The sequence below is a fragment of the Chelonia mydas genome, chromosome 9 (genome assembly GCF_015237465.2).
Source record: "Chelonia mydas isolate rCheMyd1 chromosome 9, rCheMyd1.pri.v2, whole genome shotgun sequence".
Taxonomy (NCBI): domain Eukaryota; kingdom Metazoa; phylum Chordata; order Testudines; family Cheloniidae; genus Chelonia; species Chelonia mydas.
Window position 1 is genome coordinate 50958392 of NC_057855.1, and position 72089 is coordinate 51030480.

Consider the following 72089-nt stretch of genomic DNA (forward strand, 5'->3'; position numbering starts at 1 on the left):
CTCTGATCACTATCACTACCATGTGGATCCCAGCCCAGCTGTAACTGCTTGGCCACACTGCCTGTGCCGTGGTCTCTTATATTATGTAAATGTACATGTGTTACCACTGATTGAACTAACATGCTAAAAATAGCAGTCTAGACACAGCCTGGCAGAGGCTAACTGCCTGCGGATGTACCGAGGGTCGTGCTTTCTCTGCCCCAATGCATATTTAATTATTCATACAAACTTGACCAAGCTTCATCAGGAGAGACTCTCACATCCGTATACCCCATAGTTAGGACTATGATTTTATCTTGGAAGTCATGGGATCCATGAGTCCCAGAGACCTCTGTGACTTGAGCCCATGGCACCTGGGAGTTCCAGGGTCCCCTTGCCGCCTGTAGAGGCTGGGAACTGCGAGGTCCTCGGGAGCTCCCTGGGTGCCCTGCAGCTTGTAGCTGCCGCGGGTGGCGGGGGAGCCCTGGGAGCTCCAAGCCAGGGCCCCCTGGGTAGTGTGTGTACCCTGAAGCTCCCCATTTTGTCATGCATATTTTTAGTAAAAGTCAGGGGTAGGTCATGGGCTTCTGTGAATTTTTCTTCATTGCCTGTGACCTGTCCATGACTTTTACTAAAAATATGAGTGCAAAAGCTTAGCTTTACCTATAATTCAGAGGTTTGGGCACACATCTAAGAGGTGGGAAGCCTAGGTTGCAATCCCTTCCCCTTACCAGGCATGGGGGGAATTGAACTGGTGTCCCCTTCACCTGGTGTGAGTTCCCTAACCACTGGGCTAAAGGTTATAAGAGAGGCCTCCTTCCCCTGCCCATTTTGTGCTGAGTCAGGAGTGCTCAGAGCACACCTACGAGACTGGGTCATGCAGGCAGCGTATGTGAGTAGAGGCAGAAACATAGGTGCCAAGGGAACTTAAATCATGAGTTCAGCACCTGCAGGGTTAGGCAGTAGCTGAATAGGGGTTTTGTGGATTGCGGTAGTGCCTACAACTGGGCTTTAGGTGCCTAGGTTCCTTTGTGGATCTTGACCTTCACCTCCATGTCTGAGTTCTCCAGCTGTACAATGGGGAGAATAGCACTTCCCATCCTCACAAGTTGTTGGGAGACGAAATTCAATAATTTAAGTAAGCTGCCCAAATGCCGTAAGAATGGCGCCATATAAGTACTTAGAGAGATATATTAAGAAACAATGAATAAACACAACCCCCTTTCCTCTTCATTCCATCCCAGAAGCTTGAAGGAGGCTTGAGAGGGGAATACAAATTCAGAGCCATTGGAGTGGGTTAGATATTTTATTTATATGTGCATTTAAAATGTCACTGTCCAGAAGGTAGGGTACATAGCTGAAGCAGAAGAGAGGAAAAATAAACAATGTTAATGAACACTTGGAGTGGAGGAAGTTTGGGCTATGATTGATTATTATATTTATTATTACTGAACATTGATATTACAGTAGCACCGAGAGGGCTGAGACAGCTTGGGGCCTCAATACACAAAGTGCTGTACAACCACACAGCAAATGACAGGAAAAAAATTCCCAAAGAATCTAAGGAGCCAGATTTTTAAAGGCATTTAGGCCCCTAAAGATGCAGATAGATGCCTAATGGGATTTTCAAAAGCACTTTTCTGCATCTGTAGGCACCAAATACCTTTGAAAATCTGACCCTTGGGTTTTTCAGTGGATCTTTGGCTCCCAAAGCCAACGAGATTTTTGAAAATGGGATTCCAGCTCCTAGATCACTTAGATACTTTGGAAAATTTTACCCTACAGGACAAAACATACTTGTAATTGGTGATGACATGATATTTACACCCCCACCTTCCTACACATTTCATTAGGTCCTGGGGAAACTTGGGAGAAGAGGTGGTTTCTGAGAGATTCTTTCCTACGAAGTGGGCTGCAGACAGAAAATGGCTGAGTCACTGACTAAGAGGAGGTACACATTGTGCAGTTTATTGTAGTCACAGGACTATCAGGGCTGGAAAGGACACCTCGTTCTGCTAGATCCAGTCATTCAGTCTTATTTCGTTGCATATGACCACTGCCTTCTGTGCCCTGAATAAGGGCCTTATAAGTGGTGGGGCAGTATGTTTTGTACAGATTTTCCACTAATGTGTTACTTCCTGCAACCACAGTCTTGTGTTCCTTGTTCATGAAGTTCCACAGGTGCAAAGCATAGGAGTTGTTGAAGTCAGGGCTTTTCTTCCAAACCTTGTAGTACTGCCTCCATGCTGGGTAAGGGATGGGGTAGAAACGCTGAGGGTGTAAGAAGGAAATGTTCTGACAGCTCTGATCCTCCACATTATGGAAATTGGTCAGGTTGCACAAGGCTTGCAGCCTCCTCGTCATTAAGATGGGTCCTTGGTTTCCCCAAATGCGTCCATTGTAGTTTTGAACAAAATCTTTCATGCAATCCCAAATGAACCAGTGATGGTGAGGAAAGCCAAAAATCCCATTGCTGGAGAACTGGGAAGCCTCGGCTGCCAGGAAGTTTGTCACTGGAATAGGCCTGATGGAGATGACATCTGTGTCCATGTAGGTCCCACCGTATTTCCAGATGAGTGCAAGTCTGCTGGCGTCAGAGCTGATATGAACCCAGTATTTTTCCTGGGTTGCATTTACCTGCAGAGTTGGAAAGGGATCATAGAGATGCAATTGACTCCACTTCGAAACACCTGATCCCATTAGCTATATAGTCTATAAAACTCTCAACAGTGTCTATCCTCACTTTAATCCCTTTAAAAATTAATGGCCACCCCCCTCCCGCCCCCGCCCCCAGCTATGAAACTTTGCTGGGAAAAGGCAAGAGCAGCTGTAGGTTTTGTTCAATGTGATTCTACAGGTGTTTCCAAGGTGCAGTAAACTCCAAGGAAACATGCAACATTTATGAAATAATGAGAATATGAATAATTAACTGTAATTTCCACAAAAACAACCTTGCCCCATTTCAATGTACACACTCACTGTCTGATCCAAAGCCCATGGGAATCAGTTGACAGATTCTCATTGGCTTCAGTGGGCTTTGGAACTCGTCTTTCCTGGCATTCTCTAAAGAGGATAAAAAGTGAGAGAGAAATTCAGGCCTTAGTTATGCTGGTGCACAGAGGGCTGGTGTAGCAGTTTAGCAGCCAACTGCCTGATTATTCTCCAGACTCTCTGCTTTCATTTAAAAATAAATAAAATAAAGAAGTCCTTAACTGTAATGGTTGCCAACAGATCCATGAAAACATGGAACAAGTGCAAACTAATGCAGTGATGCCTGCCTGAGTTTTCAGACAGGACTCAAAGGACTCAGAACAAGAACTCAAAGGGGTGTGAACTCCCTGAACAACAGTTCTGAGAGGCCTGGTTGGAGCTTGGAAGAGCATCACTGCCTTTTTCCCCCCAAAATTGACCTCTGAATGACCCTCTCACTTCTAGAGCTTGTCCCCAGACATTTTCATTGCTGTGTCTGACACCTTTAACAAGCACTGAAATCATTTTCACAAACCTTAAAAGCTCACTTAAAATTCACGCTGACTGAAATTTTTCAAATGCAACATTTTTTATCAATACATTGCCTTTTTTGAAAAAAATGGTGATTAACCATATTTTATCAAAATGGTTAATCAAAATCATTATTGAAATGTTCCATTTACCACACCTCCTGTCATCAGGAAATGGTAAATGTCCATAACAATTTCAATAAATATTTTGACTAATGCATGGCAAATCATCAAGAAACAGGGATCCATATTGAATGCAACAAAACAACAACAGCTTCAAATCTTCAAAACAATGTGCAAAAATGTTCTTTTAATTTTCTACCACCTCTACTTTAAATCTTGTTCAAAAACATTTCCTCTCACTTTATGATACCATGGCAGCAGAGGTGTCTCCTGGAACAAAGTTTCCATCTGGAGAGGAAAAATGAAGACATTCTTCATAGCAGATAAAAGTGAGAAGGCTGCGTAAGTGGAATTTAAATCCAGCCATGTGCTATTGTTCAGCCCTTTCATGAAGAAAACAACAGGTCTGTCATGGTAGATCCTTGTAGCAGATTCCACAGAACATGAAACCAACGGAGAAGGCTCAAGGTGATCTGTAGTCTCTACAAAGATGATGCTTCTGCTCTGGCTCATAACATCCTCTTGCGTCAGGAATTGCTTTGAAATAGGCATGCATGACAAGACGCAGCCAGACTGCAGGCTGATTTCATACAACATGGCAAAGACAAAGACAAAAAAGAAACAGAGCACTATTTGGATCTCCTTCAACATCCTTGCTTTTCCTTGGACACCTGAGTCTTAAATAACAAACAAAGTCAATGTTAGTGGTTCATTGTTTGTCCCAGGGAAAAATGTGACAGGAAAGGATTTCAAAAATTATTATGACCTTTGATTATTTTGTATGTGGTTGCCAGTGTATTATGTAACTGGTGAATCAAGAGTTAAACCAAATCACATACCTGAGTTGGCATCAACCTCTTTGACTCAGGCAGTTTATCATAGAATATTAGGGTTGGTAGGGACCTCAGAAGATCATCTACTCCAACCCCCTGTTCAAAGCAGGACCAATCCCCAATTTTTGCCCCAGATCCCTAAATGGCTCCCTCAAGGGTTGAACTCACAACCCTGGGTTTAGCAGGCCAATGCTCAAACCACTGAGCTATCCCTCACCCAAAAGAGCCTTATGAAAAAGGCTTGTCAACTATCTGTGAGTTGGAATCCTGAAGTTTGCAGTCCTCAAACCAGAAGAGTTCTCCCCTGAACTTAATGGAACTCAGTGGCAACGAAAAGGGCCCTACATCATAACAGGAAGGAGAAACTGACATGAATCTAATTGAGTGGCACAAGCAAAGTACCCTACTGAGCTAAGATATGGTGGGTGTTTGAAGAAGACCCAATTAAAGGTGCCAATAACAGAACAACCTCCTGCCTTGTCTTGGGAGCTCCATATAAGGGAGCAGCAGAGTCAACAGTCACTCACACCTTTCAGATCATATGAGATCCCAAAGGAAGTGGGTCGTGTATTTTTGTATGTATATTCTCACTGTGGGGCATTTGGTTTCTTCTAATATTACCAGTCTACTTGGCTGTGCAGTTCCTGTGGAACCTAGGGTTATTATCCATTCGCACTCCATTTTATTTTGGCTGCATGAAGTGAAAAATAAATGCACAGGCCAAATTCAGCATTGCTGCACAACGCCACAGAACCTGAGTAGATCAGAAGTTGCTTCATGAGGGAGGCAGAATTTGGCCCTATACCTGGACTACACTGTGTTTCAGGTGCATTCACTCTGGGTGTGCCACTTGATTGCATGTTACCAGTGCATATTCATTATAGATAAATCTGCCAATGCTCATTAGCCAGCCTGAGATTTTGAACTGCAGCCTCAGTGGGCCCAACACTCTCACAAATCTTGGGAGAAAGGCCAGTCCTTGCCTACAGACAGCCCCCCAACCTGAAGCGAATACTCACCAACAACCACATACCACACAACAGAACCACTAGCCCAGGAACCTATCCTTGCAACAAAGCCCGTTGCCAACTGTGCCCACATATCTATTCAGGGGACACCATCACAGGGCCTAACAACATCAGCCACACTATCAGAGGCTCGTTCACCTGCACATCCACCAATGTGATATATGCCATCATGTGCCAGCAATGCCCCTCTGCCATGTACATTGGTCAAACTGGACAGTCTCTACGTAAAAGAATAAATGGACACAAATCAGATGTCAAGAATTATAACATTCATAAACCAGTCGGAGAACACTTCAATCTCTCTGGTCATGCAATCACAGACATGAGGGTCGCTATCTTAAAGCAAAAAAACTTCAAATCCAGACTCCAGCGAGAAACTGCTGAATTGGAATTCATTTGCAAATTGGATACTATTAATTTGGGCTTGAATAGAGACTGGGAGTGGCTAAGTCATTATGCAAGGTAGCCTGTCTCCCCTTGTTTTTTTCCTGCAAACCCCCCCCCAAGACGTTCTGGTTAAACTTGGATTATTGCTGTGCACATTGTAAGATGAGCTGTTGCCAGCAGGAGAATGAGTTTGTGTGTGTGGTTTTTGGGAAAAAAAGGGGAGAGGTGTGGGGGGGGGTGAGAAAACCTGGATTAGTGCTGGAGGTGACCCACCTTGATTATCATGCGCATTATAAAGAGGGGTTTCAAAGGGGGATGGGCTGTTGCCAGCAGGAGAGTGAGTTTGTATGTGTGTGGGGGGGGGGGGGGGGGGAAGGGTGAGAAAACCTGGATTTGTGCTGGAAATGGCTCCACTTGATGATCACTTTAGATAAGCTGTTGCCAGCGGGGGAGTGGGGTGGGAGGAAGTTTTGTTTCATGGTCTCTGTGTGTATATAATGTCTTCTGCAGTTTCCACGATATGCTATGCATCCGATGAAGTGAGCTGTAGCTCACGAAAGCTCATGCTCAAATAAACTGGTTAGTCTCTAAGGTGCCACAAGTACTCCTTTTCTTTTTACGAATACAGACTAACACGGCTGTTACTCTGAAACCAGTGCTTAAGGAGTCTACTTGTTTTATGTTCAGGATAAGGCTGCAAGACAGAAAGTGATACACACCTGGGCTCCCATTACAGTGTACGGCATGAGGGTGATTGTTTGACAGTTGTGGATTTGAGGTGTCTGAAGGGGAAATCTGCAGTAACCATCTATAGTAGTCGTCAAGCCTGTGAGCAAAGTGGGTAAATTGTACTTCCAGTAAAGATAGGAGATACACCCATATTTCTTTATCTGGTAACTTTTCTTATTAACTAATCGGATCAGAATATAGACAAAGTACCATGTACTGCACACCAATTATCAGACACAGATGAACATGATATGTTGGGGAAGAGTCAACATGGCTTTTTGCCAAGGGAAATCATGCCTCACCAACCTATTAGAATTCTTTCAGGAGATAAACAAACATATGGTCATGGGGGATCCAGTTGATATTGCATACTTGGACTTTCAGAAAGCCTTTGACAAGATCCCTCACCAAACGCTCTGAAGCAAACTAGGCAGGCGTGGGATAGGAACAAAGGGTAGGAAGAAATGGCCAGTTTTCACAGTGGAGAGACATAAATAGCAGGGTCACCCTGAAGGATCAGCACTGAGACCGGTGCTGTTCAACATATTCATAAGTGATCTGGAAAAGGGGGTAAACAGTGAGGTGGGAAAGTTTGCAGATGATACAAAATTACTCAAGATAGTTAAGTCCAAAGCTGACTGTGAAGAGTTACAAAGGGATCTCACAGAACTGGGTGACTGGGCAACAAAATGGCAGATGAAATCCAGTGTTGATAAATGCAAAGTAATACACACTGGAAAACATAATCCCAACTGTATATATAAAATGATGAGGTCTAAATTAGCTGTTCCCACTCAAGAAAGAGAGCTAGGAGTCATTGTGGATAGTTCTCTGAAAACATCCAATCAATATGCAGCAGCAGTCATAAAGGCTAACACAATGTTAGGACCCAATAAGAAAGGGATAGATAATAAAACAGAAAATATCATAATGCTGCTGTATAAATCTATGATATGCCCACACCTGGAATACAGCATGCAATTCTGTTTGCCCCATCTAAACAATGATATTTTAGAATTGGGAAAAGTACAGAGAAGGGCAACAAAACTGATGGGGGGTATGGAAGAGCTGTCAAATGAGAGATTAAAAAAACAGGGATTGTTCATCTTAGAAATGAGATTACTAAGGGTGGATATGATAGAGGTCTATAAAATCATGAATGGTGTAGAGAAAGTGAATAAGGAAGTGTTATTTACCCCTCACATAATACAAGAATCCAGGGTCACCCAATTAAATTAATAGGCAGCAGGTTAAAAACAAACAGAAGGAAGCACTTTTTTTGCACAACACACAGTCAACCTGTGGAACTCATTGCCAGAGGACACTGTGAAGGCCAAAAGTATGACTGGGTTAAAAAAAGAATTATATAAATTCATGCAGGATAGGTCCCTCAATGACTATTAGCCAAGATTGTGAAGGATATAACCCCATGCTCTGGGTGTCCATAAACCTCTGACTGCCAGAAGTTGGGAGTGGACTCAATAATTGCCCTGTTAATCCCCTTTGAAGAATCTGACACCACATACTGTTGGAAGACAGGCTACTGGGCTACATCAACCATTCGTCTCTCCCAGGCCATTCTTACGTTCTTAAGCTACATCAAAACTCTACTGTGAGGTCCCTGGATGCTCTGGCATGTTGGTGGAAATTGAGCCTCCCCTGGATTGTTTATTTGGATGTTAAATTTACTTTGCTCTACGTTGTTCCCACCTATTCAGTTTTCAGTAAGCCACTGACTGCTGTAATGGCACCACAGAAATTGTTCAGGGGAAGCTAGAGGCTTTGGCAGTGATTACACTGTAGCAACGGATAGGAAGGATACAGTTCCCTATAGGTTCTGGAGAAAAAAAAGGCAGGACTTGGTTGCAGCCTCAATGTGAAGGCAGAAGGAGAAGGAGTCAAATATGTTTATATGTATGTGCATGCACACTGTGTTTATGTCGGTGCATGTGTGTGTGTACATGTGGTTTAGAATCTCAGAGTCACATACAAACTTTCCTTTTATTTTTTTCTTTCCTTTCCAAGTTTTCATTCCCATTTAGCTAATAATTCATCCCAAGGGGCTGATGCTGGAGGAGCTGGACCTTCCAGTTCCATTGTGAAAGATGGTGCCCAGCCTTCCAATGCCTGATGTGTTTGGGGGTTCAGGGAAGGTGAGGGGGAGAGTGTACAGCTGACTCAGGAATCAACCAGCTTCAACTTTTCAAACAGACCGTAGTGCACTGTAGACCACTGCACCTCCAGCAGCCTGTACTTGTCACGTAAATACAATTTGCCAGGGAGACCTGGAGAACAATGAACCAAAGTGTGGAAAGGACATGAGAAATAATAAATAGAGGTAGGTATTTTGACCCTCAAATACAACCTCTGTGTGTGTGTCTCTCTCTCACACATACCCCTTCTGTAATATTTCTAGTTCTTGTAAAATGCATGAACTTAGGGTGAAGTTCTGGCTCCACAGAAGTCAAAAAGAGTTTTTTCATCAACTTCAGTGGGGCCAGGATTTCACCTTTAGTCTTTTAGAATTTTAGCTCCCAACTAAACTGAATCCCTCACACATATGAAGATGGAGATTTTGTTCTTCCAATGAAGTTGAGGTGTTGGAGCACTGTCTCTGCAGCTATTAAAATTTTAAAGTCTTGGCTCCATTTTCTCGGTAATGTTAGCTTGAAGCAGAAGACCAAGCATTTGCATTGATTAAAAATAGGAATATCAAAATATTCTCATTTCTGAATCCATATTTCCCATCTGATGGCCTAAAAATCTGATGTCTCAATTCTTTCTGAGGACCCCAACAAAAGTGTGGTTGCAATACATTTCAGAATACTCCAGAAGGCATATTGTGGAAACAGAATAAGCCGACATGCCAACAGATGTCAGTTCTGTGTGTGACAACATGAAGAAAAAACATGAATCTTTGTTGTCTTATTTCGAGGAATTGTTTTCTGTGGTTGGTGTTCCAAAGCCACTAGGTGGTGAGTTACTTATTCAATTCACATTTGACCTGGAGACAATTGTTATCAAAATGTTCACTTCTCTTCTCAAGTTAAGAGGGCTGCAGAACCAAACATTAAAAATACATCCCAGCCATTAAATAGATTATCCTGTCAAGTGGTTGCTTTTTCTTGTGCATCAGACAAGATGCCGACTTGCTGGCCCTCCTTGACAAGATATTTCTTTTCTCTTGGTCATTTCAGTATTTCAAACATAATATGTAAAAGTGGATGAGGCTGTGAGAAAGAGTAGCAAGAATGCCAAGCTGTTACAGCACTGGTAACATTGTGTGATAATTCCCTCAACTCAGTCTGTGAAATACTTGTTAAAGAAAGGTACAATCTAATTGCCAGTAAATAATACAACTTTGTGTAGACAACTTCCACAAGTGCAGGGGCAAGTCAGTTGGCCCACTCATTATATCTAACATTTGCCATCTTACCAACACTTGTGACAATTATACTTCTGCAACGTCTTGGAGGTGTCATGGATCATGAGATGCTATGGGAAGCTCTGCCATTAACAGACTGACGATAACTTTTCTCATCAGACAAAGGCAGTGTTTGAGGAGACCCTGGAACCTGAGTGAAAACATTTCGCTCAGACTCTGGCCAGGTATGACAGAGGTGATGCTGGTAAGAAGAGGGAAGAAGTTTGAGGAACTGAGAGGAACTACAACCTCACTCTCTATTTGGAGCACCGACTCCTTATAGCCAAAGGTGCAACACCATGTTGGGGTTCTTTTGGTGACTTCACTGGTCCTGGGTAAGAATGTTGTTTTCTCTCTTTGTCCCGCCAGCAGATTACCCCATTTTTTCTTAGATGCAAGACTAGCCATGGTGATACACATCATCTTTACCACCAAGCTAGACTAGTACAGCAGGCCACCCTAGGAACAGTATACAGTGTCTATATTGTTTGCATTTTAGTGTTTGGGGCATTCTTAGGCCTGGTCTACACCAATTTTGTACTGGAATAACTCTGTCCATCATGGGTGTAATTTTATACCAAACTAGTTATCCAGGTACAAAGCCTAGTGTGGACACAGTTATCAAGGTGACTTGAAGACCTTCCTTTATGGATATTAACGCTACCAGTATAAGCCCCTTTATACCAATTTAGCTATATCCACACTGGGGTGGGAAGGAGGGGGCACCGCTTTAACTCAGCCGGTATAGTTAAAAAATACCAGTTGCTACATCTCTTGTGCTTTTATTTTATCTTCTTCATCTGGCTCCACTCCCCTTTTCCTGATTTTCCTTTCCGATCTCAGGCACCATCACTGAGTCTCCTTTCTTACATTGCCTTCAGGATGTGACTCCTCTTTTCCTTCTTCGTCCAGCCAGCCCTTTGGGTCCGTCTCTGTCACACCCTGAAGTGTCTCCTCTACCTCCTCCCCTGCATTTGCTGCTTCTCCTTTCTTCCTGTTTTCTCCTCAGATTCTGTCCCCAGCTGGGACAGGGCCCTCTCAGCAGCACCCTGGTCATGGACATTGCTGCAGCCTGAAGAAGCTGCAGGCCAAGCGGGAGGCAATTATGAACTTCTGTCGGGGGATTGTAAGCACCTGTGTGATGCTAATGGGGTAACTGGGAGGATACAAGTGGGAGGAAGAGGAAGCTCAGAGGGGGAGCTTGGGCAAAGGAGTGACGGTGGCATGGAAGCCTGCCTTTTCTGCAAGCCTGCATTACATTGTTACTTTGTAAGAAGGGAATTGCTAAACACTTTGGTGACAGATAACAACATGGGGGGCGGGGGGGGGGGAGGTGTTTGTGGCCGTGACGCCACACAAACTGGCCAGGCAGCTGAGTACATGGGGTAATGGCGAAGGCACCCTGTGACACCAGCTCAAGAGTATAGTTCTCTTTTCTAACGTATCCAGTCATTCTCTCTCTCTGTCCCACTCTCCGACTCACACACAGCCATGCACCACCTCCACTCCCACATCAGGCTTGGAGAGTTGACCAGATGCCTACTAGCCACAGGACTCAGCCTACTAACCAAAGAAGGCTGTGTAAGGGCCCCAACTGTCCTGAGCAATCTTCCTGGTGAATAGCTGCTGAGGAAATGGGGAGTGTGCTGTGTAGTACTGGGGTGCTATCTCTAGAGCCTGCTCTGAATCTCTGTTTTTCTTCATCGGGGCCAGGAAGCTCTGTGACTCTCTTCTCAGGGAATTGCCACTGAATTCTGCTTTGGGGAAGAGACCAGGGACCTGGCCCATATGTCCCGAAGGCTCCCCGAGTTCCATGCAGATCTCAGGGATCTCTCAGAGGCAAGGGGCCATTGTGTCCCTGCATCTTTTGGGGGGGCCATCTGTGACTCCACTCCAGGTCTTTGTCAGTGCTGCCAATGACTCCCCCAGTCAGCACCTATCTCTAGAACCCTCCTGTGAAGGGGTTCTTCAACGCAAAGGGCTCAGCATGAAAGTTAATACAGCTGGATGTGGGGGGACATGCATCTCACAGCTCCATCCTTTCTGCCCCATTGCTGCCTGATCCCCAATCACAGATCCCCAGAGCCCTGGAGAGCCCTCCATGAGTCCTGAGAAGAGGGGAATTGCTGTTGGGTGGGAGAGAACCATGCACATTGAGTCCCTGTGCACATGGTTCATCTGAGTATGATATGCCTCTAGTATATTTGTGTTTTCATAACTGTTTGATTGTATTTGCTTTAAAGATAATTCAGACTCTCCACAGAATATGAGACAGAGGTGGGAGGCTCGAATATATTCAGAATAATGCCCCAGAATTCCCCAAAGGTTCCCGACAAGCTTAATTATAACATATAAGTCTAGAATTGAATGGGTAGGTCAATGCATAATGCCTTGGCTATCATATATATGCTCGGGGGCGGGGGGTTCCCTCCCTTGTTTGACCATTTCAAAATATTGTGGGATATTTTTAAATCAGCTGAAACTTTTAATCTATACAATTTTTTTTAGTTCAGATTTGGTTTGAGGTTTGGACTAAGGAGCAGTTACTGTAAATTCCTTTTATCTGGACTGATTAGCACACATCGTAAATATAAATACATGTAATCTGCAAGCAAAGGTAAATAATATCCCTATCTAGCTATCTGTCATTGCCATACATACCATCACCATGCATTCTCATCTATCTATCCAGGGCTCATCACCATGGTATCTGAGCACCTCCCATTAAAATAATCGGCTCTCTGAATCTCCTCTCCTTCCCTGACAACAAGAAACGGGCTTAGGCTTTTGTTTTGTTTTTATGAATGAGTCTGTGAAAATGCAGGCTCTCTTGTGGGACTGTCTGGATAAAGGAGTGGGTTTTACATTTGGCTCTGCATGCAGTAAGGTTAGTGATTGTTCTTAATCTTCTGGCAGTGGATTCCCAGAGACACTGTTATTTGTAGTAGACATGGCACCATCTGAACTGCATAGGTCTTATCTCTTTTCTGAATCTGCTATAGTCAATTATCACTTAAATTACAAATTATATTAAAAGTAGAGTTAGAGCCCACACATGCACTTTAAAGCCAGCTGAATCTCAGATTTAAACCCAGGCTCACAGTAAATTTCTGTCTGACAGAAAACCTCTAGATTATATAATATTTAATATATAGCACAATTATATATCTATGAAACTAAAACAAATCATGTGAATTATGTCAAATCTTATGATACAATTTCCATTCATTTTCCGATTTTACTTTTGACATATTTGTGAATAAATCAAAACTCACCTTCTTTGATCAGAAAAAGCCAGACAGAGCTTGCAGTCTGCTGGAAACGAATGCTGAATTATTTTGAATTAGGATACTTTTGAAAGCAGGCACTAGAATTACCTTCCTGATAAGAATTGTGCCTAAGAATACAGACTGCCTATGCAGTACATTCATGCCAGGTGGAACTTTGAGAGCAGTATCTTACACCTTGCTTTCGGGCCGTGCTGGCGTTTGCACTCTGTTTGCACTGAGATAAGAGGAGGAAACATAAAGAGCTACATTTGCAAATGTGTAGGATTATGAGCACCAGGAAGGATGCCACACAAAAACATGTGCATTTGCAGTGCAACGATGAGTACTTTCCAATGAAAAAATGCAGGCACCGCTACTTTGAAGGTGCACAGTTGCACTGCTAACAAAATGGAGGAGCATATATGCACAGTGGAAAATTGCACCAGCGACTAGGACAGATGCTTTGCGCTGCTGATTGAAGTGGGCACAAAAGTATAGCTTAGGTTCACCTATGTGGAGCACAGTTTTACCTGTGGGCACATGGAAATTAGGTGTGGATGTAATTTCTTCAGCACATTTAACCTTTCCTCCTTGGACCTGAAATGGGACTCAAGAGATGCGTTGTCACTTGTGATTTATACAATGTCCTGGAAAGAGAGCTGCTACTTTCTCTGGGGAGGAGAGGTACATTTGTGTGGTATGGTGTGCAATGCTATGAATCGCTTTCAAGGAAGGATTTGAACCAGGAGTGGCAATGTCTCCTGCATATGCCTCTGGGCAGAGGCCCAGAAAATGATACTACCCCTACCTGGTATTCAGCCACTACACAAATGCCTGGTCTCAAAGGTCCCTTACGAAGCTAGACCTCTACAAAAGACGAGACACATGACTTGCTCCTGGGTCCTGGAGCACTACTGCTGTGTGGCGGTGTCTGGTGATGATAGAACAGAACTTCTTCATGTTGCCATAGTACACCTCACACCCCAGAGGAGGCTGCCATTGGAGGGGTGTGAACTACAGCACCCAGGATGTGGGGCTTGGATTAAGCCAGGACTCGCCTGTCAGAGGGTATTGCAACTCCTGACTCGCCTGTCAGAGGGTGTTGCAATGACTAACCCCCCTTACAAGGGCACTCAGACAGGCCATATCACCTTCCAATGGCTAACAAGTTCCTGCATGCTCTCTGACAAAAGCCTGTAGTCTGCCAGCCTAGCGTAGTGACCCATAACCCCTCAGGTATAGCTTGGCTCCTGTGAGTGAGACTCACCTTGTAACTCCCACCAGGGGTTCTGGGTACCCTGTGCCCATGTGCACCTTTGTAAGAATCACTTCTATAGCCTATTGAGGAAGCTAACCCAGGGTATTTAAATGCTGACTGCGAGCTGATCAGCTCCTGTCCTGTTCATGGAAACTGTGCCGTCTTCATTCCCTTTCTCCATCCTCTCTGAGGCTGAGTTTGGCCACAATGTGAGGTGGGAGTGTGCTGCTGTTTTGTCTCTGGCTGCTGAGTGTCAACTGGCTGCTGCAATGAGGCCATGCCGGGCAGCTGGTGTTGTCTGCTCTCTGGCTCAGGCACTACAGAAGCAATTTCTCGTGCAAATATTTGCGCCGGGTGAATCTCATAGGTAGCTCTACAGTGAAGCTGTGCACAGCATCCTTACCGGGGCTCACCCACTCTTTTCTTCATTCCTTTCTGACCACTGGAAGAGGTTACACATTGCACAGGGATTCAGATATACAGTAGCAACCAAGTAAAGCCAGAAAGTTACTACCATTGAAATACAAATACATTCCACTAGCCCCACTCTTCCATAGCTATGTTGCACCCCAGGTTGCAATGCCCCTGGAAACCTAATATTGTGGCCTAGCTTCTGTTGTGTTTGCTTTCTGAAATATGTGCTTCCTGTTTCAAATGGCTCATGGAGGATGTAGCATTGTTCATGCTACCAGAACAGAGCAGTGCAAACACTTGCCATGATATGTTATCTAGATATTCTGCTCTTAATGGATAAATAATGGCATGTGGATTATGCCAAGAGGGTTTAATTTATACTGACTACATTTACACCGCAAATGAGTATATACGTGCCCAGAAATACCTCAGTGCACCCCAGAGCACAGTAAAAATGGCAACATGGGAATCTGCTCAAAAAACTGGCTTGGTCCTAGCTTGGCCAGACCTGAGGATTGGACCCATAATTTCCAGTTCATTCTGCAAAAAAATGCGATGGTCTGAATGCAGCCCCTGAAATCAGTGGAGTTACACCAGAGAGGAACGTGGCTAATGTCTGTCTTTTCTCAATGAACATCAGTACTGTCTGCCGAGCTTACAGCATAAATTTGTAGAATAATATGGGGGCATGTATAGGAACAGATGATACCTCTTATTAAACATTCCATTATAGCTTTTATCGAGCACAGTGTTGGCCTAACATGACAGGTTCTTCCTACTCCAGCGATTCACTAAACATCTGAATGTATAGGTGAGCCCCAGGGCCCCAGGAGTTTGACATTTGAATTTCTTGTGCACTTCACTACTGCGGAATGGACAGTGTAAAATTAGAGCTCTGGGCGTTGCAGATCGCAAAGCATCTGAGGGAGCTAGTCGTTTCAAATGCCTGGAGGTTGTAGAGTGACAAGGCTTTGCTGTGAATACACTTGCACTGGTCAATAGCTTCTGCGAAGCCCGGGGATTACTTGGGTAACATGCCAGAACTGTGCAGCTTCATATAAGGCCAGAGGTAATAGTCCAGAAACTGCCACGGTGGTTGGTGATAGGCCTCTGTCACTGTGTGATCTGAGAAGCAGGTATAGAGGACAAAGAGAGTGACTAGGGTAGCAGCCAGAAGAATGGCCAGCAGCACACCAGTGAGCTGCCACAACAGAACCAGAATCCACTTGGGGCTCAGCCTGCAGGATAAAGAGACACAAACACAGGGCACGTTACACAAATACACTGACACACTGCACATTTCACAAACACACTGCATGTTACACAGACACACTACATATTATGCAAACTAAGGTGACCAGATGTCCCTATTTTATAGGGACAGTCCCGATATTTGGGGCATGTTCTTCTATAGGTGCCTATTACCTGCCCCACCCCCATCCCGATTTTTCACACTTGCTGTCTGGTCACCCTAATGCAAACACACTGACACACTGAATGTGACACAAATTTGTTGGCAGGAATGTTCATGAAAATTTTTAAAGACAATAGCAGGGTTATTTGCCTTAAGGATTTTACCCAGCTCCCACTGAATTCTGCGGGAGACTGTCACTAATGTCAGTGGGAGCTGGACTGGCTGCTAATTGAATTTTGAACTCAGTGTGGATATTTGCACCAGAAACCTGATTTTCAGGGTTACGCTCATCCAGTCATGCAGCATATACTTCTGAATCATGAATAGATTTAAGATCAGAGATGCTGCTTATGGGCAATTGGCAAACTGTTGCAAGAATTATTCACTATGAACAGTTTGTTCAGCCCTACCCTTCTGTTAAACTCTGCCTGCTCAGACTCAGTGAGGAGAAACCTGTATAAATGGACCTGGAAAAACTGCCCTCACAGCTCTTCCTACTGGAATGGTCCACATCGTCCCCCAGGCTCAGAATGGAAATAAGATAGCATCTACAATCACCGTGGGAAAAAATTACTCTCCCATTGATTTCACTGGGGCAGGATCAAACACTCTAGCAGAGGTAACAGCAGTCTGCTGTCTGAGTCTTTAGATTTCGCAAGACATTCCCGTGCCCTCAACACCATGTCTTATTGTAAGTCCACGTCTCTCAGGCTCATAGGTGGCGTGTGAACTGCAGGCTGGGGGAGGCTAGCCCCCCACCCCACTCCTTCCGCCCAAGGCCCCGCCCCTTCCACAAATCCCCCCCATGGAGCCCAAAGCCCCTCCCCACTGCAGCCCCCAGCCCCTGCCCCAAGCTAACCACCATCCCCCAAGCTCCAGAGTGCCGGGAGGGCAGGTACAGAGAGCGGGCAGGAAGCAGGAGGGGGACCTGGGGGTGGAGCATGGGCGAGGCCATGCCTGGCTGTTGCGGAGGCACAGCCTCCCCTAGCCTATGGTACCCGCTGCCCATGCTCAGGCTTACAACTCAGCAACTCCTCCCCATCTCACTGCCTCTTTCTCCTCCCTCACTGTTTTCCCTTGTGTGTCTCACACTCTTCTCTTTCATTTCTCTCTCATTCATCCTCTTTACCCCTGTTCATTTCACACCGATTGGTAAGGCTACCTTATGGTTAAAATGATACTTTTCCCTTTTAAAAAATGGTTTACATCCTAATTTTCCCTAAGATTATTATTTTATTTAGTGTCTAGATTATGAAGCACCTAGGGGCCCCAGTCATGCACCAGGATCCCATTGTGCTAGGCTCTGTACAACCCAGAATGAAAAGACAGTCCTTGCCCTCAAAGTGCTTACAGTGCAATGTCCCATAGTTTGAACTTAATGGAAGATTTAAAGCTGCAATTTTCAAAGCTGTGGAAGGGATCTGGATGCACACATTAAACTTAATAGGAATCCAATATCTAAATCCCTTTAGATAGCTTTGGAACTCTTAGGCCAAGATTTTCCCCTTTAATGGGCCCTATCCATTAAAATTTACTCATACTAAGCAAAGTCCTTTTGTATAGACTTGGGCCCAGATTTTCACAGGTATTTAGGTGCCTAAAGATACCAATGAGTGTTTGATGGGATTTTCAGAAACACCCAGGCACCCACTGGGCACCTACCTGCATCCTTAGATATCTAAATACCTTTCAAAAGCTGGCCCTTGCTCCATTCTGTTCTTTTTTTAAATGTGCATATTCTTGTATGGTCATAAAAATCTTTTAAAAAGGCAGCTGTTTCATAAATGTAAACAGGAGCTTCACTAACCTACCACCAAAAATGTGCTTCCTTTGGTTCTTTTCTTTTCCTCGCATTTTGTCTTCCTGCAGATAAAGAGAATTTTAAGAGACTTAAAACACTTTCAATTGCAAATAAGCAAGCAAGAGATTGTTTAAAGGGACACTCAAGCTAACAATGATAGAATCTTTGTAATATTTTTAAAACCAAAAGGATTCTACTTATGTTTTCACAAGTGATGCCCTTTGATTACTTTTGTATGTTGCTCAAAAAAGAATAGATTTGTATTTTTCATTTGTGTGTCTGGCCAATGGGCTCTGTGGTGCCCCACAGGTAAACACTGTAAGTCATTGTGCATAGTTCTCTGAAAAAATCCACTCAATGTGCAGCAGAAGTCAAAAATCTAACAGAATGTTAGGAAACATCAGGAAAAAGATAGATATTAAAACAGAAAATATCGTAATTCCACTATCTACATGAATGGTACTCTCACACCTTGAATACCATGTGCAGTTCCAGTCACCCTATCTAAAATAAGATATATTAGAATTGGAAATGGTACAGAAAAGAGCAACAAAAATTATTAAGGGTATAGAACAGCTTCCATATGAGGAGAGATTAACAAGACTCTGACTGTTCAGTTCAGAAAAGAGACAACTAAGGGGGGATATGATAGAGCTCTATAAAACCATGGCTGGTGTGGAGAAAGTGAACAGAGAAGTGCTATGTACCCCTTCATGTAACACAAGAACTAGGAGTCACTCAAATTAATAGGCAGCAGATTTAAAACAAACAAAAGAATGTACTTCTTCACTCAACACACAATCATTGCCATGGGATGTTGCATAAGAGATTTTAAAAAGAATTATGTAAATTCATGGAGGTTAGGTCCACCAATGACTACCAGACAAGATGGTCAAGGATCCCACTCCATGCTCTGGGTGTCCCTAAGCCTCTGACTGCCACATGGTGGGACTGGATGACAGAGACTGGATCACTCAAAATTGTCCTGTTCTGTTTATTCCCTCTGAAGCATCTGGCACTGGCCACTGGCAGACATAACATAATAGGCTAGATGGACCATTGGTTTGAGCCAGTATGGCCATTCTTAATGTTTTTATATTCTATCCCTGAGTCTTTTTCATCACTATTATTGCAGACCATAAAACCTAAGATCATGGCCACATTGTGCTAGGAGCTGTACACATATATAGTAAGACATAGTCTCTGCACCAAAGAGCTTATAGTCTAACAGATAGGGAATGATGTTATCATACCCATTTTACAGATGGGGAACTGAAGCCCAGAGAGACTCAGGGATGCAATGTCACACGTGTCTGTAGCAAACTGATGAGCCACATCTCCATCCTAATCAGGAGAAGACTAAGCACTTCTCTAGGCTCATCTGGTATTAAATAGGTGCACCTGCAGAGCCTGCTCCACTAGGAGGAAGCAAGCTTAAAATGGAGAAGTTGTAACAGGAAGGGGAAGCAACCAGGAGGAAAACTACTGCACCCCAGGATTAGCTGACTCTTGCAACTGAGTCACCAGGAGGAAGACAGCTTGTAAACCTCCGCCACCCATAAGGACTCACCAGACCAGTTACAAGCTGATCACTGCTGGTAGGGGTTGAAGATAGATATGGCTAAACTCTGACTCAGAGTTTAGCCATATCTAACTACCATATACAAGCCACATCTCTATTCATTCTTTTAAAGGAAAACCTAGAGACCGAATACCGCCTTTAATTGGAAGAACCCCCAGCTTGTGACTCCAGACAGACTGAAGTGATGTTCCCAAGTGGGAAAGGACTTTGGAAGGGGAAGAGAGACTCTGAAAACGCTCACATGGGACCTGGTAAAAACTCAACCTATCATAAAGAACAAGGACCTGATCCCAGAAGTTCCAAGTCCCAGTTCGGTGTCCTAAACACAAAGTCATCTTTCTGTGTGCCTGCACATTCAGCTATTTACTCAGATACAGGTATATAGCCTTATGATCCAGTCTCCTGAGAGGTGAGTGTGCTCTGAAAGTCACTCACAGCGGCAGGCATGGCTGAAAAGAACTGATTGTCTGTCCCCGTGAAGGCCTTTAGAGTTGAGACTCATAGCTAGAGTTGCTTGGGATTTCTTTTTTGACCAATAATACCATTTATGTCAAAACTGAAACATTCTGAAAAATGTGTCAATTTTGATGATCATTCCTATGGAAAAAATATCTTGCAAAATGAAGAATAAAAGTTCATTTCAGAACATTTTCATTTCAGGGAATTCCAAAATTTTGCTTCATATTTCATTATTTTTACATTATTTCACAACATGTCAGTAGAGATGGTAGTGTGTAATATAGTGTCAATTTGTGTCATACAACACAAAAGGGAATAAAAATAAAAAAGATGATAAAATATTTCAATCAGTACTAAGTAACAGCTGCCCTTAATGACTTATAAAATAAAAATAATATCTTTCAGCTACTAAATCATGTCATATTATGGCTTTCTGCAGTGGAAGTGAAATGTTATGAAAGAACATAGAAAAAATAAAATTAAAAATAACATTTTAGAATTCTGAAATTAAAATTTTCCAATAATGAATTTTTTAAAAATTTCTGATTCACGGGACATTTAGAAAATATATGTTTTCATTCCAATTTGGAATGAAAGCAAATTCTGAAATGTCAAAATTTCCTACAGACTTGAAATTAGGAATTTTGACCTGTTTTACTTACAGCTGGCCCTAAAACAGGCATGTCTAGCTCCAATATGAACATGGAAGGAGCATCCTGATATATAAACATCAATAAGCCATATAAACATGAATCTTGTCACCTCCATGGTATGTCCTCTAGGTTACAGTGGGAGTAAGTAGGGAGTAATGTAATGTAAACTGTTTAAAAAGTATTTTAAGTCAGGTCTCCGCATGCACCTACAGCAGTAGTTTTCAATATGTGGTCTGCAGAACTCTGGGGGCCTGCAGACTATGTCTAAGATTTCCAAAGGGGTCCACACCTTCATCTGAAATTTTTTAGGGGTCAGCAAATCAAAAAAGGTTCAAAACCACTGACGTACGGGATACATTAGTAATGCAGTAATACAATAATGCGTCCATTCCTAAAGTAAAATCAAGAAACTAAAGAAAATGTTGATTCATTTACATTTCCTCTTCTACAGATTAAGATAAAAGTACTTACCAACTCAGCTTTGACTATTTCAAACATCAGGCTCTTTGGGTTGATGGTCAGGATGTTACTGGGTGTCCTTGGGAGAGTTCTGTAAAAATAAAAGGAACTTGATTTGTTTGAGGATTTCAATAATTATCATAACATTCAGTTGTCCGATTTGTTCTCTGTGAACATATGGATCTAAAGACCATCATATTCCTTTCTAAGATGATGCATTTCAACCACTTTATGAGCACTGGAAAATGGAAGAAAGGACCATAAGAAGGGACCAGATGTTAAAAACCTTCTAGCAGCATGGGTACCAAGCTAGCCATGCAATGGAGTGCCATAGCAAAGGCTGCAGATGGAATCTCTTTCTATGCCCTTTTTCCCATCCCTTTCTTCATTCTTTCATACATTTTCCCATCCCTTTCTTACATTCTTACATTCCCTTTCTTACATACAACAGTGTGCCTTTGTTGCCAAGAAGGCTAACAACATTTTGGACTGTATAAGTAGGAGCATTGCCAGTGGATGGAGGGACGTGATCATTCCCCTCTATTCGGCATTGGTGAGGCTTCATCCGGCGTACTGTGTCCAGTTTTGGGCCCCGTACCACATGAAGGATGTGGAAAAATTGGAAAGAGTCCAGCGGAGGGCAACACAAATGATTAGGGGGCTGGAGCACCTGACTTATGAGGAGAGGCTGAGGGAACTGGGATTGTTTCGTCTGCAGAAGAGAAGAATGAGGGGGGATTTGATAGCTGCTTTCAACTACCTGAAAGGGGGTTCCAAAGAGGATGGATCTAGACTGTTCTCAGTGGTAGCAGATGACAGAACAAGGAGTTGCAGTGGGGGAGGTTTAGGTTGGATATTAGGAAAAACGTTTTCACTGGGAGGGTGGTGAAGAACTGGAATAGGTTACCTAGGAAGGTGGTGAAATCTCCTTCCTTAGAGGTTTTTAAGGTCAGGCTTGACAAAGCCCTAGCTGGGATGATTTAGTTGGGGATTGGTCCTGCTTTGAGCAGGGGGTTGGACAAGATGACCTCCTGAGGTCCCTTCCAACCCTGATAATCTATGATTCTAAGGAAACTCTTCCCTATCTGACTAGAAATTCAAATGTTTGGTCTCAAGCTGTAGGTGAAATTATTTGCAAAGTTTGCAGAATATCATGCCTAAAAAAGGTGTTATCCCTTTCATTTTGCTCACTCACACTCATGAGTTGCTTGTTTGTAGAATTTCAGTGTTGTTATGGACTCAATCAATCAGAAGGACTAGAGACCTCTATAGCCAAAGTCCACTACATCCATAGCCCACTGCAGACAATGGAAAGACTCTTGCTGATTTCAATGGATTTTGGATGAGACAGAGTCCACTGGTCCTGTGTCAAGTAAAGCCAAATCCTTTGTGGTCACAGCAGATTGAATTCTATCTAATACACTGCCATGATCACAGCTACGTCCATAGTTCGTCATACAAGTGAGTTCACAGATAAATTCTTCAGTGCCCCAAGAAGGAAGATTAATCTGTTATCACAGGCTAGAGATGTTTGCATTTTCTCCTAACTAAAGTCCTCTTTCTATTTTGAGCTCATATAATTTCAGGGACATTTTAATCATACAGGGCCAAGAGGAGTACCTGGTCCAGCACATTCTGGACTATTGCTGAGTCTGGGGAAGACTCTGATATCTGACTGGCTGGGAGGGATACAGCTCAGAGGAGCATTAGTGGAAACTTGTGGAACATGTCCAGGTCCCAAACCTCCTGTATGCCTTCCACTGGGCCTACCCTGAGAAACCCAGCCTGAGGTCTTCTGGGAGGTGACCCCGAAAGGGGTGCTGACAGGGACCAGACCAGCTAGGACCCGCTGCTGGCCTGCTCCCTGACTGATTTTGCTGCTAGGCAACCAACGAGCCCAGCTGCAAGGCCTTGGGACTGACGGAGTGGCCACAGCGCCTGATCGTCTTCTGGTTTAGCAGCCCTGCCTACAAGCCTGGCCACCACACAGATCAGTGGCTGTTCTATGCACAGCATGCCGGCAGCTGTGCTTGCCCTTGTTCCAGTCCCTGCTACCCTCCATCTTCAGACTTCTAGCTTCAGTCTGGTTCTGCCTCTGGCTTATGACTCTGGTTTACCTTCCAGCTCTGGCATTTGGCTTCTGGGTCCCTCCGGTATTAACCCTCAGCTCATTTCCTAGACTCTGCCCACCCTGGACCCAGCTCTAATTGGTAAGCCACACTCTCACTTCCATCACTAGACCTGACTGCCCATGACTTGGTCAGCTACAGCAACATGGCTCTGGCTTGTATGTGGAAACCTGAAGTTCCCCACTGCAGAATCTCACTGGCCAAAATACAAGCAGAGAAGACCCTGCATTCGCTGCCTCTAGAACTGCTCTGAACCCACAGATGCTGAGAGCTTCATTCAAGTCTGAATGACCTCAACCAAAAAAATAAAAATGAGCTCACAGAAGTGAGCGCTCATATCTGCTACACAATGGAGTGAGGCTTTGCCAGCTTGAGCAGGTCACAGCCTGGGAAGTCATGGATGTTACAGAAGAAGCAAAGAGCCTCTCCTTTATGTCTAGCACAGCCATAGAAGAAGATTTCAAACACTCTTCATGTTGTAACTGATCAGTTTCAGTTCAGGAATTTAACCACATAGTGTCCTGTGTACAGTAATCCTTTTCTGAGCCTCTGAAAGCTATCTGGATTCATCAGCCTCTGAGGATGGGCCAGTAAAATGGGTCTTGTATCCCAATGGGAGACATGTGCACAAACATCAAACTGAAAGAGGCAGCGGTCAGTCCATGACAAATATATGATCTTCCTCTTCTCACAGATGAGAGTATCCTCTCTGGATTATCAGACACTTCCAATATCACCCAAGAGTTCCTGCAGGGTTGTAGGGAATACATTGTGTGAAGCTAATTCATAAAATAGGAGTGAATGTTCCTGTGTTCTCCTTAGCAGAGGAAATTCACCAACAATAAATAATAGATAGATAAATAAATAAATAACACACAATGCATCCAGAATGGAGAAAAATGTGGCACCTGCCATCTCTTCTAGGTGTTCATATCTGGTTGGCATATGACGACATTCCCTTATAATGCTGGCATCTGGTTCCTTGGGATCCTAGCACAAGCACAGAGATCTCACTGGTTTTCTCCTATCACTCTGCAGGGTGGGATTTTCAAAAGCTCCCAGCCTTGATCTAACCTTGTTCCCATTGAAGTTAATGGGAGTTTTGCCCCCGACCGCAAAGTATAGCCATTGCTGAGTACGTTTGAAACTTGCACCCTGAGTGGGTTACTGTTGGGTAGGGTACCCAGGCGCTCATTTGCAGGTTCCTTAGACCTGTCATTTTCATCCATAGATATGCTGTTCTCTTTGTAGTCTGCTCTGAGAGACACGCTTACTTTCCTGAAGACATTTATGACAGATTATACTTCTTTCTTTCCAGTTATTTTATCAATTATTAATATCTTTCCTCTTGTAAACACTGCCATGTGTTTTGCCACAAAGGCTGTGATGTTTTCTGTCACGTCTCCTGCTATAAGAGCTTAGATTTCAGTCCTAATGGCTTGATTCCAGTCATAAGAAAAGGTGTTCTGTCCCCTAGGACAGTCACAAGGCATATTTACTTTCCATTCCTTATGCCTTAAACTGAGATTGGGTCTGTTGTGGCTGTTGTACAGCACAGTAGTGGGACATTGGTCTTTTTCACTAATGGAGGTTACTTTTGCCTTGATGCACCACAGCTATGCACCGGTGTCCCCTTTATATGCATTTTGTGGGCCATTGGCAATATGTGTTTTAATCCCCACTGTTTAGATGGGGAACTGAGCCCCAGAGAGATTAAGTAAACTGCCCTCATTATATTGCAAATAAAGGGCAGTACTGGGAATAGAATAATAGAAATGTAGGGCTGGAAGGGGCCTTGAGAAATCATCAAGTCCAGCCCCCTGCACTGTGACAGGACCAAATAAAAGTAGATGATCCCTCATAGTTTTTTGTCCAGCCTGTCCTTAAAAACCTGCAATGATGGGGATTCCATAACCTCCCTTGGAAGCCTGTTCCAGAGCTTAACTACCCTTAGAGTTAGAAAGTTTTTCATAATGTCTAACCTAAATTTCCCGGGGGAGGGGGGCTTCAAGGAACGTGGAGGGGTTGGATGGGGAAAGAGTCCTCGGGGGGCGGGGGTGGGCCACGACCCCCTCGTGGGGTGAGGAAGGAACCGATTGTTAAGATTTTGGCAGCTCATTACTGCTGTTATCAGGTCCCCCCTCAGTCTTTGTTTCTCAGGACTCAACATGCCCAAGTTTTTTTTCTTTTTTTAACCTTTCCTCTTAGTTCAAAGCTTTGATCTTTCTGTTGCTCTCCTCTTCACTCGCTCCAATTTGACCACATCTCTTCTAAAATGTGGTCCCCAGAATTGGAAACATACTCCTCTGTCACCCCCAGATCCCTTTCAGCAGCACTACCGCCTAGCTAGTTACTCCCCATTTTGTAGATGTACACTTGATTTGTCCTTTTTAAGTGAAATACTTTACACTTATTTGCTTTAAGTCTCATTTTGTTGAATTCAGACCTGTTTTCCAATTAATCAAGGTCCTTCGACTTCTAATCCTGTCCTCCAACGTAATTGCAACCCCTCCCAGCTTGGTGTTGTCTGCACATTTTATACGCATACTCTCCACTCCATTATCCAAGTCATTAATGAAAATATTGAATAGTACCAGACCCAGCACTGACTCCTGTGGGACTCCACTAGATACGCCCTGCCAGTTTGACTGCAAACCATTGGTACCTACTCTTTGAATACAGTCTTTCAACAGTTGTGCACCCACCTGATAGTACGTATAGACCTACTTTGCTTAAGAGAATGTCAAGTCTCCTCTCTCTCTCAGCCTCTCTGCTTTAAATCCTAGGCAATGATACCTCCTGCTGCTGTTTTTCCCCATTGCCAGTCAGCAACTATCTGAAAGTTCACTTCTGTGATTCACATACATGTCTAGACTCCTGCCCTGCTATAAGGTTTTGGTGCCATTCCTTGCACTGACTATTCTCATTAGGCAGGTTTTTCTTCCACATCTTGCTGAGCAATAACCTCACACAGAGCATCTCGGCTACCACCTTTACATCTGTAAGATTGCCTGTCCAGACACTTGGCAGATCTGTAAAGCTTTCTCCAACTCCGAATTTCTCAGCAAATGCTCAGACTGCACCTTCACAGTCCACGACCAACCTATCTTTAGTTGGGGATTTTCTAAATTACATTTTTAACATTTTTATAGGGTATAAAGTCACACAAGACAATCAAAGAGACAGAGCAAATTAGGGGTTGCCTGCAATAGGAGGTTGAACTGAATGACCCAGGAGATCCCTTCCACTCCTGTGTCCTAAGTTGCTATATCTTTCCTGTGTCTCCCTGTTACAGGAAAAAAGATGGATAGAAAGACAAAGGTCTAGAAGAGAACAAGAGAGTGCCATGTATCTACCACAGAGTCTTCAGCACAGAAGCAAAAGTGAGTGGAAAACAAAAGAAAATGAAAAGAACAGACAGGAAGAGGTTAGAAGATTATAACAAGCCAGCCAGTGTATTGCTTATCAGCCATGCTTGTATGTTAAGTACAGTTTTTCAACGTTACACAAAGAAAGGCAATGATTAGTTTTCAGCTAAGAAATGTAAAGACCTCGGTCATGACATTTTAAAAGTTCTTGCTGTTGTTTATATGTGAGTTATCTTACAGGCTGCCATTTCTGATAAATCTTTACATCAATCTTGGAAAACGAACCGGATTTCCGCCTTGGCAAGATAAACCATTTGGCTATGAGTATAGCCAAACACAGCTAGGAAATACTGACTCAGTGCTTCTTGTGACACCCTGCTGCAGTTGGAGGAGAAAGTATTGGATATTACTTCCCACATAGACACACAGCCTCTCTTTTTCTTTATATTAGTGGTTTCAGGATCAAGTAGATACGTTTGTTGTAATGCTGAATAACATGACACCCCTGGATGGTCTGGCAGCAGGGGGAATTGAACCTAATATCTAAAAGCATTTGTCTTTATGGAACCCAGATTGTTTAGCTCAAAGACTGCCATGGACTCATCAACCTCTATACATGGTCTAACCACTAGAGGGGGAGAGTGAGCCACACGGTGTTTACATGGGTTGGAAAAGTAATGTCTGAGCTCAGTCTTTTTCTAATGAGACAGAATATTTGTACATGTAGTGGGACTATTTAGGCCTTGTACGTTCCAAGACACCGGTACAAATGGGTTAGCTATAACTGGTGGAGGAATTTGTCCATGCTGCAGGACATTTCTCTGCAGGTGTAATAAGCATAGGTAACAAGCAGCTCTTCTGTGACCCCACCCCATCCAGCCATCAAAACAGAAAGCCAGGAGGATGGGGTTAATGAAGCTTAGGCCCCATGTGAATACAAGTGTCAACAAACTAAAAAGATAACAAGTGATGTAAGGGGAAGAGGAGACAAATACATGCTACCATGGTACAGTCCTAGGCCTGCAAAAGTCACCAAGGAGGGTAGCCTGGGGAGAAGAGAGAAAGAGCTCAGGAGAACTCAAGTAGAAGCTGAGGAGGTTCTCCTAACATTGTCAAGGAATAGGCTGAATTGAGAAATGTGGCTGATGGAAATGAGCCTCATGTTCCTTTGACAACCCCAGCCATTTATCATAATGGACTGCAGGGCTACCTGTGCTGATATCTAAAAGTCTCTGGTACTCCAAGTGGTATGGACTCTTTAATAGTGCAGTGGGGTTGTAGTCTCACCTGCCAGTGTGAGAGTCCGGGCAACAATCCTGGATAGGACACAACTGAATAGGCGTTTGACAGTCTTATCTTAGCTCCCGTTAGAGCACATCACGAAACCACCCTGCAGTTAAGAAGTCTGTTTGAGAGAGGCCCAGTATCCGTACAGGAAGCATAACTCAGATTATGACTGTGGTGAACTGAAAGAGCTCTGGTAGGCGCTTGTGCAAGAACTACCAGGTTACGCTTGACTCAGACCAGGCTCTTAACCAGTCACTTTCTTGAGCCTTTGCAGTATTGAGTACTTATTATTTAAATTCCTTACACTGGCTTCCTCTCAACTTTGCATACAATACTACTTTTCCCCAGGTAATGCTCATCACTAAGACATTGGCCATAAAAAGCTTTGGTTTGCACCCAGGAGACTTACCGAGCCTTCTCCTCAGCAGCTGAGAGCTGGTCCTGAAGAGACTTCTCTTTATTCTGAAGAACCTTAGAAATAGCAAACCCATTAAAACACCTTTGCTTGGGTTTCTGTTTCACGTGTTTTATATCTCAGCAGTTTGATTTTGTTCCATAAGATGATGAGGGTATTTTCCCTACAGATCTGCTTCAAGAACAAGTTGGTCGCATTGGCTGCCAAAACGAGACTAAGCAAATGAATCAGACAAAAGACTAAATTCAGCGAACCCACATCACTACAATTTGGATTTGGCAACAAGTAGCAGATGTTCAATATGTGACAGTGTGGTACCTGGAACTCTGCAGAGAAAAGCAAAATCCCCAAAATGTTCCTTGGATTGGTTCAGAGCAATCCAGGGGCCAAGGCAGTTCTTTGTAAAATGAAATCAGCCTCCCCCTCCTAGGTTCAGTATTCTGGCTTCAAATATAGTACTATTTCCAAGTACAGGTGCACGCACACAGACTTTCAAAATGGCCATAATTGTCATTTCACCACCTATTTGCCAAAATGTACCAAAGTATGTCCTAAACCACTGATGCCCTGAGAAATTTTTCCTGTGGTATGTTCTGTCCATCCCTGTGGAGCCATCCCTGCTGCTGCTGCTGGCCCCAGTGCCTTGCCCACCCAGTCTGCACCATGCTCAGCCCCAACCTTCCAGCCCTGCCCATGCAGGTGCAGTGTCACTCCCCATCCCAGAGAGGGGACCCAGGCTGCCAGAAGCGGGAAGGCTGGGCAGATCACTGGGGGGAATCATCCAGGTGCAGGAGCAAGCCACAGCAGCAGTGAAGAGTAGCAGCACTGGCTCCGCCACTGTCCACTCAGGTTTGGCCCCACGGCCCTCCATTATGATAGGAGGGTGGCATGGCCAAAACTGAGTGAGTAGTGTTGTGACCTGGTCCCCGGGGATCTCGCCGACACTCAGAGAGGCCCTGCTGCCCCTCCCTGAGTGGTGCTGTGACCCCCAGCATCAGGTTGCAATGCCACCCACTCAGTTTTAGTCCCATGGCACCTACATCATGATGGGCCAGTGGGACAAACCTGAATGGGCATTAGGGTGGAGAGCGCTACTTCTCCTTGCTGCTGCGAATGGTAAGGACTGTACATAAGATGCACCACTGCAGGCATCACTGTTCTACACACTCAGGACTTGACTGTGCACATGACTGTGATGGGGTGTCTACCCCACACTCACCCTGCAGGGTTTTATGCAGGCCTGTCAAGGTTCCTTTCCCACTTTGAACTCTAGGGTACAGATGTGGGGACCTGCATGAAAGACCCCCTAAGCTTATTCTTACCAGCTTAGGTTAAAAACTTCCTCAAGGTACAAACTTTGCCTTGTCCTTGAACCCTATGCTGCCACCACCAAGCGTGTTAAACCAAGAACAGAGAAAGAGCCCACTTGGAGACGTATTCCCTCCAAAATATCCCCCCAAGCCCTACACCTCCTTTCCTGGGGAAGGCTTGATAAAAATCCTCACCAATTTGCATAGGTGAACACAGACCAAAACCCTTGGATCTTAAGAACAATGAAAAAGCAATCAGGTTCTTAAAAGAAGAATTTTAATTGAAGAAAAAGTAAAAGAATCACCTCTGTAAAATCAGGATGGTAAATACCTTACAGGGTAATCAGATTCAAAACATAAAGTATCCCTCTAGGCAAAACCTTAAGTTACAAAAAGACACAAAAACAGGAATATACATTCCATTCAGCACAGCTATTTTACCAGCCATTAAACAAAAGAAAATCTAACGCATCTCTAGCTAGATTGCATACTAACTTTTTACAGGAGTTCTGAAGGGCATTCTTGATCTGTTCCCAGCAAAAGCATCACACAGACAGACAGACCCTTTGTTCCCCCCCACCCTCCAGCTTTGAAAGTAACTTGTCTCCTCATTGGTCAGTTTAGTCAGGTGCCAGTGAGGTTATCTTAGCTTCTTAACCCTTTACAGGTGAAAGGGTTTTGCCTCTGGCCAGGAGAGATTTTATAGTTCTGATTACAGAAAGGTGGTTACCCTTCCCTTTATATTTATGACAAGGCCAGGTGGGCCAATTAATCAATTAGGCAGCTGATTAAGGAGGCTCACCTGGGCAGGAATAGGTGAGGCCTACAAAGCCCAGGAGCTGAAAGTAGAAGCTGCTGGGAAAAGGCAAAAAACAAACCCAGGTTTCTGGAGTGCTAATCCAGTGCCTTAGTTACAAGATCCTTCTTCTGTGTTACACGTTGAATTATGTAGGACATGCTACCTTTAGCCAATTTAGCATGTGGAAGTTTTACCTGGATCACTGCCTCATATTCTTTTATGGATTCCTCCAATTCTTGGGCTTGGTGTTTCATCTAAAAAAAATTCAAGTTGAGGTATAATTTCATGTGGCTCACAGGCTACATTACTCCAATGTCCTTTGTCTCGGCTTACCACTGAACAGTGCTACAGATAGGGAACAGCACCCAGTGTGACAGCAAGAATTCAAGGTTCTTTACCCAGGAACGCTGGTGAGAACCAATTTTCCCTTTATGTTGCCCGTGTGGCAGCAAGTGCTCTTGTCCAAGGTTACTACTGTCCAATGAGCTTTGCCCGCATGCAGTTCATTGCAGGATTGGGGCTCCAGAGTTTATTTTTACCAGGGCTGGCTCCAGGCACCAGCTTTCCAAGCAGGTGCTTGGGGCGATATTTGTAATGGGGTGGCAGTCCGTGTCCCATGGCGGCAATTTGGCGGCAGCTCCCCCGTTGTACTGGGGGCGGCAGTAATTCAGCGAATGCTTGGGGCGGCAAAATTGGTAGAGCCGCCCCTGATTTTTATTACATAAGTGTCTGCTCCAAAGCCCGCTGAATGGGAATTGCGCTGACTTCAATGGGCTTTGGAACAGGCCCTAAAGTTCTAAATTATATAGACAGGAGGGTTGTGCCTAACCTCATATAGAAAGAAATATGGGTGAATTTATTTTTTGTGAAAGATGCTAATTTGATAGCCCTGAAGACTGTAGCCTTCTGCATATTCACACACACAAAGAAATTCAAAATACTTGGGCATTATTAAATGCTAATAACAAGTGCAATAACTGCTACTTACTCACCCATTGTTGCTTAAAATTACTTTTTTTGCAAAATGAATCAGTGATTTTTAATTACAGGTGAATAGTAAAGTAATGACTTGTTACTTGTGACTGAAAAGCAATAAATATTACTTGGGAATTATTAAATCATTTCTCAGTAATGCAAATATCTATACAGAACAGAATTATTTAAGCCCATTTTGTTCCCTCCACAACAGAGGTGATTCAAACTGGGCAGAACTCCTCTGGTGGGAATTTCTATTCTCCCAACCTTCAAGGAAAAATCAACATATCAACTAGCCAACAGCTGGTGCTGTAGGGACTCAAATGTGAAAAAAATCTCTGTGCAAACTTTTGATTAAATGTTTTTATATTCATGTTTCTAATGCTTGATTTCATTCCCATCTCCCCAGTTATGCTTTGCAGAGCACCCCAAACATTCCTCTTCTTCCTTGGTGTCACATCCTTCAGATACATTATTATTATACCTTCCCCCCCAGTCCTCGTTGAGTCTAGCTATGAATATGTAAACAGTCCATTCCCTTGAGCCCATAAATAGTTGTATTTGCTAGTCTCTGAATTCCTTTCAGTTAATCAAAAGCTTTCTGGTTGTACTGTGAGATATGGTCCCTCCGTACCATTTAGAAAGGGACCTTCCAGTTCTGTGAAGTGATGCCTCTGAGTTTGCAGCCCAAAGTTGCACTGGGTTTTTATGCTAAATGACAAACAATGCTGTTGATTATTTTCTCTAGGTCTCCTTCAGCTTTACCCACTTTCCAAAAATATCCTTAATATTGCGTACCAGCTGTAGTAGCTTGTATTGAAGGCCTAGCTAAGACCCTGATCTACCTGCATATACACCCTAAATCATATTCAGCTAGTGATATTGAGCTGTCTATGCACTAAGATCCCTCCCTAGCCTAAATAAATAATGCCTAGATAAACGAGTTTACTGTACCTTTCTGAAAATCTCATCTTCAACACCAGAAGCCAGTTTGCATTTCTGTATCTTTTTCTAATAGGAGACAAACATTCCATAAATATGTTCTGATAATACAACTTCTTGGCCAACAGTCCCTCCCCTGACCCCCACAAAACATACACTTCCATGCACCACTGTTGTTTCTGCTAGCCAAGGAAGGGAAGTGTTAAGCCCTCTCTTGAATTTGTGGCACTGGTATGAGTACAGTGTTGCTACCTGCATGCTAGCTGACCTAGACACAGCTTTAGATATCTTTATGCTTTTCCCACAAAGTCATATTCAGGCTGGTTCAGAAAAACTACCCAAAGCATCTCCAAAAGAATATTCACATGGCTAATTCCTCTCTTCAACTCTGGCATCCATTGCCATATTCTTGAGTAACCGAACAAGGGTAAAAAAAAAAAGGTTTGACTGATTATAGTAAGTGGTTTCACACGCTTCCTTGATTTACATCTAACAAAGACATATAGGGCCAGATCCTGAACTTGTGCGGCATCAAAGCTCAGTTGAAATCAATGGAGCTGTGACAATTTTTACAGCGACTGAGGAGCTAGGGCACAGGCTAAGATTTATAGAGGTCTGGGGGGAATGAGGTTCTCAATTCCCTCTGGATTTCAGGGGGAATTGGGCACCTAACTCATTTGGTTTGACAAAAATGACATTTACAGGCCTCCCTAAGTGCCTGACCCCAAACCACACTGAGGTCAACAGAAAGATTCCTACTGATTTCAGTGGGTTGTGGGTCAGGCCCCCAATTCCTTTACATGAACTGGATCTTTCTGTGTTTCAAGCATTCCTCTTTGCTGGATGCAGCTCTACTCACCACTAGTTTGTGGACATCAGCCCAAAGCTGCATGTGGCTGCGCTGGCTGGCTCTTCTCGACACGGTCAATGATGAGTTCTGAAACCAGATGGTGCCATTGTACTTCATTTCCTGTAGGGCCAAATATCTTGCATGCAAGGAAAGTCATTACTCTTCCAACAAATGTATCTGTTATGGGCCTGATTCTCATATAAGCGTAATTCTGCGGAAGTCACTGGTGTATAAGGGGTGCCTCATAAATATAAAGGGAAGGGTAAACACCTTTAAAATCCCTCCTGGCCAGAGGAAAAACCCTTTCACCTGTAAAGGGTTAAGAAGCTAGGATAACCTCGCTGGCACCTGACTACAATGACCAATGAGGAGACAAGATACTTTCAAAGCTGGAGGGGGGGAGAAACAAAGGGTCTGGATCTGTCTGTGTGATGCTTTTGCTGGGCACAGAACAGGAATGGAGTCTTAGAACTTAGTAAGTAATCTAGCTAGATATGCGTTAGATTCTGTTTGTTTAAATGGCTGAGAAAATAAGCTGTGCTGAATGGAATGAATATCCCTGTCTTTGTGTCTTTTTGTAACTTACGGTTTTGCCTAGAGAGATTCTCTATGTTTTGAATCTAATTACCCTGTAAGGTATTTACCATCCTGATTTTACAGAGGTGATTCTTTTTACTTTTTCTTCTATTAAAATTCTTCTTTTAAGAACCTGATTGTTTTTTCATTGTTCTTAAGATCCAAGGGTTTGGGTCTGTGTTCACCTACGCAAATTGGTGAGGATTTTTATCAAGCCTTCCCCAGGAAGGGGGGTATAAGGTTTTGGTGAGGATTTTGGGGGGAAAGATGTTTCCAAATGAACTCTTTCCCAATAATAAATACCGGTTAGACATTTGGTGGTGGCAGCGAAAGTCCAAGGGCAAAAGATAAAATAGTTTGTACCTTGGGGAAGTTTTAACCTAAGCTGGTAAAAGTAAGTTTAGGAGGTTTTCATGCAGGTCCCCACATCTGTACCCTAGAGTTCAGAGTCGGGAAGGAACCTTGACATGGTGGCAGAGCGGTGGGATTAACTTGAAATCATTTTGAGATCAATTTGAGATTTTTTGAACCAGAAGCACAGATTTGAAAAGGAATTTTTTTTTCCTTTGGGCTGCTGAAAAGTAGGGTTTTGGCTGAAAGCAGTTAGTTTTTTTTTTCTGCTTTGGGGCCAGAGCAGAGACAAAAGGGAATTGTCTTTTGTGAGCTGGAGTTTTCTCTACCTAAAGGCAGGGTAGTTAACCTCCTGCAGGGAAATTCACAAGTCTTCACAGACCTGAAGTTGTTTTTTACCTAAGAGCAACTAGAGGGGTTTTCTGCCTATTTGCCTGGAGACAAAGGCGTTAGTTTTTGGGTTTTTTTAGGATTTTGATTTTTTGAACAAGGAGCACAGATCTTAAAAAGGAAATATTTTTTTTTTCATTTGGGCTGCTGAAAAGCAGGTTCAGGGCTGAAAGCAGTTAGAGGGTTTTTTTTTTCTGCTTTGGAGCCAGAGCAGAGACAAAAGGGAATTGTCTTTGGTGAGCTGGAGTTTTCTCTACCTAAAGGCAGGGTAGTTAACCTCCTGCAGGGATATTCACCAGTCTTCACAGACCTAAAGATTTTTTTTTTTTTTTACCTAAGAGCAACTAGAGGGGTTTTCTGCCTATTTGCCTGGAGACAAAGGTGTTAGGGTTTGGGTGGTTTTTTTTTTGGCTTTTGTTGTTGTTGGGGTTTTTTTTGGATTTTTCTGTAGGCTGACAATCACTATCAGAGAATATAGGTATCATATTACAGCACAGCAAAATTTTAGAAGCCAAGTTTTTTTTTGTTTGTTTTATTTCTAACTCTCGGGTGTAAAGTTAGTTAAAAACAGAGAGGTAAAGATGACAGAAACCAAGACACTATAGAAATTGGAGTTAGCCAGACTGGAGGCAACAAAAGAGGCAGAAAAAGCCCTTGAAGCTGCCCACAGGAGAGAAGTGGAAGCAAAGGACAAAGAAATGGAGGCAGTGAAAGAGGTAGAACAACACCAAGAGGCTGCTCACAGGAGAGCTAAAGAGGCAGAACAACACCAAGAGGCTGCCCACAGGAGAGCAATGGAGGCAAAGGAAAAAGAAATGGAGGCAAGGGCCAAAGAACTGGAGGAGAAGGAAAAAGAGAGGAAGCATGCACTGGAGATGGAGAAGGAAAAGGCTCAGCAGAATATACCAACAAACCCTAGCAATTCTTCTCCAGGTACCACTTCCCATCCCAGAAAGTTCCCCACCTACAAGGCAGGCAATGATACCGAGGCCTTCCTAGAAAACTTCAAAAGGGCCTGCCTTGGGTACAGTATCTCTACAGACCAATACATGGTAGAGCTGAGGCCGCAGCTCAGTGGACCCTTAGCTGAGGTGGCGGCTGAAATGCCTAAGGAACACATGAACCAGTATGAACTGTTTAAAACCAAGGCGAGAGTCAGAATGGGGCTAACACCCAAGCATTCCCGTCAGCGATTCAGAGCCCTAAGGTGGAAACCAGATGTTTCATTTACCCGACATGCCTATCACATTGTGAAACATTGGGATGCCTGGATATCAGGAGCAAGTGTTAAATCTCCTGAAGATTTGCCCTTCCTAATGCATATGGAGCAATTCTTAGAGGGTGTTCCTGAGGAAATAGAAAGATACATCGTAGATGGGAAGCCCAAAACTGTAATCGAGGCAGGGGAGATTGGAGCCAAATGGGTGAAGGTGGCAGAAAAGAAAAAAAATGGTCGCAGTTGGAGCGGATACCAGAAGGGACAACCTCAGACCACCCCCTACTACCGGGGGCTGCCCAAGGCCCCAACTACCTCCCCAAGGAACTCTCCAGACACCTTATCGTCCCACCACACCGTTCTCCAGCAACCCACCTCGCCCCAGTGACCCGTCAGCTGGCCGATATTTTAAATGTAATGAGCTGGGGCATGTAAAGGCCAACTGCCCCAAGAACCCCAACAGATTACAGTTCATTGCACCGGAATCACACCAGAAATCCTAAGGCCCAGATACCCTCGGAGCGGAGGGAAACTGTGAGTGTGGGCGGGAAGAAGGTTACCGCGTGGAGGGACACCGGAGCACAAGTGTCAGCTATCCATGCTTCCTTAGTGGACCCCAATTTAATCAACCCAGAGATCCAAGTGATGATTCAACCTTTCAAGTCAAACTCTTTCAATTTGCCTACAGCCAAGTTGCCTGTCCAGTACAAGGGCTGGTCAGAAACGTGGACTTTTGCAGTCTATGATGATTATCCCATCCCCATGCTGTTGGGGGAAGACTTGGCCAGTCATGTGAAGCGAGCCAAGAGGGTGGGAATGGTCACCTGCAGCCAGGCTAAACAAGCCGTCACGCCTAGCTCTGTTCCGGAAACTTCTACCAGGACCCGGTCAGAGGTGATGGACCTGAACCCCAGGCCAATGTCTGCAACAGCAGTAGTGGATCCAGTCCCAGAGACCCAGACAGAGCCAGAACCGGAACCGGCGGAACAACTAGTACCAGACCCATTGCCAGCACTGAATCCAGTACTTGCAACCCCAACACCAGAAGGCCCCACCGAACCTGAACTGGCAGCAGCCAATAACCCTACACAAGAGGCTCAGCTGGAGCCTGAACCCCAACATAGTGCACCAGCGGAGAGCGGTTCACAGTCAACGGAAACAGCCCCATCCCCTACATCACTTCCAGAGGGACCAAGCATAGGTCCATAATCCAATGAGGAGCTGATGTCTCCAGCATCAAGGAACAGTTCCAGACCGAACAGGAAGTAGATGAAAGCCTCCAGAGAGCTTGGACGGCGGCACGGAGCAACCCACCGCCTCTCAGCTCTTCTAATCGATCCAGGTTTGTTGTAGAAAGAGGACTTTTATACAAGGAAACTCTTTCTGGTGGACACCAGGAAGACTGGCATCCTCAGAGACAGTTGGTAGTTCCAACTAAGTACCGGGTCAAGCTCTTGAGCTTAGCCCACGATCATCCTATTAGCCATGCTGGGGTGAACAGGACCAAAGACCATTTGGGGAGGTCATTCCTATGTCCGGTCTTGTGAGGTATGCCAAAAAGTGGGAAAACCCCAAGACCAGGTCAAAACCCCTCTCCAGCCACTCCCCATCATTGAAGTTCCATTTCAGCAAGTAGCTTTTCCGAAAAAGACATCCAGAGGAAAGCAGTACATATTGTCTTTCATGGATTTTGCCACCAGATGGCCGGAAGCAGTAGCTCTAAGCAACACCATGGCTAAAAGTGTGTGCCAGGCACTAGCAGACATTTTTGCCAGGGTAGGTTGGCCCTCCGACATCCTCACAGATGCAGGAACTAATTTCCTGGCAGGAACTATGGAAAGCCTTTGGGAAGCTCATGGGGTAAATCACTTGGTTGCCACTCCTTACCACCATCAAACAAATGGCATGGTGGAGAAGTTTAATGGAACTTTGGGGGCCTTGATATGTAAATTCGTAAATGAGCACTCCAATGATTAGGACCTAGTGTTGCAGCAGTTGCTCTTTGCCTACAGAGCTGTACCACATCCTAGTTTAGGGTTTACACCCTTTGAACTTGGATATGGCCTCGAGGTTAAGGGGCCATTACAGTTGGTGAAGCAGCAATGGGAGGGATTTACACCTTCTCCAGGAACTAACAGTCTGGACTTTGTAACCAACTTACAAAACACCCTCCGAACCTCTCTAGCCCTTGCTAAAGAAAACCTACAGGATGCTCAAAAAGAGCAAAAAGCCTGGTATGATAAACATGCCAGAGAGCGTTCCTTCAAAGTAGGGGACCAGGTCATGGTCTTAAAGGCGCTCCAGGCCCATAAAATGGAAGCGTCATGGGAAGGGCCATTCACGGTCCAGGAGCGCCTGGGAGTTGTTAATTATCTCATAGCATTCCCCACCTCCAACTGAAAGCCTAAGGTATACCATATTAATTCTCTAAAGCCCTTTTATTCCAGAGAATTAAGGGTTTGTCAGTTTACAGCCCAGGGAGGAGATGATGCTGAGTGGCCTGAAGGTGTCTACTATGAAGGGAAAAGTGCTGGTGGTGTGGAAGAGGTGAACCTCTCCATGACCCTTGGGCGTATGTAGCGACAGCAGATCCAGGAGCTGTACACTAGCTACGTGCTGATGTTCTCAGCCACCCCAGGACTGACTGAACGGGCATACCACTCCATTGACACAGGTAATGCTTACCCAATTAAAGTCCAACCTTACCGGGTGTCTCCTCAGCTAAAACTGCTATAGAATGGGAGAGCCAGGATATGTTACAGATGGGTGTAATCCTCCCCTCTGGCAGTGCATGGGCATCTCCAGTGGTTCTAGTTCCCAAACCAGATGGGGAGATACGTTTTTGCATGGACTACCATAAGCTAAATGCTGTAACTCGCCCAGACAACTATCCAATGCCATGCACAGATGAACTATTAGAGAAACTGGGACAGGCCCAGTTCATCTCTACCTTGGACTTAACCAAGGAGTACTGGCAGGTACCGCTCGATGAATCCGCCAAGGAAAAGTCAGCCTTCACCACACAGGTCGGGCTGTATGAATTTAATGTACTCCCTTTCGGGCTGCGGAGTGCACCCGCCCCCTTCCAAAGACTTGTAGATGGTCTCCTAGCGGGATTAGGAGAATATGCCATCACCTACCTTGACGATGTGGCCATATTTTTGGATTCCTGGGCAGAACACCTGGACCATCTACAAAAAGTCTTCGAGCGCATAAGGGAGGCAGGACTAACTGTTAAGGCTAAGAAGTGTCAAATAGGCCTAAACAGAGTGACTTACCTTGGACACCAGGTGGGTCAAGGAACTATCAACCCCCTACAGGCCAAAGTGGATGCTATCCAAAAGTGGCCTCTCCCAAAGTCAAAGAAACAGGTTCAATCCTTCCTAGGCTTGGTCGGTTATTACAGGCGATTTGTACCACAATACAGCCAAATTGCCGCCCCACTGACAGACCTAACCAAAAAGAAACAGCCAAATGCCGTTCAGTGGACCGAAGAATGTCAGAAGGCCTTTAACCAGCTTAAAGTGACACTCATGTCTGACCATGTACTAAGGGCCCCAGACTTTGACAAACTGTTCCTAGTAAACACAGATGCGTCTGAGAGTGGTGTGGGAGCAGTTTTAATGCAGGAAGCACCGGATCAAGAATTCCACCCTGTAGTGTTTCTCAGCAAGAAGCTGTCTGAGAGGGAAAGCAACTGGTCAGTCACTGAAAAAGAATGTTACACCATTGTCTACGCTCTGGAAAAGCTACGTCCATATGTTTGTGGATGGCGTTTCCACCTGCAAACTGACCATGCTGCGCTACAGGTGCTTCATACTGCCACGGGAAATAACAAAAATCTTATTTGGTGGAGTTTAGCTCTCCAAGATTTTGATTTCGACATCCAACACATCTCAGGAGCTTCTAACAAAGTGGCTGATGCACTCTCCCATGAAAGTTTACCAGAATCAACTGGTTAAAATCGTCCTTGAGATGTGGAAAATATTGTTGGTCTTTATATACTTGGTAGTATATTTAGAGGTGCATGTGTCTTATTAACCCTGTTTTTTCCTAGAGCTCCAGGAAGAAATCCCAGCCAGCGTTTCACCCTATCTGGGATTTGGGGGGCGTGTCATAAATATAAAGGAAAGGGTAAACACCTTTAAAATCCCTCCTCGCCAGAGGAAAAACCTTTTCACCTGTAAAGGGTTAAGAAGCTAGGATAACCTCGCTGACACCTGACCACAATGACCAATGAAGAGACAGGATACTTTCAAAGCTGGAGGGGGGGAGAAACAAAGGGTCTGTCTGTGTGATGCTTTTGCCAGGCACAGAACAGGAATGGAGTCTTAGAACTTAGTAAGTAATCTAGCTAGATATGCTTTAGATTCTGTTTGTTTAAATGGCTGAGAAAATAAGCTGTGCTGAATGGAATGAATATTCCTGTCTTTGTGTCTTTTCGTAACTTACGGTTTTGCCTAGAGGGATTCTCTATGTTTTAAATCTAATTACCCTCTAAGGTATTTACCATCCTGATTTTACAGAGTTCATTCTTTTTACTCTTTCTTCTATTAAAATTCTTCTTTTAAGAACCTGATTGCTTTTTCATTGTTCTTAAGATCCAAGGGTTTGGGTCTGTGTTCACCTACGCAAATTGGTGAGGATTTTTATCAAGCCTTCCCCAGGAAGGGGGGTGTAAGGTTTTGGTGAGGATTTTGGGGGGAAAGACGTTTCCAAACGAACTCTTTTCCAATAATAAATACCAGTTAGATGTTTGGTGGTGGCAGCGAAAGTCCAAGGGCAAAAGGTAAAATAGTTTGTACCTTGGGGAAGTTTTAACCTAAGCTAGTAGAAGTAAGTTTAGGAGGTTTTCATGCAGGTCCCCACATCTGTACCCTAGAGTTCAGAGTAGGGAAGGAACCTTGACAGGGTGTGAGATCAGAATTTGGCCATGATTCTCCTCCCACTTACACTAGTCTGAATCAGGAGTAATTTCACTGATTTCACCAGAGCAGCAACAGGTGCTGATCAAAAGCAAATCAGGTTCATTATCTCTGTGAGCGCCAGGCCAGGTGAGACACTGGAGTAATTCAGACCATTCCAGCATGGAATTTTTCTCCAATTTCTCAGCTGTCAAAAGGGAAAGCAGAGATCCATGGATGCTTTGCTTGCAGTGTAAATGACCTGCACCTGACACTCAGACTGGTATGTAATTGTCAATATGCATGATCTACAATATGTGGTAATGCCCTGTGGTCTCCATTGCTATTTGTAGGTACTGTCTGTAGGTGAAGCCAAATTACTTCCACTGTTCTGATCCATTTCAGGGAGCTGAGGTGGAATGCAAAACACATGTCTCTGCAGATGCACATACTATGGACATATGCTTGGGGGTAAATGTTTCAAAAGCACCTAAGTGACTTAGAAGCCAACGTCTCTTTTTAAAAAGTGACTTAGGCACTTTACTGCCTTATTTGAACGGACTTTCAAGTGGCTTTTTAAAAAGTAGCTTTTGAAAAATTTTCCCTTTTAATTAAAAGGATACAATAATTAATTGTAGTAAACAAATGAATGTAAAAGACATGTAAATATTCACTGGGCAAGAGAAAAACTGAGGCCAGGTTTACACTAAAAAAATAAGTCAATCCAGCTCCGTTGCTCAGGAGCGTGAAAAATCCACACCCGTAAGCAATGTAGTTCAGCCGACCTAACCCCTTAACTTGACCCAGCTGCCTCCGCTCAGGGAGGTGGATTAACTCAGTGATGGGAGAATCCTCCCGTTGATGCAGTGAGTATCTACACTGAAGCACCACAACTGTGCTGCTGCCATGTTTCTAGTGACTACATAGCCTAAGAATGACGGTACTACCCAGTGGTTAGGGCACTCCCCTCAGATGTGGCAGACACAAGTCCCTGTCCCAATGAATATTTAATTATTTCTAAAGAGTAGAACAGCTTCAATTAAGAGATTTTTTTAAAGTCCCCCTCCCCCCCGAATACCTCATGGCCCAGTGGTTTGGACACTCTCCTAAGACCTGGGTTCAAACCCTTACATCAGGCGCACATGTGTCTCCAAAATCCTGGATGAGTGCACTAACCCCTGGGCTAAAGGGAACAAAGGGGGAAACAGTCTCAGTTTTTCATGGGGAAGGATTTAGGCACCTCACTGCAGGACAGGGTTCATACTGTGAACCCCATGAAGAGATAGGCACCTCCCTTCAAACTGGGCTTAAGCATCTAAGTTCTTTGAAAAGGTGTGGCTTAGGCTCCAGCCCTCCCCTTGGCACTTCATAATGGCTGCCTTAGGGGGCTCCCCACTCAGTGTGTAAGCCTTGGGGTATCCTATTCTCAGGTGCCTAGCTCCCCCCAGGCATTGTACAGGGAGCCTGGGCACCTAGCTCAGGGCTGTGGATTCCACTAGGTGATAGAGTGCCTAAACATTAGGTGCTGCAAAGCTAAGTCTAAGTCCCTTATGATCTAAAGCCACAAGACAAAGAGTGGAAGAAAGGAAGGGTTATTACCCCATTTAATAACTAAGGTCTTGAGGGCAAGAAAGATCAGGTGACTGTTTCAAAGTCATATTGGGAGTCTATAAAAGAGCTGGAATTAACCCAGGTTGCCAGGTCTCTGCCTTAATCAAAAGACCATCCTTCTTCCCTTAGGAGGAGAGGTTGGGTAGCCAAAAGCTATTAGCATGTTTGCTATCAAAGTCCATCCTAGTGAAGAGAGCAGGCTTTGGTAATACTCAGGATATAGCCACGTCATAGTGAACAATAGCACACCCTGTTCTGGAGGACCATGTCCTGCAGGGCAGAGGCTGAAGGGCAGCAATAATTCCCAGCAGGCTTAACACATGCAAGCTCTTGCAAAGACTAAGCCAGGATTCATCAGACCAAGCTTCCCTTGAGGTCAAAATTCATTTTGATGTCAACACAGAAAGGAATGATTCAGGACAGCAGGATTTGATCTAATATGGTGCCTGATTCCCCCCTGCCTTGCACCTCATGCCATCCTTGACACTTGTGCAAAGTAGATGTAAAATGCACCTGTTCTGATCTGATGGTGTTTTAAACCCACTCGGAGGTGTCAATGACAGCCCAAGGTGTAAGGCATGATGGAATCAACCATGGGGACTGAAAGGAGAGCAGCAAACTGGGTATTCCGAATTATGAAGGGCATCAGGAACACCATTCTAATCCTCCTTTTTAACCACTCCCTGACTTGATCAAATAAAAGTACAGCAAGCGTCTAGCTCAGATCCCATTGACACCAGGGAAGAATATTCACAGCAGGGCAGGCCACGTAGTTTGGTAGCTAGGGAGCTGGAATGGGAGTCAAGAAAACTAGGTTTGATTCCCACCTAGGCTGCAGATGTGCTGTGTCACCCTGGGGAAGTTACAGAATCTCTGTGCATTAGTAAGATGGTGTGGTGAAGATAAAATCCATTAATGCTTGTGAGAGTCTCAGATACCACGGTGATGCAGGCCATATAAGTAGCTAGACAGATCCCTAGCTTTATATTGGGATATCTCCAATGACTTCAGTGAAGTTACACTGTGCAAATCCAAAGTAAGTGAGATCAGACTCTGTCCTGAATACTATGGCTGGATCTTAAAAAGGACTTAATAACTGTGTGATCAGCAGCCACATTTGTGGCAAGACAAGCTAATACAATAAAGCTAATCAGCCTGCACACCCCTGGGGAGTGTTGTGGGGTGGGGTTAGTTCCCTGTATCTGGGGAATGGAAGGTGCTATAGAATGAATGGTACAAGGCAGAGAGGACTGGTAACCCATTTCATTTGCAAACACAGCTCAGCACATTGCTGTGCATGATTTCCTCCAAACCTCTTAGGTGCATTACTGGATTGTGTTACATCTCATGGTTTTATACATACATGCTGACAAGTTGTTTATCTTTTGTGCTAGAGTGAAAAGGAAACAGTCCCAGGGGGCATGATCCGCTTTTCCTACATACCTCCTCCGAGAGCATGAGAATCCTCAAATTTAAATCTTCATTGTCCTTTTCCTGTGGGAAGAACAAAGATTCCTTGGCTGAAATGCAAAGGGCTTGCCACTGACTCTGTGGACTGGGTATGGTGGCTGTGCAAGCTGACATTTCAAATATCAATGGTGATGTTGTTGACTGGATAGGTGTGATGGGGTGTATAAACCCTACATTGGTTAACAGGAGCCTGAGCCCAATTAACCCGCCTGCTTGCAGCATGTGGGAGGGCCAGGCTGAAGGTGAAGCCCAGATAAGGAAAAGCTGGGTGGTGCTATAAAAAGAGGAAGCCCAGAGCAGAAGGGGGTTGCAGGGAGGGTTGGAAGAACACTATAGTTCCTCTCTTGGCACTAGAAAGGGGAGAGACTAGGAGGGGCAAGGAGGAAGCCCGGGGAGAGTTAGCTGATCCTTGGCATCCTCACCTGAGTAGAGAATTCTGGCAGGAGGCCAGGAGAGACACAGAGTAGCCTCTGGGGCGCAGTGGGCTCTCGTGGTGAACCCTGATAAAAGGGCAGGATCTAGATTTCCTGGGAGGTGTTCAGTGGAGGAAAAGAACAAGGGAAACTTATGAGGGATGACAGGTCAAGATTGAGGAGGGCAGAAATTAGGTTAAGCTGTAGTTTTAGGATTAGCCAGGGAGCAGGCTCGTGAGTTCTGGCCCTGAAAGAAAGATGAACCTAGGATGTCTCTGGGAGAGACCTGCTCATGGGCTAAGGTAGGAAGATGTCCAGGGAGGCTGCAGTAAGGAGTCTGTTAGAACAGCTCATGGCTGCTGGTACCCTGGGCTGGAACCCAGTGTTGTGGGAGGGTCTGGGTTCCCCTACCAGCCACAGGGGAAGGTGGGATGAGGCCCCTGATGTAAGGGGAGGTGGATGATTAAAAGCCTGAGAGAAAAGTGTAAGGGCTGCAGGGCTGAATACCATTTGTAGGGACATTAGATTCTTATTTGTAGTTCTGTTACCCCAGAATTGGTGGAACTAAAGCATAACTTGGCTGGATAGCTGAGTTGTGAGAAGAGGAGGGACCCCCGCAGGACTGGAGCAGCTGTCTGCTGAGGGTGCTAGAGAAGAGCTGTTTTGCCATGCTGTGCCACAAGGGAGCATGCCAGTGGTGAGTCAAGCTTTCTATACAGTATGGTATTTTGTTAGTTGTACAATACAGGTGTTGCTCTGAGCTGCATCTGCCTAAGGTGGGGTTCCTTCCACCTTCCTCTGAAGCATCTGGTGTTAGACACTATTGGGCCTATTCTTACCTTGCTTGCCAATGTTGAACTAACCAGTTAGTTTGTTGCTTTCTGTTGGATTCCTCTGAGTTTCCAAACTAACACATATAGATACAACTTGTGGAATGGGACAAAAAAACATCATCACTCTGATGTGAAAGTAAGGAGGGGACCACACCTCTCTGGTCTGGGACAGGAGAATCAGAAACTTTGTATAGAGATTTTAATAGCAAAATACACACTGTTTGTTTGAGAGAAATCCGTTTTCCTTCTCCTTTAGAATCACTGCATTTGAATTTTGCACTGAAATCCACCTGATTATTTTACTTGCTTTCATTCTCATTTTCCAGGACATCTCATATCCATATGTTCTAATAAAATTAATCTCGGACACTTTATTTCAAAAACTACAGCAACAATAATAATAATTATCTGTTTTATTATTGGGATATATTCTTCTATTAGGTAACACTTATTATGGTTGCTGTTAGTAAGAGCGTAGTGTCCTAAAAGAGTAATCTACACAATAATAAAATAGTTGTTGTCGTTAATCTTATTGAAATAAGAAATGTGGAATAATTCCATTATTAGGTACAATGTAACACTACCAGCTTCCTGAGGTAAAGTTCCTTTTGTGAGGCTGACACACGCTCCTCCTCCAGAGTTTTCTTGGTTGTTTGGATCTCTGCTTCTAAAAGCGTTTTCATGGTTTCTGCCTGTTTTATCCTGTATGCATCAGAGGGGCGAAATAAACTCAAGACAATAAAATTATAATCCAAAGATTGCTAATGTAGCAATGGAGCTGTTTACTACAGATGCTCAAAGGCTGAGCTAGATTGTGAATCCCTGGCTGACATTTATTCAGTTCAGTTTATCATTGGTGCTTCTGACTCTTTCAGCATACTTTAGAGGTGGGGTTTTCAGAAGTACCCATGTGACTTAGGAGAACTAGTGCCATTGACTTTCAGCCTCAACTGTAAGTCTATGAAGCAGCAGTTCCCAAATGGTGGGTCATGACCCCCAAAGGGTGTGGTGCCATCAGCAGATGGGGTTGTGTGTGGAGGACCCCATTTTGCTTCATACAGCATGACCTTGCATACACGCTGCATGAGAGGCCATGGTGTATGGAGGATGCCATTTTGCCTACAAAATGGCATCCCCTCTGCTGTCTGGGGTCCCCGGAGGAAATAGTTCATTAAAATGGGGTTAAGCCAGCAAAAAGTTTGGGAACTCCTGTTAATCAGCATTGGGCATACACAATGAACAAGAGGGGGGAAAAAAGGAATCAACCAGTCATGGCAGGGTTGTCATGTACTATGGGGAAAGGCAGGCAGTTGCCCCCCCCACAAAACTTTTCATAGGTCTGTCTTCTCCATTATACCTTCCACTTTTTGCACTCTCTCTCTCAACCAGACTTTCACCGTGGTCATTAGGAAACGATAATTGTCTAGCTTTTCTTTTTTGTGATGCTATTTGGGATTGAGAACATTCTGACACAGCTTTGCCCACTCCTGGAATTTTGGTGAAATTCTCTCCGGATCATGGACTTTCAAGATGGTGTATTGCTAACCTAAATTGAAGTCATGAACAAGTGTAATAGATGGTTGGTGTGAATGTATCTCCCGCTAGCAACTGGTCTCTAACTGTATAACCTGTGACTATTGCACAGGTAATGGATGGAGATGTTTGTGTCATGCATGAAATGAAAGGAGGGTGAAGAAGCATTGGAATGGGTTACCTAGGGAGGTGATGGAATCTCCATCCTTAGAGGTTTTTAAGGCCCAGCTTGACAAAGCCCTGGTTGGGATGATTTAGTTGAGGTTGGTCCTGCTTTGAGCAGGGGGTTGTACTAGATGACCTCCTGAGGTCTCTTCCAACCCTAATCTTCTATGATTCTATGAAAGAAAATGCCCTAGAGCTGAGGTATGCTAGCTTGTGCATTCAAAGTCTTTCCACACACAATCCAGGATCTGCCAGCAGCCTTTGGTAGCAAAATCCATGTCACATGGCATAGCTGCATATGTTTGCAACAGGGCCCACAAAATTATGGGGCCCAACTAGATGGAGTAGCACTTCAGCACTTCACCTGGTGCACAGAGTCGCAATGCCACTCACTCAAATTTGGCTCCACCACACCACTGTTGAGCGGTGGGGTAGCTGGTCCAAATTTGAGCGGTATTCAGACCAGGTGCACAGGGGTTGCAACGCCACTTAGATTGGCCCGCTCATCTCTCCATCATGACATGGGAGGCCAGGCCAAACCTGAGTGGCACTGCGGGCCCATGCACCAGGTCATAATGCCACTCATCACTCAAATTCAGGCTGTGCTGGGCGAGTGCAAAGTGGGCACTGACAGCGAATAGAGCCTTTGGTGAGCCAGGATTGGGAGGAGCCACCCCAGCCCAGATTGGAGCAGACCACTGAGCTGGAGGGGGAGGTAAGGGGGCGGGTGCCAGTGAGTGGCCAGGAGGAGCCTGGGGGTGCTGGGTGAAGGGCTGTGAGTGAGTTGTTGGGGGTCTGTGGGTGAGTAGGGAGTGTTGGGGGGCAATGGGGTGAAGAGATCAGTGCAGTCGGGAGAGTTGTGTGGGGTGAGTTGGTTAACCAGGGGACACTGGGGGGCTATGATGTTGGGGTTAAGCAAAATTTCTGATATGGGAATTGGGAAGGGGGCCCCTAACCTATTCTTGCCCCAGGATCCTCTGGGGTCTTTTTATGTGCTGACACTGAGTGAAGATGTAGCATCATGTGAACTCAGGTCGCCTGTTCTGCTGGGGAGTCTGCAGCCAGGCCGCTCTGCCTGTAAGCCAGAGGGCAGGGGCTGAGGCCAGCGGACCCTAGGAACGTGAAGGGGGAAGTATCCTTAGAGCCACAGCTGGTGTCCACTGCTGATCCCACTGGTTCAGAAAGGTGGCAATGGGATTGTTCTGCCTCGCAGAGGTGAATTAAGTCCAAATGTCATTTTGGCAACTTGTCAATAACCTGTAAATTACAGGGGTTAGGAAGAAACTTTCCCTTTGCTGCCCATGGCAGGGGTTCTTCCTCCTTTCTCTGAAGCACTTGGTACTGGCCACAAGAAGGAGCCCCAATCTGATGCACCGTGGTAAGTAAGTCACTGGCAGAGGCTTGTCCATGGCACAGCACGAAACTGATGGCTAATGTCGGGGCGGGGGAAACTGCAGCCCAACCACTGCGTCATTTCATTTTCCCTTTCCTGGGATTTCCAGTAATCACTTAGAAGCTTAACTCTGAATTCTGTGCCCTACCAGAGCTGATCTCCTGCATGCTACGGATGCAACCCCCGGGTGCTCTGGTGTGTTGCTCGGAATTGATAGGCTGATGGCCCGGAATTCTTGTTGTGCAGATCAGTGAAACATTTACTTAGGGAAATGTGAGTTACTAAGAAATACTCTGCAAATGAATACAAGGAAATGAAAAGCAGGGGGCAATGATGGCTGGTTGACTTAGACAGCTATATTCCCAAATCTTTCCTCTTATCTTAGCTCAACAGGGAAAGTGCCGATCTAGTCTTGCTCAAGAGTGTTTGAGTTGTTGGCATCCTCGGACATGTCATCAATGGATGGAATGTTCATCTAAAACCCCAGGCTGTTTGCCTTTACCTGCTGAGCTCGGCTTCCATGCTGCTCATGGCTTTCTCTACATCTTCAATGCTAGTTCTGATGTTGTTCCCTTCCTTACACAGACTTTGAAGTTGCTCTTTCAGCAGCATGTTTATGTGTTGGGACTGGAAGGCTGAGTCACCTTCTGCTGCTATCCAGATGTCCCTAGCACAGGTACAAAAAAAATTCTCAGTGTCAGAAAACTCTACTCCATTCAGATACCATGCTGATGAGGGTAGAGTAAATGCCTAGACCAGGGATTCTCAAACTTCATTGCACTGTGACCCCCTTCTGACAACAAAAATTGCTATATGACCCCAGGAGGAAGAACTGAAGCCTGAGCCCACCCAAGCCCTGCCAAAGCCCAAAACCTACCACCCCAGGTGGGGGGACCAAAGCCAAAGCCCAAGAGCTTCAGTCCCAGGTGTGGGGCCTGTAACCTGAGCCCCATCACCCAGGGCTGAAGCCCTCCGGCCCTCTGGGCGGTGGGGCTCAGGCTTTGGCTTCGGCCCCAGCAAGTATAATACCAGCCCTGGTGACCCCATTAAAATGGGGTCCTGACCCATAGTTTGAGAACTGCTGGCCTAGACATATGGAGATGCATTTGATTACATTCCAGGGGTGAGATTTTTCCAAAGCACCTAAGCAACGTAGACGCATAAACCCCTTTGATGTATGCTCCTAAACCACATGGGTGCTTTTGAAAATCCCACTCTGGTTCTTTAGAAGGAAATCAGTGTGACCTTTGAGATTCAGGGACATGGGCACCAGATATGTGATGGTCTAAGCAGCCCCTGGATGATCAGTGCAATGACAGAGTAGAATCTCTGTGTGTTCATGAAGCTGCCCTCAGTGCCAGAGGGAACTCTGAGGGGAAAACCTGGGCAGCTGATGGCACTCAGGGGAGATGGGAATGGTACTGAAATAGTGTTTGTGTGAATGAGTCATTGAGAGAGGGAGGTGTTAGTGGCAGCTTTGCTCTCCTGGAGGTGCTGACCCCAGGAGTCTCACCCCACGCCACTCTCAGGGTTCCGGGAAGAGACTAGAGTTGAGGGGTGAGAAATGAAACTCAGGGTGCATGGGAAGGGGATGAGGGAAAAATACCAATAGCCTTGGGTGAGAGGGAGGGTAGAAAAATGTTGGGGCCCTAAGTGAGGGATGGAAAGAGACTGGCCACTTGTGAGGAGGGGCGAAAAGAAAAAGACTATAGGTGAAGGGAGAGAAATGGGGTGGCCAGAGGAGCAGAGTGAGAAGCGGGAGAAGGAGGAAGAGACAGAACAAAAGAAAGAAAGATCGTGTGTAGAGAGACGCCCAGGCATGGGAGAGATGGGGGAGGAGGAGGAGAGGAGAGCAACCACCAGCCGAAGAAAAACAGCTTACTGCCAGAGAGTCAGAGTCTCTTATTCGTTCAGGTTCCTAATTTTAATGGCATTAATTTCTACTCTTCACACAGCACCATTGGTGTGTTAGGCCCTCTAAACACCTGTATGAAGAAACAGGGCAACAGCAGCTGGGAAACCCTTCCCCTGGCAGTGGGGCTGGCTGTGGAGACTCCATAATACCTAGTGCAATAGCTGGCAAATCCCTAAAATGATGTAGCAACTTTGTGTTAGGCAGCAGGAGGCTTCTTTTCCCCAACAGGTGGTTGCTAGGACACCCCAAGGTTCCCTACCAACCACACTGGGCATTATGGAATGTCTGGGTTCCCAACTGAGTGGAGCTGGCAGAGGGAGGAGGAGTCTCCCCCTTTGCCCTAGGAGGTACTGCCCTATGGAGGAGCAGGCACATCCTTCTCCCTGCCTATTGAGGGGTGCGGTACCTGTGTACTGGCAGAGAATCACCAGGACCACAGGGTGACCTCAGTAGACCAGTGCAGAAGACATCCAAAGTAAGGCGGAGGGATCTCAGAGTCTGCAGTGTAGGGGGGCTATCAGTGGAGCTCCTGTGGGGACAGCAAGGGTGTAGGGGGGAGCTGTGATGATCCAGTCCAGATTACTGGCCTTCATCTGAATCTTGGCTGAGGTTGGCGCACACACACACACTTCTGTGAATTTGGAGCTAATCTCAGTAACTCTATCACTGAAGCACCACAGGCAAAGCATAGACTATTTTCCCACAGAATGTCTTTTAAATAATGCTGAGGTTCTATGGCTGTGTGATCACACGGGCAGTGAATGCACACTGTGCTTGATAACTGTAACTGTAGTCATGTATACCGCTCCAATGGCCAAAGCAAGGCAGCACTGTTCTGTTAGTGCTCCTGGCCCTGACTTTGAGCCAAGAGATGTGGAGTCTCTATAACTGTTCAATCTTTGGTCTCCCTTTTGAGACTGCTGCCAGATTTGGAAAATTCACGTTAGTTATGGTTCTGTGGACACCTGTCCCCTGAGACCTACTGTGAGAACTCCAAGGCCTCAGATAGTGCGTAAAATGTGTTGCTATCTGTCCAGGTGGAGTTTGAGCTGCTGAACTTCATTTGAAAGATGCTCTGAACCACTAAATAATCCCCCAAACTATCCTATAATCCATACTCTTTATAAAGGCTTTTGCCCACTGAGTTGCTAGGAGAAGTAAGTGCAGTCTAAAACATGGCTATTTAGACACTTCAGAGACAACAGACAAGGACATTTTAAAGTGCCACGGTAGCTGCTGCATATGCTCAACAGAAATGTGGAATATGACTTCTTGGCTAGCTACCTGTGATTATGTTATATCCAAGACATAGATGGCTAGTTAATAATGGTCAGTTATAAATTTGACTGGTGCACACTGAACTATGTCCAGACTGATACTTCACTTCTCTACAGTTTGGATCCAATCTATTGTAGGAGCGGGATGCCACTAAAAATATGAATCAAAGGCTCTTAAACACTATGGAGACCATCAGTTAATGCAATGATAAGCATGGGATACAAACCTCTAAATAGAATAGTTTTTACATATCACAAGTGAAAAAGGGCAAGACATTTAATTTAACTAATAGGATTCAAGTATGCAAATGAACAGATAACAGGGAGGAGAGGATGTGAGAGAGGTAGGTCATTAGTGATTTACCTACACTATCCCAGTTTCATTGGGTGTGATGAAAAAATCCCACCCCTGGACAATGTGCAGCAGACGAAATAAAGGAGAGGGGTGAATGAGAGGATGGGGAAAACAGGGTGAGAAGGCAGGGTAGAATCAACCATGAGCTCACTGTGACAGCCAGATTTGTACAACAGTGCCAAAAGGGCTTGTCTGAAGGTTACCAAAGTTCAGCTTTAGCACAATAACCCAAAGGGGTGTCACATACCAGCAATAATCTGTTTCCTCACTGGCAGCTGCAGAGGCTCCAGAAATCTGCAGGCAACAATAATTTACTTTTAATACTTTTAAACTTTAGAAATAAACCTATGTCTGTAATGGTCTTGATAAAGTCTCATTCTCCCATGGTGTATGTGCAATAAAGCAGCATGCACCAGGGGCTAGGCAATTCGCCTGGGGCTTTAGTAACTAGGGTCCTATTCTTGGCTCTACCACTGTCCTGTTGTGACCTTAAGCAAGTTACTTCATCACCTTGTGTCTCTGTTTTCTTGCCCTGTCTGAGTGGTTAATTTAGACTCTAAGCCCTTCAGGATGGTCTCTGTGTATCTGGTGCCTATCACAACAGAGCTCTGAACTTGATTGGGGCCTGTATTTGCTACTGGAATATAAATAATAGGAACAATGCATGTACTTCCCAGACCTAAGCCAAATAAATCAGATGATGACCCTCTTTCCGTCCTGCTATTCCCATCTGTACCTACATTTCACCTCCTGCTATCCTCGTCTTCCTTTTATGTTTTCATGCACTTCTGTTCCCTATTGTATTTTCTTCCCTTCCTTTCTTGACCCCTAGCCACAGTGGATGTCTTCTTCCATATTCTTTTCCTCATCTATCCAGTCACCCATTCACTTCCTGCACAAGCACCACCTCCTGCGTAGGACTTCTTCCTTTGCTAACTCTCTGCCATGCTCACCTTGCCCTTACGCTCCCTTGGCTGCCTTTCTCCTTTTTAACTTCCTGGAAGTGCCAGCACTTCTCCATCCCTCATTCCTTCATCCTACTGTATGGACTCCCCACAGGGCCAGCCATACCCCTCCCTGAGCCTGCCCTGCAACCACCTTCTGCCCCCACTTCCCCTCATGCTTTCCCACTGCGTGGGTTAGATGTTGTCAAGAACACTTTGCCCATGCAGAATGCCTGTCCCAGTGATGCACGTAGAAGCTGAACAAAGCATGTAGGATGCACAAGAGTCCAGGAGGAAATCTAGAGGGGAAGATATGCTGAGATGTATCCCACTGGATGAAAAATGATGGGATCCCACCATGTCACAATAGTCATACCCACAGTCCATTTTGGATTTTTTTTTTTACTATCCTGGAAGCATTATGCAAGACATGGACAGACTTACCATACTCCAATGCCACAAGAAAGTCAGTAATTTCCAGTGTTACCTTGTTTTCAGTCATGTCATTATCTGCCAGCAATAATTCAGGAACAGGTTTTGCCACATTTTCCCAGTGGCTCAGTTTAGTGTCTGAGTAATTGCAATAGCTAAAATGTGTCTGGTACTTGACCATGTGTGTCTCTGCTTACTAACTGTGGACCTGTGAGGTCACAGAGGGCTTGACAACTCTCCAGTGAACAGCCCTCTGGGCTGGCATATGAGAGTTTACAACAGGTCTGTTCCCAAAAGTAAGAATTATTTTCTTTATTATTTGTATTGCAGTAGTCTGAGGAGCACCAATCATGGAGCAGGACCCCGTGGTCTTGGGTGCTATACACACATGAATGAATTATTTTTTATTAGTAATAATAATAATCAATAATAAAAAGATGGCCCCTGCTTTAAGAAGCTTATACTCTGGTGTAACCTACACCTACTCTGTGTGGTGCTCTGTCCCCTTCTAGTGGGGGGCTGGCCCACACAGAGATTGATGAGCCTACTGTAGTCTTGAGCAGCAGAGGTTCCTCTTTCAGCTCACCTGTAGACACATGCTTTTTGTGACAGAGGGCCATTGGTGCCATCTGGCAAAAGGGACACAGTTTTGTAACAGCAACTCCTAAAGGGCCTGACAAACTCACTACACCTAGCACACTGCTTGCATAGTACTTATCCATAAAGAATATCAGGTGAGGTCTTAAATGAAAGCTGCTCACACTGGTTATGAATATGGTCGTAGGACATGTGTACCACTATTATAGATGAATTATGTATTTATAGTAGAAATATATTTCTAAAGAATCTGTTAAGGCAGAGTAGACAATCAGGTTTCTGCCAGATAAAGGATGTTTGTTCACCTCTCCCTGTCTGTCCCCATCTAAAATAAGCATTTGTCAGGTTACACAATGGGACTCATTTACATATGAAGTCAACAGGAAGAACAAGCACCCATCGGAGTTCTACTGTCTCTGAGGACAGACACTGAACTTGGGGGTTGTAAGTAGAATGGAGGGAGACAGGCCTTTATCCTGCATCTAGAAAGTAATCAGGCAATGTGATTACATTCATAAAAACAGGGTCTCAACCAGGCCTGGGTAAAATGCTGCAAAGAACATTTGGGGGTGAGATAAACTTACCAGGTTAAACCTTCTGTCTAAGTAAGTTTAGTCCCTAGGAATTGTGCTAGGATTTTGTTTTATAGGTAACCTGTTCCTATTGTCCTGATTCTCTCTCTCTTAAATATTGATCTTTGACAATAAACTTGTTGATTGTTTTTCATTGTAACTTAATACCACAGCACTGAGATATGGGTAAGTGCTGATCCTCAGTTGAACCAAAGAGGCTGGTGTGGACACTGACCCCTGGGGACAGAAGACCTAGGAATGCTGTGATGGTTCAGTGGCTAAGGAGCTGAATGCTACAGGGGAATGCTTTGAATGGACTCAAAGTCTGGGGTGCACCTATTGTTAACCTGCAAGACAAAGTAAGGGCTGGGATAGCCCAGAGATTGTTTGGGTGGCTAGCAGGTTGGGGTATGTCAGGAAGCTGACAACCAGCTAAGCACCAAGAAGTCTCTCTCTTGGCAGAAGCAGGATGGTAAGAAGGTGACTCACAGTCCTGAGCATCTCCCGAGTCTGTCACTTTTATACCCAAAAGCCATGGGTTTGATCCCTGATGCCAACACCCCCCAACAGGAGTGGAGCACCACATTAACATCTGACCAGAGACAACAGACAATAGTGGGACAAGATATCGGTGAAAATGAGTGTGTTTAGTACAGTAAGTGGTAATCACCACACATCAGCTGCCTGGTGCATTCTAGGCAGTGTGGCAAGTGAGCTATAAGGAGAGATTTGAAGGAGCAGAATCTAATGGCTTCATAGATTTTTATAAGTCATATAGGTTGCTCCCTGTGACAGGGAGAGGAAGGGATTGACACAGTGGATGGGGATTCATGAGATTGCAGCCTACTCCCTAGTTCAGCTGCAAATTCCTGAGACATACATCAGATCAGGGTCTCTATGCTTCATTCCCCCATCCTTTTGGGCAGGTTCCAAAACTCCTCCAAGCAGTGGTGCTAGGTGGATGATGGTCCATGAGTGTTTTGTGAAACAAAAAAGTCAGTTTCACTCTGTGCGTCTGTGAGTGTATTATTTAGTTTTTCATCAACCGGTACTATCCAAATGGCTGGAGGTCAGGAGGCCTGGGTTCTAATTCTGGGTTGGCCATAAACCTGTGTGACCTTGTTCATGTCACTGCTCTGTGCCTTGGTTTCTCTTCTCACCTTCTGCCTTGTCTGTTTAGATTGTGAGTCTTCAGGCCAGGCACTCCCTCTCACTGTGTTTGTATGGTGTCAAGCACAAAGAGGCCTTGAGCTTAGTTGGGATCTCCAGACATTACTTTGATATCAGTAATAATTATACAACATGGGTGTAGTGGGTTATTTTTTTTTTTTTTTGAAGAGAAGAACCTTGAACAGTAATTCAAACACCCTAAAGTTAGGTAATACCAGAATTAAGGTTGCTTCTGCAACCTTAAACTCATCCTCTTGTGCAAATGCATTATGATATAGTCTTTAATTACATGATCACAAATTATATTTTTCCATGCAACCCCTGCCTCATTCAGGGCACAGGCTGGATGGTGCTCAATGACAGATCTGCTATTCAACAGTTTGTTTTATTCTCATCATTCAGTGTGCACCCTCAGGCCTTATTTACTGCACATTACTCAAATGCTGCTCTGAAGACAGCATGATTAATTTCCTCCTGGGCTTTGTCATGTCATTCATCACTATTGGGTCTGAGTGCTTCACAAATATTAATGAGTTTATTGTCGGAACACCCCGTTAGGTGAGGGGGTGGGATTATCTCCATTTTACAGATGGGGAACTGAGACACAGAGATGAAGGTCAAAAGTCTCCACTAAGTTTAAGTGCCCAATTAGCGATACCTAAGACCAGATTTTTTAAGAATACTTTGTATTTATATGTTCAAAGCACAACTCCCATGGGCTTCAGCTGCTGCTGTCAGTGCTCAGCTCTTCTGCAAATCAGACGATGGGGTCTCAAGTCAGGCACCCAGAAAATGATGGGGGAAAGTTTGATGTAAGTGACCTGCCCAGCATCCCACAGGAAATCTGTGGCAGAGGCAGGGATAGAATCCAGTTCTCCAGAACAGGATTCAACTGCCTGAACCATGAGACCCTCCTTTCTCTTCCTGCAGACCCCTGCCTTGTTCACTACTCACCTTCTAGCTTCTGCAATAAACGAAGTAGCATTCCTACAGGCAACAATCTAATTCACTACACAACCATGATTCATTGCCTGAGCACATCCATTCGGTGCCCTGAATGAGGCAGCATCTCTGGAAAAAAGTAAAGGGATCATGTAATTAAAGACAGTATCATACTGCATACGCACAAGAAGGCTGAATTAAGATTGCACAGGCAACCTTGTTTAGCATGTCCTTTCTTTGTGTGATTGATTTTGCAAGCTTAATTTTCCTTTAATGTCTCTCTCTCTCTTTTTTTTTTCATGTGGGTAACTTCCTAGGACTTTTAAAATGCTAACTGGAAAAACAGAACTTCTATCATGTGGAACCATATTGGCCCCAATATGGGTCATTAGCAGGGTTTGGAGTCACCACAAAGACCTCTCCTAACAAAGTAACTGGCCTCAATAGTAGGTTGTTGTCATCTGTATGAACCAGAACGGGAGGGAGATGAGGCACACACATTTTGCTGTGGTTTTCACAGGTATCTGTTATCAGGAAAGAGGTGACACTCAGGAATTCCTGGTTCCATTCCAGTTTCTGCTGCAGTATAAAAGGGAGGAGAGCAGCCCAGCTCAGTCAGGGCTGACTGCTGAGGAAGAAGAACACACCTCACAGGCTCCAGCCGAGGAGCAGCCAGAATCCCAGACTGCAAGAGCCGGAGATGCCAAGCCCCAGACTGACACTCAAGTGTTGGCAGACGCCTCAGGGAGTTTGTAGTCTTTGGAAGCAGCATAGCTTGCAGATCCCAGGCGCCCCATTGACCATCCCTCCAGGCTCAGCTTCTCACCCTAGTGCATTCCAGTCGAGCTGTTTCTCCTCCTTCTCACTGCCTGGGCCCCATTGGTAGCAGCACTGGGGGGCACAGGAGAGACCATCCTCTGCTCTCTGGTCCTGTAACCAGCCCCATGGCAGCCGTTCGCTGCCCAAACATAGCAATTGCAGGGGAAGCCCTGCTCTGCCCTGGGCTTCAGCATGCTCAGTGCAGACAGAATCTTTGGTGAATTTAGCTGCTAAACTCTTGCAAACCTTTACTGCCATGTGCAAACTGAGATTTTCAAAGGGCCATAGATTGGGCAGTTTTACAGATGGAGCAAAAGGCACAGTTCTGACATTAGGCTGACCCCTCCTCCTCAATTTGAAGTCGCTGCTCCAAAATGTGGAGGATTATTACTTCTCAACACAAATGGTTGTGAGCATGTTTGTTGTGGGCAAAACAATATATTGTCCCTTAATCTCATCTCGAGAAATGGCTGACTTGTTTCTGCTGAAATTTTCCAGAACTATTCAGCCTGAGGTGTGCACACGGCATAGAAAATTTCAGCCCAAACCATTGTATTTTGGCAAAGTTACACCAACTGAAAACAGGGATTTATAACAGAAAGGTCGGGAAACCAGCACCACCTGTCACAATAATAATAATAATAGCACCAGCTATTGTAGCAGACCCCCACTGTACTGCCTGTCACTGCAATCACGTCTCTGCTTCACCAGCTCCATGGGTAAGTAATCACAGAGGCATCACAACACTCAGCTTACCCAGGGCTAAATAGAGAGTCACTTTTTTAAAGCCATATGAGCACCCGATTATTTTTGCAAGGGTGTTTTTTGCAGGAGCGATGTCCGCAAATGTACATTGGCCACTAATCTGAACATACTAACCTCATTTAACTGGTGAATAAAACCCCGATTGGGTCCCAGCTCTCAGAGCAACAGCTGAGCACATGAATCCACCACGACTCCTCTGGTGAAGTGAGGTCTGTTCGCTTCACGACAGCAGCTTTTCATTTGATCCCCATGTACTGTGGGAAAATCTACCCTCATGTGTCATTACCTCATTTTTAAATCTGTGTTCAGAGTTAGCGAGTCTGCATTAGGTGTCCTGAAACTCTACTCCATCTCCTCATGCTGAGCTTCTGGTTTCAACAGTAGCTCACGTTCCCTGTCTTCAGTGAGTGATGATTGCTGGGGTGAAGTCTGTCAGATTCCAAGCCAACTAGAGCATTAAGAGTTAAGGCCCAGGGCAGGTCAGACCTCTTTGTGGGGGAGAAGGGCTAGGCAACCTAGAAAGGACCATTAGCTCATCTAGTCTGGTGTCGTGTATATCACAGACCATGAAATTTCACCCAGGGACCCCTGTACTGAGCCTAATGACTTCTGTCTGGCTAAAGCATCTTCCAGAAAGGCCTCCAGTCTGGATCAGAAGACACCAAGAGATGGAGGGAATGGTCACTTACCCTCCCGTGACTTGGGCTCTTTCAGATGTTGTAATCAGTGTGGATTCTATCACAGGGGCACATCTGCCCCAGGCACAGGAACCCAAAACCCCCTTGGGCAGCATGTCTGTGATCTTCCCTCAGCTCCCTCACAGATCAAAGCCTGTGGCTGCTGAAGACTCCAAAGAGCATGAACAGAGAGCGGCTCATGGGATCCACACAGACTGCAACATCTCAAAGAGCCACAGTTGCTGGAGGGTAAGTAACCATTCTCTCCGCTGTAAGTGTGTATGAATGTGGATCCCATTGTTGGGGACTAGCAGGCAGTGTCCTCACAGGACGGTGGGAATGAGGAACTTCAGGTGAATCAGTCAAATAGAGACTGGAGTACTGTGCTTCCAAATTTGGCATCTGATCTAGCAGTTAAGCACAGTGTATTGTAAGAATCTGCTGGACTAGAACCTAGGAAGTTCTAGGCCAAAGATGCTTCTGCATCGCCATTGGAAGCTTAGTCTAGGGTTCTGCAAGAAGACACTGCAGGAAGTACTGCCTAGCAGGGTATGTGCAGCAGCCCCCTACAGCCCACTGATTGACTTATGCTGGTATATAAACCAGGATGCCAGCACAGGGAGCTGTCTGAGCAATGATATAGACTGTCTTCTTGCTTCTGCTCTTCACATTGCCTTGGTGTGGAACGTAGACTCTGGTTTCTGACTCTGGTTTGTCTCCAAGTTCACTGCTTGCCTGCTATCTGTAACCCAGTGCCTGACACTGACTCCCTGGTATTCTGACCTGGCTAGACCCTGACCCTGCTACTCATCTCTTGACAGCAGCTCTTGTCATAAATATAAAGGGAAGGGTAAACACCTTTAAAATCCCTCCTGGCCAGAGGAGAAACCCGCTCACCTGTAAAGGGTTAAGAAGCTAGGATAACCTCGCTGGCACCTGACCAAAATGACCAATGAGGAGACAAGATACTTTCAAAGCTGGAGGTGGGGGAGAAACAAAGGTTCTTTCTGTCTGTGTGATGCTTTTGCCAGGAACAGAAAGGAATGGAGTCTTAGAACTTAGTAAGTAATCTAGCTAGATATGTGTTAGATTCTGTTTTGTTTAAATGGCTCAGAAAATAAGCTGTGCTGAATGGAATGTAGATTCCTGTTTTTGTGTCTTTTTGTAACTTAAGGTTTTGCCTAGAGGGATTCTCTGTTTTGAATCTGATTACGCTGTAAGGTATTTACCATCCTGATTTTACAGAGGTGATTCTTTTACTTTTTTTCTTCAATTAAAATTCTTCTTTTAAGAATCTGATTGCTTTTTCATTGTTCTTAAGATCCAAGGGTTTGAGTCTGTGTTCACCTATGCAAATCGGTGAGGATTTTTATCGAGCCTTCCCCAGGAAAGGGGGTGTAGAGTTTGGGGAGGATTTTTGGGGGAAAGACAATTCCAAGCGGGCTCTTTCCCTGTTATATATCTTTGTTAGACGCTTGGTGGTCGCAGCAAAAAAGTCCAAGGGCAAAAGGTAAAATAGTTTGTACCTTGGGGAAGTTTTAACCTAAGCTGGTAAAAATAAGCTTAGGGGGTTTTCATGCAGGTCCCCACATCTGTACCGTAGAGTTCAGAGTGGGGAAGGAACCTTGACAGCTCTGTAACTGGTGCACACAGGCTGCCCACGGCCTGGCCCTGACAGTGTATAATGTTTGACAAGCGTTGAGTGGGTTACTTGTAGCTGCCTTGTAGATTTCTGATGTTGGTACATTTCAGAAGCAGGATGAGACTGTCGCTTGAGCTCTGCTGGAGTGAGTCAGATGTTAACATGTCTAGATACGTTGTGTTATTCATTTTGGTAGTCTTTGTGATGAAACAGTCTGACCTTTAGAATGGCCAATTATAGCCACAAATCTGAAAGATTTAATCCTGTTAATTCTCTATTGAAGACCTCTGGATACATCCAGAGAAAAGCTTGAAAACACAACCTGAGTACACTTTAAAGGCTCAGAAACCCAAAGGCAAACAAAGAACACCCAAAACATTGTATTTTTTTAAACCTCATGATTTTTAAGCCTATCCCTTGATATTTTTTGTTGTCTGACTAATGATTTTTTAATGTTTGGAGTGGATAATCCTGAACACGATTCATGCAAATATGCAATTCATTACTTATTACCCACAAAGTAGCATTGCTCAGTGGAGGGATTCATTTGTATCACTGGGTGGCACTATTGCTCTGTGAACTAAAAGTTCTAGCTCAGTATATATATGCCTCTTATATTAGGACACACACACACACACACACACACACATATATATATATATATGAAATTCTGGTTAGGTTCAGTCCAGTCTTTGTTTCAAGAGAGAAACTCCCATGTTTAATTTCAGAGGGGTAGCCGTGTTAGTCTGGATCTGTAAAAGCAGCAAAGAGTCCTGTGACACCTTACAGACTAACAGACATATTGGAGCATAAGCTTTCGTGGGTGAATACGCACTTTGTCGGATGCATGTAGTGGAAATTTCCAGAGGCAGGTATAAGTATGTAAGGTAGAATCAGGCTAGGGATAATGAGGTTAGTTCAATCAGGGAGGATGCGGCCCTCTTCTAGCAGTTGAGATGTGAACACCAAGGGAGGAGAAACTGCTTTTGTAGTTGGCTAGCCATTCACAGTCACTGTCCAGTTTGGCCGACGTACACAGCAGAGGGGCATTACTGGCACATGACGGCATGCCAGCAATGCCCCTCTGCTATGTACATTGGCCAAACTGGACAGTCCCTACGTAAAAGGATAAATGGACACAAATCAGATATTAGAAATGGCAGTATACAAAAACCTGTAGAAGAACACTTCAACCTCCCTGGACACACAATAGCAGATTTAAAGGTAGCCATCCTGCAGCAAAAAGACTTCAGGACCAGACTTCAAAGAGAAACTGCTGAGCTTCAGTTCATTTGCAAATTTGACACCATCAGCTCAGGATTAAACAAAGACTGTGAATGGCTAACCAACTACAGAAGCAGTTTCTCCTCCTTTGGTGTTCACATCTTAACTGCTGGAAGAGGGCTTCATCCTCCCTGATTGAACTAACCTCGTTATCCCTAGCCTGATTCTTGCTTGCATATTTATATCTGCCTCTGGAAATTTCTACCACATGCATCCGACAAAGTGGGTATTCACCCACAAAAGCTTATCCTCCAATACTTCTGTTAGTCTGTAAGGTGCCACAGGACTCTTTGCCATGTTTAAGTTGTGTCCCAGAGCCAACTGAAGAAGAAAACATGTTAAAGTTGGCTTGTGTATGCTTTGGACAATCAGCCCCTGTTTTAATTTAAAGGGAAGATTTGGAGGTGACACAGCAAATGACAAATGATTCTTAACATATGTGCTGAAGCCTGAGCCTTAACTGGCTTCACTGGTATGCTCCCTGAGGAGCTGGGAGATCAAACAACAGCTCCCATTTAAAAAATCCAGCTGAAATAAGTTGTTCAAGATACGTTTGTGTGTGAGAGTGTTTTGTGCATATAAAGAAATGAATGTATAGGCCTGCCAGATATATTTAGCTTAGATTGCACCAAATTGTCCGATCTGTGTGACTGAAAGGGGCCCTTGATGCTAATAAGTGCTAACACATTTGTTAAGCATTGAGGAAAAGCAGAAAATGTATTTGAGTCAAGCATTAAGACCCTGACTATCCACGTGTGAATAGCCATATTAACTTCAGTGAAAGTATTCCTGTGCTTAAAGCTAGGCAGGTGTTTGCTGAGTCAAGGACTAAAATGAGTTTCAGACCTCACCTTGATACTTGAACCACCTGGACCTCCCTCATGAGTCTCCCTCTGAACTGCATTCCTTCTTTCCCTAATGGAAAAATAAGAAAAATTAAGGATTTTTCTTTAGGGGCTGGCAAAGAATTAATGGAATACAGATGTTAGCATAGTGGGGATTTTACTGGGTTTCAAAGGTCTCAGATCAATATTTTATTAGTGATAAAGGAACTTGAAAAAACTCAGAAGTTAAGGGTGGGGATGAGCTTTTGGCTGAGATTTTAAAACCCAATGCACAATGTAGAGCTGAGTGTCCTTATGTGGTGTGAGCCAGATTCACCCTGGTGATCTGGCTGCTTTGCACTGCTCTGTTCATGCAAAGCACCCATAAACCTCTCCTAATTGGCCTGTTAACCCAGGTTTACATTGTAGGAATGGTATAAAGCAACCAGATGTTCCTGCTGGAGCAGGACCTTTGTATGTTTTTAAAAAAGTATTTTAATGTAACCCCTCTGCCATGTGCTGGTGGCAGCAATGAGGGCTGGGTTTGATATCTAGGAGTTCCTCTTAACAATACATGACAGAACTGGTTTGAGCCCCCACCCAGTAATCTGGGAAAACCTAACACCACCTCTGGGCATGTCCCAGAGATAATATTTCCCCACGCACAAACACTGAGGCTGTGTATAACAAAGGAGAACTTTTATTAAATGGGAAAGGGAATCTAGCATTAGTTCAGGAAAACATGATTTAAAAGCATGTAACTGCCACAGTTCCCAAATTGTGGGTCGGGACCCCCAAAGTGGGTCACTACCCAATTTTAATGGGGTTGCCAGTGTCAGCATTAGACTTGCTGGGACCCAGGGCTGAATCCGAAGCCCGAGCTCCACCTCCACCCAGGGCAATGGGGCATGGGCTGCAGCCCTCTCTCCCCTCACCCAGGGTGGGCTCTGACCCTCCGCCCCAGGGTTATGTAGTAACTTTATTGGCAGAAGGGGGGTCGTGGAGCAATTAATTTTGAAAACCCCTGCCATAAGCAAACACCGACCCTACAGTATATTGGGCAGTGTCCTTTGCCTCCATTCCCCACCTTGCCATGAGAAAAATCTGACAAATGAATGGCCCTTTAATATTCCTTTATCCTCTCCTTCCACTGCACCCCCTCACAATGGTTTTTCCTTGATCTGCAAAGTCCCAGAGTTCAGAGATATGTTCACATAGGTTCACCTCCTCCCACACCCACTGCCACTGTTATCAGTGTTGCTTTCATGATGCTGCATCCTGAGGTGCACCATTTATTCCAGCTCTTAGTGATGGGACTGAGTAGTGGGCAACATCTCTGCTACTGCCTCTTCATTGTCTTCCACTGCAACACTGTCCCCCAACCAGGTCTAAGGCTCAGCGCCCAGTGTTGCTCATCAGTGTCTTCAGCTCTACTAGTCACTGAACGAAAACAAGGACTCTTAATTGAGTCTAATCAGCTCTGTCTTTAAACAGTGGAGAGAAGAGGATCAGATGTTGTTTTGGGACTCTTTACATCACAGCCACATCATCAAGTCAAGTAATGTCAGGTCAGGTTGGGTTAGATTCTCCCTCTCCCACCACTTCTTCTTCTTCTTCTCCTGGTCCCTGCCCCGCCCTGCCCCTTCACAGTGATTTGGCATCCCTACCCCCTGCTTAGAAAGTGAGGCTCAATTCAGGGTGATCCCCTCAATCAGGGCATGCTAAGTGCAGTTCTGCTGCTGTTTACTCATACCATAAGGATAACACCAATGTATTGCTCCTACATTCAAATATGGAAGTGATTTGTAACCCAAAACCAGCCAAAATTGATCATGTTGCAAAGCAGTTCTGTCTGGTGAACACCTCAGCAGAGTAGGTGTGTCCATGGAAATACAGTAGGCTCCTGAACTCTTTCCCCCCAGTTCAGCATTAGATGTCAGGGGAGAGATCATTTAGACCTTGCTCCCATTAATTACATCTCAGTTAAGGCAGTTAGAGACATCTTAGGGCCCCATGGAGAATATCAAAAAGATACTTTTGTACCTGCAATGCAATTGAGACCCTTCCAGAAGTAGAGCTGGTTGAGAATTTTTCAGTAAAATGTTTTTCATCAGGAAATGCTGATTAGTTGAAGTTGAAAGCATTCATGAGAGAGAATTGGTTTTGCCAAATTTCCCATTTTGAATTTTAAGTTTTGAAATTGTTGAAGATTCACGTTTTGACATTTTCTAAATACGGTTGGTACTTCCACAAAGAACATGACCAATGTAACAAGAAAGGCTTGGCTGTTGTGGCGATGCTGTTTGTGCAAATCCTCTCAGGGCTGTGATTGCACTTCTAGCCAGCTGTGTTTTTAATGCCCATGTGAGCATTCAGCATGACAGAAGTGTTACCCCAAGGGGAGTAAGGTAACGCTTTAGAGAGAAAATACTCAAGAAATGGTAGGGGGAAAGATAGAAAAGGAAAGCCCCTTTTCTGAGAAGAGCAGAATCAGCTCCCTTCTGTGTCTGTCATCAGTGGATTTAGCTTACAATAAGGGTGTCCCTCCCTCCCTGTGTGATGTAATAAAAATGAAGGAAAGACAAGGTAATATGGTGCAAACAAAGGTAAGTATATTAAGGGTAAAGGTACAGAGAACTGGAAAAACGGAGAGAAGAAACTCAAACTTAACCATACAGTGATTCAGTGACTGGCTTTAGAAGCTTGAAGCTCAGACCCACAAAACCTCCCTTGGTATTCAGAAAAACAATAAATAAAACCCCAATACAGAAACCTTTTCCTATGATTTAGGCGCAGTGGACACAGCATACAGGAGCAAAGCCCAGGACCTTCTACTCTCCGGCTGATGTGGAGCCTTCAAGGAGGACTACTGGGGAGTCCTGATGACCGCTGGATTTCGTTGCAGGCAGGGAGACCTTCCGGGATGATGGACACCAGGAAAGCAGGACCCTCCAGAGGTAAAATGGATTCAGTTCGCTGTGGTGGGGATAGTGAGGACAGGCCTCTCCTTCCTCAACCTCGCTGTGGGATAGATGGTACTCTTTTCTCTAGCTCTGGAGCGTTAGGAAGACCTGACCATGCACGTGCTGCTGGTGGAATGGACAGCCCCGCATAGATGCTGAGCAAGTTCTTATATAGCTTTTTTGGTGGGAAAAACTGGTTCAGTCTGGTTTGAGTCAGGGAAATCCAGGGTCTTTCCAGTAAACAAGTTTGCTTACAGAGATGGAGTCCGAGAGTCACAGATGATATACTCCATATTGGATTTCATTAAAGCCAGTGATTTACATAACCTTTACCTTATACATACTATTAAAACAGCTAATTAAACACATTTAAACAATACCAACACAACATTTCTTACTAACAGAAGGGAGTAAGGAATATGCGATTGCCTCTATGCCAATGTTAACACATCAAGTGTAATTATTTCTCCCCTCACTTTCATAGACCCCCAATAATTACTGGAGGTTTATAAATCACTGAATTTTAATTGGGAGAGGGGCTTGAGTGGGAGGTTAGTTGTGTGGTTTTGTTTTTTGTTTTTCCAAATTCTTAAATTCTGCAGCAGGTCCTTAGCTGTTGTAAATTGATGTGGCACCATTGACTTTGATGCAGCTATGCCAACTTATACCAGCTGTGGGTCTGTCAAAGCGCTCATGGTACTTTCCTGTGCAGTGTTTCTGGGATTAGGCCCAAAGTTTGGCTACTTGGTTTTTCTTGGCCTGTAATAAACCTCTAGGATGATCAGGGAAACAATGGTGCAAAAGGCTCTAGCTTACAATATGCAAAATCCATCAGACCCATCCAGAAAGTGAATGGGTAGGAAAAATACCATGGATCCTGAAGATGGTAGCATTTCCATTGCTCACAAACAGCGAATGTGCAGTTAGCAGCAGAGAGGAATTGGAAATGAAGGGCGGTGACACAACTGTGTGAAAAGGAGAGACGTGCGGCTGAGTTACAGCAGCATACTAAGGAGAGTAGTGCTATGTGTGGGAGTGTAAATGGGGTTAAGATGAATGGTACAGGCCAAACGAGAAGTGTTCTCTCCACACGCCTGTCCCACGTGCACCTACATACGAGAGGATTAATTGCTACAGCAGCAGTTCCAGGCTGCAAGCAGAGGATCCAGTTAGTGCTGTATGGCACAACAGGGTATGGCCAGGTGGACTTGGAAATATGTTCCAGGCCCCATGCCTCCTGTACACTGACAATGGGGAGAGTATGGGGAACCCACTGGTTATTGTGTGCTATGTGTCCCCCTTGGTGCCCGCTCTGTAGAGCGGGCAAGTCTGATACAGCTCTCCTCCTGAGAGCCTGGCTCTTTAGCTCAATCTGCAGAGACTTACATGTTTAATTTCAGAGGTCCTGGTTCATTCCTTGGTGTCAGCTAAGATGGGGTGTGTCACGTAACATTCTCACTCTAGCAACTCTTCTCCCCCATCATGTTTGATTAAACTGTATTTTCAAGGTCTGGATCTCAGAGCTGAATGACAAGTTCAGGGGTTATAGTGAATCATAAACTGACTGAGTCAACTATGTGATGCAGTTGCAAGAAAGGCTATCATTCTGAGGTGTATTAAGAGGGCGTTATATGTAAGACACAGGAGGGAATAGCCCTGCTCTACTCAGCACTGGTTAGGCCTTGGCTAGTGTACTATCTCCAGTTTTCAGTGATGGACTTTAGGAAAGATGTGGACAATTTGGAGAGAATCCAGAGGAGAGCAACAAAATTGATAAAAGATTTAGACCTGTCCTCTGAGGAAAGGTTAAAAATAACTAGGCACGTTTAGTCTTGAGAAAAGAAGACTGAGGGACAACCTGATAAGTTTTCAAATATGTTAAGGGCTGTTATAAAGAGGCCGGTGATCAATGGTTCTCCATATTCACTGAAGTTAGGCCAACAAGTAATAGGCTTCATCTGCAGCAAGGGAGATTTAGGTTAGAAATGAGGGAAAACTTCCTAGCTAAAAGGGAGCTCTAGAATAGGCTTCCAAGGGAGGCTGTGGAATGCCCATCAGTGAAGGCTTTTAAGAACAGTTTAGACAAACATCTGTCAGGCAGAGTCTAGTCTGTCTTGGTCCTGCCACAGCACAGGAGGCTGGACTGGATGACCTCTTCAGATCCCTTTCAGCCTGACATTTCTGTGATTCCATGATTGTACATATGTGCAGCCTATTCTATTGAGAGTTTCAGGCATGTACAATTACAGCCATATGTGTTTTTGTAGGATCAAACCCTTAAATTGTAAATTCTTTGGGGCAGGGACCATGTTTTCTAAAGCACCTAGCTCACTTGGAGCACTGTGTGAGTAATAAATCACAAACAACCGTGAAGAAACCCTAGCCCAGTGGTTCCTGATATCTTCCATACCAGGATTCCATGTTACACAGAATAAAGTTTCAGGACTCCCCTCTCATCTAGTCATAAAGAGAAGGAAGGTAGTCTTGACCTTTGGAAACCTGTTTGTGACCCCTCAGTTGAGAACTCCTTTGCTGGTACACTTATATTGAGCTGGAAGGGAGCTTAAATTCAGGAGTAATTAATGAGGACTCCTAGAGCCATGGTTCTTTAGAGTTGTTTTGTTAACAGGATCAAGGGACAGAGGAAATGAGTGAATCAGACTCAGAGGGACGTAGGCTACTGTCAAGGAAGTTCTAGTAGTGCACGAGGAAATATTGTAGAGTATTGCCTAGCTTGCAACTGAGCACCACTGCCATGAGTGGATGATGGTTTTCCCTCTCAACCCTCTGACCTTCATGATCCATTCAAAATCAGCAGTGTTAATAAAGGGAGTTGTATGTCCCATCCCCTGATCCAGTTCTTCAGTGTCAAGAGACTCAAATAAGTAGAAGTGAAGGGTTCTTCTTTTGTGACTGGTAAAGAGTGACTGGAGAAGGAACGTTACAGGACCAGGGATTGTGGCACATTTAAAAGATCTCAGATCAATATTATATTAGTGCCGGGGGAATACTAAAACACTGGAGTGAGTGGGGATGAGCTTTGGAAGAGCTCAGATTTTCAAAGCTGTCTGTGATTTGCACGCCTAGCTCCTATTCAAATGAATGGAAATTGGACATCTGAATACCACAGGCAGGTTAGAACATAGTCTAAATAATTATCCAACCATTTGGGATTTGGTAGATTCTAGGGCCCAAAAGCAAAAGACCAACAACTCAGAGTGGTGGTGCAGAGGCACAGAGATGCCCTACAGATGCCTCAATACTCCTGTACAACTTCTGCATCCATACAGATCCCTAGGGATCCCTGAGGTTTGGGGATGTGTTTCACGGTCTATTCCACAGGGGAACCCCAGTTTGCCTTTGCCTGTGGATTTCCTTGCCATATCTGTGACACGCTGACATTCAATGCTCTCGGATGGCATGGACAACGTGCAGGCTTATTGTTCACCTGGTTTCCATGCTGCCTCTGGATGTAGCCATGGCTGTGAGAAATGCCCTCTTTGCTTACAGTTGGTAAAAAGACTGCATCCCACCCTGATGGATTCAGATTTTATCAGGGTAAGCTAAACATGGGTGACCTTGATAATTCTGTGTGCTAAGGTCTGAAACCACTGACCTTCAAAAAAACATAGCTAGAAAGATTAGGGATAATGAACTTCTTTAAATTTGCTAGGTCTGCCCTGCTACCTTACAAGAATGAAATAACAATCCACTGCAGCTTACACATATTGCTTACTGGCCAAGGTTACTTTAACTTTTTCGGTCCCGTGAGCAAAGCTGGGTTTCCCTGAAAACAGCCTTCATTCTGGCTACTTCACAAACAAATCTGCGCAGCCCGCTGACCTCCCGTCTTCCTAACCAAAGGTGATTTCCCAACTACTCAGCTAGCGCTGACAAAAGGATCCCATTGGGTTACCTAGGGAGGTGGTGGAATCTCCTTCCTTAGAGGTTTTTAAGGTCAGGCTTGACAAAGCCCTGGCTGGGATGATTTAGTTGGGGATTGGTCCTGCTTTGAGCAGGGGGTTGGACTAGATGACCTCCTGAGGTCTCTTCCAACCCTAATATTCTATGCTTCTATGATTGTGTCTGAGTCCCCATTTCAGGGCACTGTCAAAATGGGTATTTCCTCAGAAACCTCTGTTCCAAACACTCTCCTGTTAATTCCATTCTCTATTCACTTGTTATTGCCATTAATACTTAACACATCTACCTTTCACTGGTGTGATATCCCGAGGGCTTTTTGTGCATCTTGTAGGACAGTATTTCTCTGTCAAGAGAGTGAGCCAGCAAATGTCCTTATATTCTCATTTTAACCTAGAAATCCCTTGATAAAAAACTGCTTTGTTTCTTTCAATCAATACTATCCATTAAGATCCATGTCTAACAGCTTTGAGTCCAAATGAATAACTGAATGAGCTGCCTTCTGCTCTCTTAAGCCTTTGGAAATGGTGAATGCACTGCTAAAAAGGGCTATTTGAGATCTCCACTCTGTCTAGCTCAGGCACAGGGGTGGCTCATGCACATCATGTATAAAAACAAAATTGCATGCAATTTTCATCAAGAGAGACAGAGAGCAAAGAGAAACACACCCTCCTTTGGAGAGCTTAATAGCTGTGGGCCAGACCCAGAACTGGTGTAAGGCAGCATAGCTCCATTCATATCCATGGAGTTGCACTGATTTCCACCAGCTGAGGATCTGGCCCACCGATTATATCTCATCTCCATTGAAGAAGGTTTCACATAGTATCATGTCTTGTTCTGCAGGTAACCTGAGGTGTAAAAGCCCAGGGCTAGCTCATTTGCTGCTGGAAATCAGCATAGCTCCATGGACTCCAATGGAGATGGTCAATGGTACAAAGCTGATTTACAGCTGCTGAGATTCCGAGTCCCAGTGTAGAAATGCAGCATTCTCCAGATCACTAGCATAGCAGGAAACCAAAGAATAATTGTACTCTACAGCCCCACAAGATCCACCGGATGTCCTATGGGGTGGGTCTGGGGTGACCTGTATTACACACACAGATATCCCGGCAATGTGGAACCTGGGAGCAAAGTGATGCTATGCAAAATAAAGGGATGTGGTAGTACCAGAGCTCCCCCTCCCCACTTCCTCTTCCTTTTTTTTCACCCCCAGCCACAACATTTCACATCTTCTTGCAACCAAGAGCAGCATCATGTGGATACGTCATAGCCGTATGCACAACAAATTCAAGCACTGGGTGGAGGAGGTGGATGATCCATAGCACATGATTCATTCTAATTCATGTTTGGTAAGCAGTGACTGTGTTCTCAGAGCTATGTCATATAAATGAAGACATGACCCAGAGCAGTATAAAGTAGCTAGGGCAGGGGCTCATGACTGAATGTTTTGTGTTCTGAGAAAGTCATTCAGTTGAAATCTTGGCCCTAATATAGAATGACACAGAAATAGAGCTTATTAACATGGTACATGGTATAGATTCACTCAGCTGAAGCAAATTCTCCATTCTTAGAAAGTCTCCTGGATTTGGAGCTGGTCAGAAACTTGATTTTCCATTTTGCAGAAAATTCTGAAATTTGGTGGGTAAGAAAATAATTCAGAATAGGAACAAAAAGCTGAAATTTTTGAGTATTCCAAAAATGTTGATTTGAGACCATCAAAACCTTTAGCTTCAATAATGTCAGATCATTTCATTTAGAAAGTGTTGAAATGACTCATTTACATAAAGTAAAGGTCTTGTTTGGATGTGATTCTTTTGAACGTGTGTGGATGTCTTGTTTGGATGGTGATGTATTTCATTGTGAGTTTTGTATTATATATATTATATAACTAATAATAGTCTAATATAACCCCCCAAATGAATTCATCTAAATATTTTGACTTTATCAAAGAAAAGAAAAAAGTCAAAAGTTTGGGCTTTTTCACATTGAAAATTATATTGAAATCAATACATTCCTGCAAAACAATTTGATTTTGACAAAACTGCATTTTTCAACAACACACTGTTCTTTCAAAAAATTTCATCTAGCTCTGCCTGCGGTTATTAGAGTCATCTGTCTGAGATAGGGTACTAATAAGTCATCTAAATCCTAATGAAGAAAGAGGGGCCAGAGAATTAAATTCAGCACTAAGTCTCAAATGCTTGATCTGGGATTTATTCTCCAGTTTTGACCATTGTCCTGTACTAAATCAGCAGCGGCATCAGCATGATGATTCTAAAACATGATGACTCTTTCATACACCTCTACATTTGTCTACAGACCCTTCCATTGCATCTTATATGGCTGAGGTTCAAACATTTAGAAACACAAGATCTGATTTTGTTGAGCTGTTTCATTCCAACTGCTTGTGGGGAAGGAAGCAACCTCACTGGTGTCCCTGCTCTGCAGTAAAAGCCCCTGTTCCTTGGTCACGTGAGCGCTGGTTTTGGGGAATGTGAGTAGTACCCATCACGCAGCATTTGTTTCAGGAGACAGAGTGTCACAAAGCTGCTCAAACACAAGAGCTTTGAATGCTGAAGCAAGCCACAGTCTATCAGAGCTGTGAAACCGTGGTAGTGCCTAGGAGTCCTAGTCACGGGCCAGAACCCTCTGTGATAGGTGCTGTACAAACACAGAAAAAGACAGTTCTCTGAAATCCGAATGGTTAATCGGATTGCTTTGAAGTTTGGTGGGCCTTGTGGGGACATA

General features: G+C 44.5%; 1 protein-coding gene and 1 long non-coding RNA gene across 2 annotated transcripts; both read right to left on the reverse strand.

Annotated features, from left to right (window-relative positions):
- Positions 1-2004: 2004 nt before the first annotated feature.
- Positions 2005-5295, reverse strand: LOC102947217 (alpha-1,4-N-acetylglucosaminyltransferase). The gene is made up of 3 exons (XM_007056974.4): positions 5241-5295; positions 3843-4279; positions 2005-2616 (listed from the first exon to the last, which is right to left on the reverse strand). Exons 1-3 carry the CDS (start codon positions 5293-5295, stop codon positions 2005-2007), a joined length of 1104 nt encoding a protein of 367 aa, XP_007057036.3.
- A 7820-nt stretch (positions 5296-13115) lies between these two features.
- Positions 13116-30366, reverse strand: LOC122461852. Its single transcript, XR_006284068.1, has 5 exons — positions 30317-30366; positions 28506-28567; positions 21325-21403; positions 18170-18221; positions 13116-16182 (listed from the first exon to the last, which is right to left on the reverse strand). It is a non-coding gene; the product is annotated as an uncharacterized LOC122461852 (long non-coding RNA).
- Positions 30367-72089: the final 41723 nt, after the last annotated feature.

What these genes read in the sequence shown, in the direction of transcription:
- LOC102947217 (XM_007056974.4), bottom strand. Translation starts at nt 5,295, where the DNA reads ATGCAATCAAGTGGCACACCCAGAGTGAATGCACCTGAAACACAGTGT. An exon ending in TGAAACACAGTGTAGTCCAG is followed by an intron (nt 4,280 to 5,240) that starts GTATAGGGCCAA and finishes TTGTTATTTAAG; the next exon opens with ACTCAGGTGTCCAAGGAAAA. An exon ending in TGCTGCCATGGTATCATAAA is followed by an intron (nt 2,617 to 3,842) that starts GTGAGAGGAAAT and finishes CCAACTCTGCAG; the next exon opens with GTAAATGCAACCCAGGAAAA.